The 58,772-nt window shown below is 47.8% G+C and overlaps 1 protein-coding gene across 2 annotated transcripts; it reads left to right on the top strand.

Annotated features, from left to right (window-relative positions):
- The first annotated feature begins 1,070 nt into the window (after positions 1 to 1,070).
- Positions 1,071 to 52,017, top strand: LOC101726067 (BOS complex subunit NOMO1). 2 transcript variants are annotated; one of them, XM_004855792.4, is made up of 31 exons: positions 1,071 to 1,342; positions 4,852 to 4,941; positions 6,707 to 6,752; positions 9,280 to 9,380; positions 10,225 to 10,331; positions 12,729 to 12,801; positions 14,949 to 15,101; positions 15,839 to 15,976; positions 16,629 to 16,718; positions 19,539 to 19,644; positions 19,831 to 19,981; positions 24,505 to 24,679; positions 25,991 to 26,132; positions 27,108 to 27,239; positions 28,567 to 28,703; positions 30,185 to 30,272; positions 33,678 to 33,741; positions 34,274 to 34,369; positions 36,754 to 36,972; positions 37,081 to 37,163; positions 38,024 to 38,183; positions 38,329 to 38,455; positions 39,938 to 40,051; positions 40,845 to 40,972; positions 41,882 to 42,023; positions 44,246 to 44,329; positions 45,354 to 45,464; positions 46,919 to 47,020; positions 49,153 to 49,272; positions 50,798 to 50,890; positions 51,410 to 52,017. In XM_004855792.4, exons 1-31 carry the CDS (start codon positions 1,187 to 1,189, stop codon positions 51,539 to 51,541), a joined length of 3,660 nt encoding a protein of 1,219 aa, XP_004855849.2. In that variant the 5' UTR covers positions 1,071 to 1,186; the 3' UTR covers positions 51,542 to 52,017. The 2 variants fall into 2 exon arrangements, with proteins under 2 accessions (XP_004855849.2, XP_004855850.2); XM_004855793.4 differs by lacking the exons at positions 49,153 to 49,272; positions 50,798 to 50,890 and having other exon boundaries at positions 1,154 to 1,342.
- The last annotated feature ends 6,755 nt before the right edge of the window (positions 52,018 to 58,772 follow it).

Raw genomic sequence — 58,772 nt, 5'->3', positions numbered from 1 at the left:
TTTGCTTGAGTTTTAGGCAAAGTGGACAATCATTTTTTAAAAAGACTTTCAAAATAAAGCCCTTGGCACTTTCAGGAGCAAAATGGAAGAATTCCAAATATCAGACCAGAAAACAATTTATTTCCTTTTGATACAGGATTTGTAATTAAATTTGGCCTATGTTATACCATACATCCAGGCTTTTGGACAAAATAGATGCTTGTATTTGAAGTCTTTTTGGACAAATTATATTTCATCTTAGAGGATGGATTCAAAGGTAATTAAATGGCATGTGCTGCAAGATTATGGGAGAAAAAACTCAACTCTCTTTCTATCAAATATTAGAACTGGAGTTAAAATACATTTTAAATACTTTCTTTAATTTTTTCTTTTGGCGCAAATCGAGATTAAGCTAAATACCTTCGCACTGAGCTGCATCCCCAGTCCTTTTTCTATTTTGAGACAGTCTTACTAAGTTGCTCAGACTAGATTCAAATTTGGGATCCTCCTGTTTCAGCTTCCCAGAGTGCTGGGATTATAGGTGTGTGCTACCATACCCAGCTGCCTCCTTTAATATTATGCTGACTTTAGACAACATGTTTTTTTTAAAAAAAAATTAGCTAATCACTTATCGTGGAAAAATTTGTAACTAATTTACAAATTTCTAAAGGGCTTTTGAGATCATATATCACTTATGAAATATATGGTTTAAATATATTTGGGAGAATTGTTGAATACTTTAACAAAGTCTATCGTTCTTTCCAGCTGTGCTTTTTTTTTTTTTTTTTTCAGCTATGCTTTTGAATCTAAAGTAGAATTTGGCTTTGCAGTTTGGGTTGGTACACGCGCACTCTATGCTGCACCTGCCAGAGGGTGCGCAGAGTCCTCCGGGCCTCCAGGAGGCAGAAGTTGTCGGTTTCCTTGCTGAGCATGCGGTGTAGCTCTCTCGCGCGCTCTCTCTCTCTCCCTCTCTCTCCCCCTCTCTCTCTCTCTCTCTCTCCCCCCCCTCCCCCCTCTGCCCGCTGGGGGGGGGCGGAGCCTGGACGTGGGGACTTAGCGCGCCGGCGCGGCGGCGGCGGCGGCGGCGGCGGCGAGGTGGGCGGGGCCTGGGCTGTCATCCAGCAAAGAGAGGGAAGGAGCGGGCGGCGTGTGGTGTGAGGGGCGGGACCGGGCGGCCTGCGGAGGCTGGGGCTGGGGAGGCCGGGCCATGCGGGCAGGCCGGGGCGCGGGGCCCGTGGGGGTCGCCGCCGCCGTGCTGCTGCTGCTGAGCGGCGTGGGGCCGGCTCGCGGCTCCGAGGATATCGTGGTGGGCTGCGGAGGCTTCGTCAAGTCAGATGTGGAGATCAACTACTCGCTCATCGAGGTGAGCGTCCACCCCCGGCCCGGCCCGCCTCGCCTCGTGGTGTGACTGCGCCGGTCGCTTGGCCTCTCTGGGTCGCTGTGGCCTCGCTTCGGACACCGGGCGGCTCCTGGCAGCCCCACGCTGTCGGAGTCCTTCCCTCTGCCCTGCGCGGGCTCCGCCACCCTCCCCAGACGCGCCAGAGGGGGCAAGTGCAGTGAGGTCAGCCACGGAACCCCGATTCTCAAAACCCCCAGAATTCAGGCCCAAACCCTAGAGCCTAGACCCCCTTTCGCGGAAAAATAGACCCCAGATCCCGCAGAACTAGGCCCCCTGAAACTTAGATCTTGCAAAACCAGTGTTCCAGAGCCCGGAGACAACAGGTGTTACTTATTAAGCGCCACAGCCCAGGACCCCCTGCCTCTGCCCCAGTGAGCTAACCCGTTATTCATTCAAACCCCCGGAGGTGCTTTTAAAGAGCATAGATTCCCATCCCGCAGATCCTGTCTCAGTGGGTCAGTATTGGCATCTCTGGGCCTGGGATCTGTACCCTGCTGTCCCCGGCAACATGCACACCCCTTGTCCTCTGAAGGTGGAGAGTTGCCAGCTGCCCTGATTGCCTTAATAGGTAGTTTTTGGAATTACACTCGAGATATGTGTAGACGTTTTAAAAAATTAAGTAGTGATAAAGCTTTATTAAATGATTATCACCCCAGGAGATTATGACCCAGAAAGCTTTTGAGAAGAGGAAGGGGGATGGATGGCAGTAGGGCTGAGGACACTTGTCAAGATAGATGGGGAGGGGTTTGAGGGAGGCTGGGCCAGGTTTTGTCAAGGGGACTGAAGGGGCAGTACATGGGGTGGGAAAGGGAAGAGCTAGAGGGCATGCACATGGGAAATGATTTTCCAGAAAAGAGGCAAGAGAAATGCCAAAGAGAAGGGACAGAGGAAGGAGAAGCTCAGAGTCTGTCTGAAAGCACCTTTGGGCTTCCCCAGTGATGGTAATGAAGGGTTGAACCTTAGGATTCTGCAGAGCAGGTTGTTGAGGATTGGGGGAGGGTAGGAAGTTGATTCCACACCCCAGGATCCTTTTGACCTGGCCTTGCTCCAACTCCCTGAAGGATGGGAGAGAAGCAGCAAAACCCAGCACCATGATTTTCTAAAAAGAATTACCATCTTCAGGGCACCTGTGTCTGCTACTCCTCTACCCCTTTTACCCTTGAGGGCTCCTAGGAGCTGCTGGGGACATGTTGCTGGGTGCCCAAGCCACCTCCTGGGTTTGCAGGCATGGGGCATTTCAGAATCTGCTTTGAACAGCTTTTTTTTTTTGGTACCAGAGATCAAACTCAGGTCCTTGCGCTTGCGCACCAGGCAGCAAAACCACTGAGCTAAATCCCCGGCCCCTTGAAGAGCTTTTTGCAGTGTAGTTTCCTGGGACCCTGGGAGAAAGGGAAAGGCAGTTAGAGGCATCCCCAGTACTTAGTCACTTTGAGAGCAGAGAGCAGGTTTTGTGACCCATTATGAAGTGTGCTGCTTGGACCGTAAGCTACCTTGCCACATGTTTGGAGGCACTCATTCTTTTGTAATTTCTGATTATGAAATCAGATGTTTCATAAATGTGACACTGACAAATGTTGCCATTCTGTGTCCTGATCTGTACTTCATAAAAGAAATGTAGGTAGTCAGGATATTTCAGTCATTTATTGATTGTTTTCTGTGTTCCAATACAATTGCATTCACTCTCTCCAGCCTTTTTCTGTTTTAGGTGTTTTTGCATCATCTTCCTTCAGTCAGCAACTATTTATTGAGTTCCTGCATATACTGAGTCCTTGTCCCAAGTGGGGATATAGCAAAATAAGTGAACAGATCAGACAAAAATCCTATTCTTAGGGAATTGGCATTGTTTTATTTTGTGGTACTGAGAATTGAACCGAGGGCCTTTACACTGAGATACATCCCCAGCGCTTTTAAGACAGGTACTCGTTGAGTTGGTAAGTCGCCCAGGCTGGGCTCAAACTTATGATCCTCCTGCCTCAGCTTTCCAGAGTCTTGAGATTACACGCATGTGTCGCTATACCCAGAGATGTTCTGTCCTTTACACTGGCCTGTATTGTTAAAAGGAAAAATCATATTGGTTGCTGATACTTTAACAATTGGATCTCACATTAAAAACTGGGTTCCCGATATCTCTGGGAAACCAGCTGATCTTTGGGATATAAAACTAGGCTTGGGATGCACAGTGCTCTGAGACCCGTAGGGGAATGGCTGTCAACAGTGCCTCTTAACCACTTTGGGCTGGTGAATGTCTAATCCCTGCTTTACACGTACTCACCTGAATAAGTACTACTAAAGCAAACGAGACTCTCAGCCCGCTGTAAGTGTAGGCTGTGTGGTTGTTCCCCACAGGGAGCTTACAGTCTACTTGTTTCTTCATATGTTTTCTTTCCTATTTGTGTAAGTCAGAAGTTTTCTGCTTGCTGCATCATCTTAGCTGGTAAGAGTGGGCTCTGTCATTTCATATCTTGGTTCCAGCATTCACATTTTAGGGGTCAGACTCTTAAAATTCCTCAGACCCAATAGAGTTCTTTTACAGAGGTAGAAACTGAGGCTCACTAACTTGTTGAGCCGTGTAGGGAGGTCAGAGAATTTTCCTAGAGCCCGATCTATGCCTTGCCTCTTTCTTCAGAGAGATATTAAACAGTAATAAGAACTTTTTTCTGAGTATGTACTCTGTGCTAGTTGCCTAATGTACTTTGACGTGAATCTCTTCAATGCCATGAAAGAGAGTGGCTCCCTTTTTCCCCCATTGAAGAAAATGAGCCTCTGAAGGTGAAATGACTCAGAGTGCAGAAGACTATGCCAAGCTCATGCATTTAAAGGGTGAACAGTTTTGTCTGCTGATGTGCAGGACGCAGAGTTTTAGTGTCCTTGAGGAGAGTACGTATATAAACATATTAGTACGTTGTATGTCTTTTTTGCTCTATTTTTGTTCTGAGAAGGACAATAAAGAGAAAATTAAGTTTCTAGGTCAATCTGAGGCTAAAAATGCCGATCCCCGCCCTTCATCCCAGACCTTCTAGCTGAGAAAATGAGGTGAGCACTAGGAATTCTGTATGCTCTTTATTAAGCACCTTGTTAACAGCGGCTTGAAAATTTGTTTTAGACTCAGAAACTTATATGAACAACATAGAGATAGTCACTAAAATAAAAAGAAAAGCATTGAAAAACAAGACTTGCCTTAGGCTTTAGATTGTTTCTTTTTCTCTTATTTCCATGGTAGGGCTCAAACCCAGGGCCTTGTGCTTGCTAGGCAAGCATATCCCACTGAGCTATAGCCCAGCCCTTTAAAACATTGAATCACTTTTGTGTGTGTGTGGTGACTTTGTCTTGTGTTCCTTTGTCCCTGATGCTGTGTTAATAACTTGTCTACAGTAGGTCCTTAGCAAATGTATTTGGAGTGAATGTATTCAGGCATAATGTACGGAGTTAATTATCAAAGGTGATACTATGACTTCTGTTTTCTTCCTTTTCAGATAAAGTTGTATACCAAGCATGGGACTTTGAAATACCAGACAGACTGTGCCCCTAACAATGGCTACTTTATGATCCCCTTGTATGATAAGGTAAGAGGAAGGGAACTTCAGTCTTCACCACTGGTCTTTTATGATGGGAAGTAATTGGTATGCCCCTTCCCTGGCCAGGAAAGTAGCCTTTTCCACATGAGCATATGCTCATTGGTTTTGACAATGTTTCGTGGACTATGGCAGTGCTAGCCAGGTTCTGAGGGAGACGATTTATGAACTGACTTGATGGAGTACCCTGGCTCTCCATGTCTCCAGGGACACATGGCAGTGCCTGGAGACATTGAGGTTATCACAGCTGAGGAGAGGTGCTACAAAGTAGAGCCCAGGAGTGAGCCCAACCCTACAGTGCTACATAGGACATCTCAAATGCTGATAGTGCCAGGGTCGAGAAACTGATTTAATAGAACTCTCTTTCTGCCAGCAGCCTAAAATATTGTTTAAAGAGTTATCCAAGTTATACAATTTATGAGCTGTGTGGAAAAAAACCCCCAAGATCCTTAGAGTTTCATGAAATAAATTTGTAGCCTTTGCCCCTACCATCTCCCTCTACAGTGATAACCTCTGGTAAGAGTTTTGGTGTGCATCCTGATAATCTTAGAGTGAGGCAGATATCCGTGGATACATACACATGTACATAATGTGTAACACTCAAATGCATGTGCACAGAGAGGTGGGCCCTTGCACACTTACTTCTACTCACAGTTTCATCCTTGAATTTCAACTTTGTATTTGGAAATACAGATTCACACAAAAAAGCAAAAATAATATAGCTAGTTTTGACTTTCAGTTTTTAAAAAATATAAATGAAATCTAACAATAGGAATTATTCTGCAGTTTGACTTTCTCCCATGATGATGACAACATTACTGTAGGGAAATTTGTTTTTTCCCTCTGCATGCTTTTATTGTCAGTATGTATAGATCTATGTTGCTGCCTTTTCTGGCTACATTGAATGTCAAAGTCAACCCCCATCTATAATTTATTTAGCCACTTTTCAATTAATGGACATTATAGACTTTTCTCAATTTTAAAATTATTATTAACAACACAGCAGTAAATATTCTTGAACTTACATCCTTTTTTTTTTTGGACTGGGGATCGAACTCGCCTCCTTGGACTTGCGCAGCAGGCAAGGAAACCACTGAGCTAAATCCCTGGCCCTCTTGAACGTACATCTTTATGCACGATGTGCATAAAGGTGGACTAGTTGGGTCTTGAATCTAGATTTCTAGAGATGGACTAGTTGGGTCTTGAAATCTGTCATTACTTTTTTTTTTTTAACTATTAATATCCATCTCAAGAAACTAGGGTTCACCTTGTTGAGTTAAATCCATTTTAAGGAATGATTTTAGCACAGTTTTTTTTTTTTTGGTGCTGGAGATTGAACTCAGGTCTTTGCGCTTGCACAGCAGGCGACGAAACCACTGAGCTAAATCCCCGGCCCCTGATTTTAGTTCCTGAGGATGTGTGCTGACCCTTAAAACCTTAGGCACATGAGAAGTTAATAGAGGACTTGGTTAATAGTATGCATTTGGTATCAAAAGACGAGTGGCTGAATGGAGTGTTTTAGAACTCACAGATGGGCTTCAGCAGGCATCTTCTGACTACTGGAGGGAATCTTTGGGTGTTAGCTTCAGGTCACAGCATCTGAAGGACATCTAGGAAATGTTACCATTTAAACTGTGTACACTTAGAATTTCATTTTAGGCAGAACGATTTTAGTTTAAATGATAGCACTAAACTACATTAAACTAGTCACCAGTTCTCATTCCTTTAAATTTAATTTCTTTTCTTTTTCTTTTAGGGAGATTTTATTCTAAAGATCGAGCCTCCCCTAGGGTGGAGTTTTGGTAAGTGAGCTGAGTAATCAGACATCCCGCATCAGCATCACATTATGTGCTGGATATTAGTTTAGTTTGCCAGAATACAGAGACTATTGCAATATTAAGAATCCAAAAATAAAAATTATTAAGAATCCATGGATAGAGCTTTTGTGGGTTTTTTCCCCCTTGTCACTTTAGTTTAGCATTACCTTAGATCTACCATAACACTGCCTGTCATCTTTCTTAAAATCTCTCCCATACTGTGTCCCTTTCAGAAGACTCTGCCTTTGCAGTGTTGCTCATTTCGTGGCAGTTGAGCAGTATAGACACAGAGTGGAGACTTTGTTTCTCTCTGAGGCTATCTCTGTTTTAGCACCCTCAGTTTTATTTTTTGTTTTTTAAACTGACTGAATGTTTAAACATTGTGAGATTTGATTTTAAAATCCAAATTTGTGACTCTTTAGATCTGGCATCCGGGGTTGTGATTTAGCTCAGTGGTTCCGCCACCTGCCTCACAAGCAGAAGGACCCGAGTTCAATCCTTGATACCAAAAAAACCCCAAAAAACTCCAAGATCTGGCATCCTTGGGCCTCCCCAGCTCTGTGCTGACCTTGGGCAAGTGGTTTCCCCTCCACTTCTGTCTGCTTCACCATAGTAGAGTCACAGTGGTTATAGTCTCTACTTCTCAGGGTGCTTGGGGTAACAAGTACCCTGGAACCTTGGGGAAACATTGTTCAGAATGTTCCAGAATGGGGGCCGGGGATTTAGCTCAGTGGTTCCAGTGCCTGCCTCAAAAGCGCAAGGTCCTGAGTTCAATCCCCGGTACCAAAAAAAGAATGTTCCAGAACATTCTTTCGAGCTGGCACACAGCTCGAAAGCACTGTAATCATCCATATGATGTGTCACTCTAGTTCATTCTCTGTGCTGTCAGAATTCTGATGGATGAACGTACACCAATGTGTATCCATTCTACTGCTGATGGAGTCTTGGCTTGCTTCCCAGTTGTAGCTACTAAGGATCACACTACGATGAATGTTTCTGGACATACCTTTTGGTGCACGGGTGTTTGTGTTTTTGTTAAGTACATGCCAAGAGTGAAATTGCTGGCTGATAGAATTTATACATGCTCAGTTTAGTAAATATTTTACAGCAGTCAGAGTAGTTTGTGCTTTGCCATCAGTGTACAAGGATTCTAGTTGCTCTACATCCCGGCCAGGCCCTGTGTGGTCAGTCTTTTTCAATTTAGTAGGGGATGTGATAATATTGTATTGTGGTCTCCATTGCACTCTGCTGACCAGTGAGATTGGACACCTTTTTGAGGTGTTTTTGTTAATTTGTGATTTGGATAGCCTTCTTTGTGGGGTGTTTGTTGAAGTCTTCCCCCCCCCGCCCCATTTTGCATCTTCCCCTTTGTGTATGTATTCTTTTTTTTTGGTACTGGGAATTGAACTCAGAACCTTGCACTTGCCAGGCAGGCTCAGTACCACTGAGCTACATCCCCAGCCCTGTGTATGTATTCTTGTGCATGGGTTTGTAATTCTTCCTTTTACCTGAAATTCTCATGGTTTTTTCCATTTTTTCTCTACTTATTATTTCATATTCTTCTTAAACTTTAAAAAACTCGATTTTAACCTTTAACCCATCAAAACCCTGTTATGATGAACTCTTCGGTCTTCTAGAACAATTGAATTAATGGCTAATATTGAAAAATCAGAAGACTGCACATACCATCCGTATTTGCAGTGTTTCTGAGTTGGAAGTTGGAAGCTTGGGCAACACAGGGCCACCAGGCAGCAGGTGGCACAAGTTAAGAAGGGATTGCCCCTGTTAGTTTGCCGCTGTTCCTCTTTGGCCTTGCTCACTTCTTTCCCACTGGGTTCTTGTGGCTTGGGGTTTATGGGCCTGCTTTAATGTGGCTCAACTTGTATATTTGGCTTGGGACAGGCCTGGAGCCAGGTTTTGGGATTCCTGCTGGGGCTCTGGCACTCACAAACTGTGCGTCCTTGGGAGACTCCTTTAAACTTTCCGTGCCTCAGTTTACCTCAATAAATTATCTCCTAAGATAGTGATGAGGGTTGAATGCACTCAGCGTGGAGCCTAGTCCATGGTAAACATTCACCAAAACAAACTTAGTTGCTGCTCCCCGAATTTTCCATGGGACTCCAAGATACAAGTTAACTGAAAGACTGGGTTTTTTTGGGTTTTGGGGTTTTTTTTTTGGTTTTTTGGTACTGGAGATCAAACTTGAGACCTGGTGCTTGCGAGGCAGGTGCCGGAACCACTGAGCTAAATCCCTGGCCCTGAAAGACTTTTTAAACTCTTTTGTTTTGTAAACATTTGTTCCAGTGGGGCAGGAAACCAACCGGGTAACTGGGAAAACGATGGGAGGGAGACTTTTCCCTTCATTGAGTCACTTGAATGTACAAAGTGCTCAGAAATTAATGAACGGAAGAGCTTAGCCATGAAATGTGTTTTACTTAGCTTCCCTGTCCCGGAACTAAAACTTCTGTCTTCTTGTTCCCCTTCCCTCTCCCTTTCCTGCCTTATTCCTCAGAGCCAACCAACGTGGAGCTGTATGTGGATGGCGTCAATGACATCTGCACGAAGGGCGGGGACATCAACTTTGTGTTCACGGGGTTCTCTGTGAATGGAAAGGTTTGGCTTTGGAACTTGCTATTTTTCACTTTGCTATTTAATGGGTACTAAGAGTTCTCTCAAACTGGAGTGTTTTGATCCTACAAAGGTCCCCCAGATGGGCTTCAAGGGGGTTCTCTGGCTCCTTCACTCTGTCCTGAGTAGAGCAATGGGTATTTCTAGGAGTCAGATTTAGGGTGCTGGCCACCTCCACCCTCAGAGTGTAAATACCAGGAGCAGCTTTGTAGTGATACAGTATAAGAAGAGCGTACTCCTCAGGACTGCAGTCTTTGCCGTGGCTGTGAGAGAACTGAAGTCGCTTCCTGCAGAGAGGATGTGCCTTTGCTTCCGCCCCTGCCCTGGGAGTCCTCTCGGTGTTAAAGCTAACCTCTCTGGGGCGTTTCCAACCTCTTTGGTAGTGTGAATGCAGGGTGCTAAGCTGCAAGTGCCTGCTCTGCCTTCAGACTCTGAGTCGAGAGGTTGTTTCCCACCCTCTGTTTAGCATCCAGGCTTGAGATATGCAGATTTCCTTGCCACCATGGTCTTTGTGGTGGACTTGTTTCTCTGTTCCTTTTATGTTAAGAGTGAGGCCCTCAATCCCCACTTTATATGTGGGATTTTTATTCGAGATGGTGATCTGGGATATTTCTTTCTCAGTGTTTTGTGAACTAATGGTGCATCTTTAACTGATGGTATTTTAAATTCAGTGAAATAAGGTGTTGATTTTCTGTCAGCCTGCCCTCAGAAAGGGCACCCTTGCTTTATGACATCTTTTCAAAGGGGCCCTTGACCAAAGAAGGTTCTAGGCACCTTGCAAGGAGAGAGCTTTGCTGCCAGGTGAGTCCTAACCTCCTTCTCCACACAGGTGCTCAGCAAAGGGCAGCCCCTGGGTCCCTCAGGAGTTCAGGTGTCTCTGAGAAACACGGGGACCGAGGCGAAGATTCAGTCCACGGTCACACAGCCTGGTGGAAAGTGAGTGACGTTCCAGCACCCAGCGTCGGAGCTGGAGCTGGGCTGTGATGCAGCTGTGGGGAGCTTTGGATTTAGGGGACCTGGCTCAGATCCTTATTTGACCTCTTAACTTCCAACAAACTCACCCCCTCAGAGCCTCCTGTTCCTAGACTATGACATGGAAGTCATTTGACCTGTCCAGCCTAATGGGGTGATTAAGTATCAGCTGATACCCCTAAAGGGTCTGGCACTTAGTAGAACTTCATTTAGCAGCTGGGCCTGGTGCTGGAGCCTGAGTTTGAATCCTGGCCCCTCCATTTGCTAGCTCTTTGGCCTGAGACAAGTTACCCTATTCCCCTGTGCCTCAAGTTTCCTTGTTTGTCAGTGGCAATTGTGGAATCTACCTCCTCTGGTTACTGGGAAGATTAAATTAACATCATTGTTTCAAACCACCTGGCATGGAGTCTGTGCATAATAAATGTTTGCTCAATATAGGTTAGCTTAGTTATGATTTACAGGCATCATTTATCACTGTTATATCAAAATGATTACTTAATTAACCTTGCTGAATGGAATTTGAAGCACTTATTTAGTGGATCTGTGTAGTTGAGTTTAATAGTTGCCAGATGTGCCAAGCTTAATATCAGAATAGTTCAAATGGATAATTTTGAAAGTGTTCAAATCGTTACTAACTACTTTAGTACACAGAACCATCTAAATAGACGTTTATAATGGGTTTGTTAGGAAGTCATCCAATTGAAAAATGATTATTGTTGAAATTATTTCATTTGGAAATGATACTTATTTCTGTTTGATTGGTACCTCTTCAATCCTGTTCTGTAGAAGGAAGTGGAACTGAGATTTTTTTCCCTAGGCTAGCATAGGTTGAGTGTCCCTTACTAAGAATACTTGGGAACAGAACTGTCTTGGATTATGGGATTTTTTTCAGGTTTTGGAGTATTTTCATATACATAAGGAGATATCCTGGGGTTAGGACCCAGGTCTAGACATGAGATTCATTTTTGTCTCCTATATACCTTGTGGATATGGGCCAGAGGTAAACTTATTATTAATAATTTGGTACATGAGGGCCGGGGATTTAGCTCAGTGGTTTAGCCACCTGTTGCGCAAGTGCAAGGACCTGAGTTCGAGCCCCGGTACCAAAAAAAAAAAAAAAAAGTTTGGTACGTGAAACAGTTTCGGGGTGTGGATTTTTCCTCTTGTGGCATTGTGGGGGCACACAAAACACTTTGGATTAGGGGAGACTTTGGACTTTCAGATTAGGGGTGAACCTGTCGTTTGTCAGTCTTATCAGGAAAAGTGACTTGAGCTGTCTGCACCACCTAAACAGTGACAGTAACTTGCAGCACTGGAGCGATGGAAAATAAGCAGAGGCTAAGTCTCCGTCAGAATCCAAGGGCAGTTTCAGTTGTATTGTGACAGTGACTTCCAAGCCTTATCCGGTTTGGTATGAGACAGTACTACTGTATGATCAGAAACTGAAGCTATTTATGTTCATTTCAGTAGAATGAGTCCTCTGGTTGTCAGAGCCCTTGCCAATTTCAGGTGTTCAATGTGTCAGAGTCCCCGGGGGGGAGGGATGCATTTATAGCCTCAGTTCAGCTCCTTGAGATCTTAGTTTGCCTACAGCTACTAGAGTTGTCTTTATTAGCTACTGGTTTTTATCACAGCTGCTTTGCATAGGCTCAAAATGGCTTATGTTTGTTTCAGATGACAGATCAAACCTCTTTTCTGTAGGATTCACAGCTTGGCTTTACGTACTGTGCCCACATCCTTAGTGTCATCTGGTGATAGCATCCACCCCAGGCAATGTGGATGTGTCCCTTCTTTATACCCTTTCACTTCTGTGCCTTTGGACATTATCCTCCCTCCCTCCTTGCCTACTTTGTTTTTTTGTTTTTTGAGATAGGGTCTCACTATATAGGTCAGGCTGGCCTTGAACTCACTATGTAGTCCAGGCTAGCCTCAAACTCATGGCAATCCTCCTGCCTCAGCCTCCCAAGTGCTGGGATTACAGGCATGCGCCGCCTTGCCTGGCTTCCTTGTCTAGTTGTACTTGTCCAACCTGGCTGACTGTTCTATGACTGACACCCCCCCCCCCATAAACTGCAGTGATGGCTTAATGCCAGAAGTCCTGGAGATTAAGGGAAGTGGGAGCCCGAGTCCTTCCTTCCAACACATGGAACACCCTCCCTTGTGCACAATACACGCTCAGCAAGTGTCTTTTGTTGTGGCTTTGTTCAGTGAAGAGCCAAGTTTCGTTCATGCTCATTTAGCTAGCTAGTGGGAAGTTTGTGATAATTCAGATGTTATATTCTCATGCTGCCAGTGTTAGTCATAACATCAGAAATACTCAGGTTGTTTCAAGAACATTAAGTGATCTTTTGTATTTCTTAGGTTTGCATTTTTTAAAGTTCTTCCTGGAGATTATGAAATCCTTGCAACTCATCCGACCTGGGCATTGAAAGAGGTGAGCATTTTAGCTCTTGAGTTTGGCCCTGCCGACGATGTGCTAGCTTGGGAACAGATGCAGGGGCTTTCAGTTTAGGGTGTGAAAGGAGCTTATGGTTTTTCCAGATGTCAGTAAAGAAACAGCGGTGCTGTTGACGGTGGGTTTGTGAGATAAAAGTCTGCTGCTGTAGCAGACGCTTCTAGTATTGGTTTCAGTTTAGGTGGCAGTGTCACCTTCCTGCTGTGAAGTAGCTCTATTATTAACTATGGCCATTTTGAGCTAAATCAATGGCTAAAGCTCCTGATGAGATATATTTGTTTTCTTTTTCAGTCAGAAACAGAAACCTATAAATATACTTAAACATTGTAAAAATTGTACTTGTGCCCAAGCAGAAGGTATAAGAATGGTTATTGCAATTTTGTTTGTAATAGCAAGATATTGTAAACAGCCTACATGCCCATTAGGAGAAGAGTGGATTGTGGTTGTGGAGGCATTACACAGCAGAATTCCATATGTCAGCAGTAAAGAGATCCAGAGCTATGCATATCACTATAACTACATTTCAAAGCAGAATCGAAAGAAATAGGATTACAGCCACTCAGGATAATACGGATATAGTCTTATGTATAAGAACATAGAGAGACACAGTTTTAAGTGGAAAAATTACAAAGACATGCATAGGAATGCCAAACAACCTGTGCATGGCAATATTGATGGCTTTAGAAGGAGAGAAGAAGACCATTTTGGGGTACACCGAGGTCTTGAATTGTATTTCTCATTTCTTTACCTAGTAAGAGGATATATAGGTGTTCTTTAGAGTATTCTTTGTATCTTCTCATTTAAATAGTTTATAATGGAAAATTCAAAAAGAAAGAAAATATACCACATGAGCTTTTGTGATAGCCATAAGAAAAAAAATGAGATAAGATTTAAAGACATTCTGAGCTGTTAAGTTTGCATTAATTTGGGGGCTGTGTCTCTTACTTCCTGAAGATGCAACAGAATCAACATTTCGGCCTTAACAGGTTTTATGCATCTATAATTGATGGTATAATTTTACCCTGAGTTGTAAAACTGTAGCGTTTCTGACTGCTGAGTTTTGGGGTTTCACTCTCCTAGAGCAAATTTAAAAATGTTTTATTTAAGACTCAAGAGTTTACATATTGTACATAGACTAAATTTTTAGGTTTACGTTGTATGCTAATTGTATGTGTTAAAGAATTTGAGTTTATTAATGTAAAGTTGTGATTTTTAAGACCAAGCATGGTGATAGAAGTCAGGATAATGATTACCTGTTGGGGGTCAGAATCTGGAAGTGAGAGGGGACCCCGGGCTGGAGCTAGTTCTTTCTCTAGCTGCATGTTGGTTACCCAGAGTGGTCTATTCAGTCTTTGAAAATCACTGCACTCTATGCTTCAAATATGTGTACTTTCTCTGTGTAAACTGTACTTTAACACAAAATTTAAAAATGTATGCATGTATATCATTAAACATGAAAAAAATTACAATATGCTCATTAAAAGTTGGCACACAGGAAAAAGCACAATATGCTCATTAAAAATACTGGCATATAAAAGGAATTCAAAGAAATGGGACAAAGTTAGACATTTTGGAAGGTGGAAAAGTATAGGAGAAATAAAATATCACAATTTAGACAAAATCAGTTTTTACATTTTATTACATTTCCTTTTACTCCACTTTGAGCATTAAAAAATAGTTGTAATTATACCATTGTACGGTTGGCCCTTGGTATTCATGAATTCTGCATCCGGGGCTTCAACTAACCTTGGATTCAACCAATTGTGGATTGAAAATATTTGGGAAGAAATTGCACGGAGAGGCCTTTTTCTTGCCATTATTCCTTAAACAATGCAGTGTAATAACTGTTTACATAACATTTATGTTGTATTGGGTATTATAAGTAACTAGAGATACTTAAAGTACACAGGATTTGTATGGGTTATATGCAGATACTACAGCATTTTATTTGAGGGACTTGATCTTCAGATATGCTTTCTATGGAGGTCCTGAAACTAATTCTCCATGGATACCAGTCATATATGCAATTTTACATATTGCTTTCCCCAGTTAATGTTTTAGTTTAAACATGTCCTCATGCTGCAAATATTTATTTCTTTGGAAGTTAAAGCCTTTCTCTTTTGTAGGCAAGCACCACTGTGCGTGTAACCAACTCTAATGCTAATGCAGCTGGTCCTCTCATAGTTGCTGGCTATAATGTGTCTGGCTCTGTTCGGAGTGATGGAGAGCCCATGAAAGGGGTGAAGTTTCTTCTCTTTTCTTCTTTAGTAACTAAAGAGGTAAGTACAGGAAGCCCATGGGGAGGTAAAGAACCAAAGAGATTGGGTGTATGTTTTGGATGGAATTGCAGGGGTGGGATGGGGGATTACAGGCTAAGATCTTCTGTTGAAAATGCCAGTTTAAGGTTGACCTATTGCCTTAATGTTTAAGAACATTGTGTCTCCATTGAGTCATAAGAAATTGGATGTCTATATTGGGAAGCATGGAGTTTAGTGGAAAGTGGACAGGCTTTGATATCAAACAGATGCCTCTTAACAACTGTCGAACTTTGGATTAGTCACTTTGCCTTCCTGAGCCACCATTATCTGGACAGTGGTGGTCCATTTGTTTATTTAGTTTTGGTTTTTGAGACAGGGTCTTGCTATGTAGTTCAGCCTGGCCTTGAACTTACTATGCAGTGCAGGCTGGCTTCAAACTTGAAACAATCCTCCTGCCTCAACCTCCCAAGTGCTGGGATCACAGGCAGGTGCCACCACACCCAGCACAGTGATCCATTGTTGGGAAGGACAGTCTTACCCAAAGAACTGTGCAAGGAACTGTGCGAGATCTTAACTTTTTAACTTGAGTGTAAAGATTTTTGTTCCTTTTATCTGTGTGAATCTGCCCTGTATTTCAGAAATACACAAATCGACCTAAAACTTACAAAAGCTGTCCTGTCCAGTAGTGGGGCTCTTTGGTGGCAGTCAGAACATGTAAGTGGAAAGGAAGTCTTTTTCTTTTTCTTCCTCTGGCGTAGGATGTCCTGGGCTGCAACATTTCACCAGTGCCTGGGTTCCAGGCCCAAGATGAGAGCCTGGTTTATTTGTGCTATGCGATCTCCAAAGAAGATGGCTCTTTCTCCTTCCATTCCTTACCGAGTGGGGGTTATACTGTGGTGAGTGAAGTGTATTTCTCTTATTTATGTTTGGGACACTTACGATGTGGTAAGAGTTGGTGCCATTTGGGTGTTAGAGGAAGAAGTGCTTGCCCTGCCCTTCCACGAACACTCTGTTTAGCAGTTACAGGTTGAGCATCCCTGACCCCGAAATTGAAAATGGTCCAAAATCCAGAACCTTTTCAGCATTGACATGATGTCACAAGTGGAAAATCCCATACCATGACGCTGTTTATGCACAAAATTATTAACAATATGGTATAAAATTACCTTCAGCCTATATGTTATTTATAAGGAATATGTGAAACAAATGAATTGCATGTTTAGGCTTGAGTCCCATTCCTAAGATATCTCATTATGTATATGTAAATATTCGAACATCTGAAAAATTCTGTAATGTGAAATATTCTGTCCCACGAGGAACCAGATTTCTGTGTGAAATGCTTCTTGGGTATGGGGCACTCAGCGTGGACTTAGGACAAGACACAGACCCCTCAGTGACAGCTGCACTAAGGGCTGGGCTTCCTCTGAAAATCAGCAGCACCTGTGGTGAATGTTTCTCTTGGCCTGTCTTGGCCTGGCCATTTGGGGGCTGCTAGATGAATGATCCCTTGTTATTGGTCCCTTGTAATCAACAGACTCTTCCTTCCAGATTCCATTCTACCGAGGGGAGAGGATCACCTTTGATGTTGCACCTTCCCGACTTGACTTCACCGTGGAGCATGACAGCCTGAGAATTGAGGTGAGACCTGGCCGTGTCCAGGGTCCAGGTGCTGGAGTTCCCGACCTTGGGCACAGGTGCTGCAAACATGTAGAAAGAAAAGGATCAATATTTTGTCCAGAAGGGCCTTTGGAGAAAATGGAATCTTATACTGGATTCTAGCCTAGCTTGGAATCCATGAGGTGCCTCATCTCTTACACAATGTCTCTGGTCTGGAGAGGTGGATTCCTTGTTAGAGCTGCGTCATTCAATGAAACTGGGTGCATGGAGTACCCTGGCCTTATTCCAGGGCTGGGGATATGGCACTGATCAAAAGAGGCAAAACTTCCTGTCCTTGGGGAGCTCGTGTTCTAACAATGGAAAGAGTGTATGTGTAGATAAGTAAGTTAGAAAGTGGATTAGAAGGTGATAAGTATTCTCTGGAAAAATAAAGCAAGAAAGGAGGCCATGAAGTTCAGGGTGGAGACGAGGGCTGCATCTCATGTACAGTGTTCTTGGGAAGCCCAAACAGTGAAGGTGACATGTGAGCAGGGGCCTGAAGGGGCAGAATAAGTGAACCACACTTACATCAGTGGGAAGAGTGTTACAGACAGAGGAATGGCAAGTGCAAAGGTCCTGAGGCAGGAGTGCACCTGGACTATTAGGGGCATCCCAAGGAGGCTGGGGTAGCTAGCCTGGAGGGAATGAGGAAGGGAGGAGGAGGAGAGAGGGTCAGAGGTGATGGGGTAGAATGGGCAGCACCTGCTGGGCCACTTGGCCTATTCCTCTGGTGAGAATTGCTGCCGTCAGGAGGTTCTGAGCTGAAGAAAGTTGTGAAAAGAGTTTGTAGGGGGCTAGGTGGAAGCTGGGGACACTCGAGGAGGCCATTGCAGTGAGCCAGGTGACCAGGGGCAGAACCGGGGCCATGGCGACAGGAATGGATGTTGCGACAGGTGATCTGATGAGCTCCCTAGCCCCTAAAATAGACGGTAAATATCCTTTTCATCCCACTTAGGTTGTTTTTAATTACAGAAATAGAAAATAGTTACTGTAGAAAATTTGCCAGATAGAGCAAATCCCCAAAGAAAATAGCAGTCTTTCCTAAATAGACCACCCACTGTTAGAGTTACTGAAAAAATTATATTTTAGCTGTTTCCTTTTAGGGTTACATTGAGAAAAAGCAGTGTTAAAATAGCATAGACTTGCAAGAGCTGGCTTTTAGGGCACATACTCAGCGGGGAGCCGACTCTGCTTTTTAGGATGCAGGAAAGCATTTTACTGTTCCACTGCACACTGGAGGGACCAGGAGGTGAGAAGATGCAGTCTCCTCGCCTCCGAGGGCTCGGAAGGATGGGGCAGGCGAGTGGGGAAAGACACTCCCAGGTCTCTGTCAAATGCGAATTTCCAAGCAGTGGTGAATGGGGTTTCAAGGAGTGAGGGAGGGCCTGTGAGTCCCATGAGGTCAGGAACCATTAGTGTCTTTTCCCTTACAGTTTTCCTAACCTGTGATTTGGCACTAGAAGTGCCTCATAAGAACATTTGTTTTGTGCACATAAGAATTAATAAGTGGACAAATAAGTAGATGAACCGTATGTTTTTGGAAGGATCAAGAAGAGCCACCTGAATAAAAAGAAAGCCATTTTATTTTTTCTAAAACTTCCTTTCAAACGTTGTTGCATCCATGCACATATTCCTTCGTTTAGGTGACATTTATTGAGTGCCCCCTGTGTACCAGGTAACTAAGGCAGGAAAGGTCCCTCCATGCCACTTACATTGTGGTAGAAGGAAGACAAGCTAAGCAATCAAACAAGGATGTTTCTGATATTCGTAATTTTGACGAAGGTAATGCAATAATAATGCGGCGAACTTCAGTGTAGGTGAGCTCGGGTCCCAAGCCCCACACTGGGCGCCACCTGTAGCCAACTGTCCAGCTGGCCTTGCTATGGCACGTAGACCTGCTACTCTGTTCTTCCCTGACCCGGGGCAAACGAGGATGAATGACAGAGACACAGAGTCAGCTTAACATGTGGGGTGCCAGGGAACTTGTGTCTCTCTCTAGCAGACATAGGAGCCCCCAGCCTTTGGCTCGCCTCACTTTTATTCACCCAAACATAGGCACAGGCAGTGAAGGTAACACAAGGTTCGTCTGCTCTCCAGTAGCCACTAGTACATTGTCTGGTAAACAGCTTGACCGCAGCTGCCTCACCTTTTCCCTAATGTGCAGTCACCCCTGAGTGCTGCCTTTCTCCTTTGTGCTCACAGAGGAGGCCAGTTGGGCCTTAATTCTCCTCTGGTCCTCGACACTTGAGGGAGCAAAGATCAGGGTGGCTGGAGCGCAGGGACTCTGGAGAGAGCCGAGGCACGGTGCTCACAGTAAGCAGGGCACTGCTGCAGTGAGGCGAAGCCCCGGGCTGCTTGGTATGCGGTGCTGAGGTTGGCAGGGTGGGCCAGTAGGTCCAGCCGGGGCCTGAGATCTGGCAGTGGGGGAGTCGGAGGTGGGCAGCTGGACCTCGCAGAGAAGGAACCACAGGACAGGCTGAGCTGGAGGGGTGAGGCAGGCTCTGGTGTGATGCTCGGGAGACTAGAGGAAGGCGGGGCTCACCAAGGGCCGTCTGAGGGAGAGGAGCAGGAGTGGGGCGAGGCTGGCCCAATGACCTGCAAGCTGGGTGTGAGCCTGCAGAGCTTCCCCATGCAACTGGTTGGCAGACATTTATGTGTCAGGAGTCAGCAGGGAAGGTAGACTCCGGGAAAGTGAGAGGGATCTGGCCAGGAATGTAGTGAGAGGGAGCAGAGGCACACTGGGCAGGAGGTGGCTTTTGTGGCCCAGGCACACGAGTCCCCCTTGTGTCCTTCATCTTCTAGCCGGTGTTCCACGTCATGGGATTCTCTGTCACTGGGAGGGTCCTGAATGGACCTGAAGGAGAAGGTGTCCCTGAGGCAGTGGTCACTCTGAACAACCAGATCAAAGGTGAGCAGACGCGTTGGCTCCTGGCCTCTGGACAGGGCTGTTTCTGAATCCTAGAGAGCTATGGGAAGGAGCAAAATCTCCATGATTATGGAAACATGCTGGCTTTCTGTCTCACACGCTCCTGGGTACATGTTAGGGCAGGCAGTGGGTTTTGACTCATCTTTTGTTTGCCCGTTTGCTTCCTAGTCAGAACAAAAGCTGACGGCTCCTTCCGTCTGGAGAACATCACAACAGGGACGTACACCATCCATGCCCAGAAAGAGCACCTGTACTTTGAAACGGTCACCATCAAAATTGCACCGAACACCCCACAGCTGGCGGATATCATCGCAACAGGGTACGCCTAGTTTCTGTGGGCCTGGAAGTACCCATGTGCTTGTTGGGTAGGATATCACCTTGCACCTACATCTGACTGTGTGTTCCTGCCAAGGGTCCGCATCCACTCTTCGATATCTATCAAGAAATCCAGGATGCCTTCCTGGAAAGATTAGCTAAATCTTACAAACGAAAGGTACTTACATGTCGGATGCTGTAAGAAAAGATTTCCCTTGTTTCAAAGTTAAAGTGGGTTTGGTAAGTTAGAGAAAGATCTTTCCCCTTGGCCTTCATGTCTGAGACCTTTCTTTTTATTTATTTATTTTTGGTACCAGAGATCGAACTCGGGACCTTGCGCATTCGCGTTCGGGGCAAGCAGTGGAACCACTGAGCTAAATCCCCAGCCCCATGAGACCTTTCTTTGCCTGCTCCTTGAGGACTTTGGAAGATGACCTAGTTAGTTGACTGAGACAGTGTGTTGGAAGATGCTTCTGGTCATCGGCATAGTTCTTGCTGCTGTGTAGTGTCGAATTGCAAACATGGGTACTCCTGTGGTTGAGTTCATGCTGTTTTACATCTGAAGCAACGTTGTGTAGTCTGACCTGGAGTCAGGTCTTGGATCTTTCTCACCGCTGCGTGGAATCTGCAGAGTGGGGATGCTGCCATCTTTCTTTTTGACAGTGACAGCAGTTCTGTGTCCGTAGCTTAGAAGGAGAGGTGCAGGGCCTAATGGGGAGGAGCAGCCTGAACAAAGCCATGCTGTCCCAAAGCATCAGGTATGGATAGGAGTGTACAGAGCAGGTGAAGGCTGGAAATGCTGAGGGGACGGATTGTGGCCTCTTTGGGCCCCATTGGAACACAGGGACCTTCTCCTCCAGGGACCATGAAGCCAGGAATGGTTTTGAGCGCAGAGGTCAAATAGTTTGATTTCTGACTTTCCATTTTCGGTTGCCAGTAACCTGATAGCACAGACGGGGTGAGTTACAAAGAAAAGAGTTGCATATTGGCTTCAGGTTCTGAGGTGTGAGGTTGAGGGGCTGCATTTAGTGATGGCTTTCTTGGTGGCAGAATCCTGAAAGAATGCAAAGAAGACATCCTGTGGCCAGAGAGAGGGAGCTCACACATGTGTCTGCTTGTCTCTTCTGCCTTGTCCCTCTTTATAAAGCCACCAGGATTCCATCATGGGACTCTATCCTGATGCCCTGATCTAATCCTAATCACCTCCCAAAGACTCCACCTTAGCCACCATAGCTGAGCTAACGTTCCACCTTCTTCATTCCTCACATGGGGATTAGATTTGAGCACATGAAGCCGTGGAGGACACACTCACACCATCTGCAAACCAGAGCAAGAGGGCATTCAGGGGGCATGCGGGAGAGTGGCTTTGAAGGGGACTGACCAGGATGCACGGGGCCTGAAAACAGCTGATGAGGCCAGGACAGATTGGAAAGATTTAGGGGTTCCCAGAGTGACGGGTGGAATGGCTGGCTGTAGATGCCACCGGCTGTGGATGGAAGAGGAACCAGTTAGGTGACAGGGTTCAGTTATGGCCATGTGGATCTGTCGGGCCACTAGGTGGAGCTCTCTAATAGGTGCTTGGGTGGATTGTAGATCCTGTAGATTGAGCCATGGGTGGCGGCCAGAACCTTGGATAGGTTAAGAGCCGGTAGAATTAGAACAGTAAGCCAGAGTGGAGTGCCAGCACTTGAGGGGTGGGCCAAGGAGGACCTGGTGGGGGTGCTCATTGGAGTTTTAGTAGTGAACTAGGAGGTCAGGGAGCTGAGCCCTGAAAAACACAGTGTACTGCTTGCTCACCAAGGAGGGCACGGTGACCGTTTTCTGTAGACAGGTGGGAGTCAAGGACAGGGGGTGGTTCAGTGGTCACTGGGAGATGAGGAAGCCAGTCACCGTCCAAAAATACTTCTTGGATTTAAGAACTCCCTCCCTTTCATAAACATCTTAGAGCGGCCGCTGAGGGTGAGGCACCGTGAAAAGTGTTAGGAATGTGACAAGGAACCAAACCAATTGTAGAAAGACAGGGCTTCATCTCACTGGGGAGATGGACTTAAGACAAAGACTCCTGTAGTTATAGATTACGATAATGGCACAGGGAGGAGAGGAGGGTGCGCTGGGCTCCCTGCTGGGCTGGGAGCTCTGCATGGCCTCTGGGATGTGGCGACCTTGGGGCGGGCCAGGGTTCAGCAGGGCTTCCAGGCAGAGCAGGCCACGGGGATGGAGGCAGGTGGCTAGGGCAGGAGCTCTGTGGCTGTGGCCACACTGCAGGTAGCTTTGCCTCCTCAGTGCAGGAGGAACTGTTAAGAGTTGTCAGTAATAAGGATCGTGGCATTTAATTTTTTTTTTTTTACTTTTTTTTCTTTCCGGCTGCTGGGTGGGGAAGGGACCCGAGAGGTGCCAGGAAGTAAGTGCAGACCCAGATAGGAGGCTGTGGCAGCTGTGTGGGGCAGAAGTGTGACGGTGGGGTTGGGGTGCTGGCAGCGGAGGGGCGAGGAGCAGATGGTTTGCTAGGTCAGATGCTGTTGGGCCCAGGCCTCATGAGTAACTAGGTAGATGGAGGAGGTTGGGGAATGTATCTATGTATTTTCTTTTTTAAAGTGGAGTATTTAGATTAAAGAAAGAAAAGTGATGTTTTTCACTTATTATTTTTGGGGTTTTTTTGCAGGAGGTAAAAGGGTACCAGCATAGTACATATGCCTTTTTAATATGTCAGTATTTCTCACTGTTTTTCTTTTTTTAAAAAAATTTCCCAATTTACTTAAAAAGCAAATTTTTTTTTACTTCTGTTCAAATAATTATGATATTGTGGTTATTTCAATATGTACCAAGGTTACTGGGTTTTGTCCAAATATATTAAACCCTGTTTGAAAGGGTTTTTTGAGACAAACCAATTTTTAAGGATATCGGAATAATTGAACTCTCTCCTACCAGCTTTTTAGTTTGTTTTTCCAAATGAAAAATAAATCTACATTTGAGGTTTAGAGAACCTGGATGCTTCTCTGTGAGAATATGAGGTAAAAGTAGGTCCTATGGGTCAAATATTTACCACTCAGTGAGGCGCAGAGCTTTACCTGGGAGCAGTAAGGTGATGTGTCCCCTAATAGGCACACAGAGTAAGACAGTGCTCAGTGTCCTTAGGAAGATTCCATCGATGTTCCCTTCCTGTCCTTTTATTCTCAAAGGATGTGAGTGCATCCGCATCACAGCTGGCAAACGTTTCTTCATAAAGAGCCAGGTAATCTTCTAAGTTTTATGGATGATATAGTCTCTGCCGAAAGCCACTAGAACAATTTGTAAATGAATGGATGTGGCTGGGTTCCTACGGGTACTAAAATTTGCATTTCATGTCATTTTTAGATATCACGAAATAATACCCTCTATTGATTTCCCCCCTCTTTTAACCTCTTCTGAGTATAAACACATTCTTGGCTTGCAGTCCATACAGCATGTGGGGGACCTGATGTGGCCTCGAGGCTGTGGTTTGTTCACCCCTGCAATGGAGAATGAGCTGGAACAAAATGACCGTTCTTTTGCTTTTTATTGAATTTCATTTCACAGCCATCTACTATTTTGTTCATCTTTTCACTATTTTCCATTTGGGGTAGAGTGGTTATTCCAGCATTTAGTGTATCCGTAATTGTCAGAATCTGATGCTCCTTATTATCTTCCTGTCAGAAAGAACAACTGATTTGTATCTGAAATGATTGTTTAAGATTAGAAAATATAACCTTTAGTGAGTAGAAGAGACAAGTGGCCTCCAACTGTGATTATTACACTATTCCATCTCAACTGACTAAGAATGAAGACCATATGCCGAGGATGGCGGTCTTTGTTGGTCTTTATTAGCAGGCAAATGTACCTTTCCTGCATTTCTCAAGGATGCTTTGCAGCACCTTCCACATGTTCACCTGGATTCTCAAGTTCGAGTCATTATCTATTATTAATAGGGCTTTCCAATTATAAGTTGCTTTTGTGACTCCCAGCTCCTAATGATTTCAATTTTAGCTTTACATTTTTAAACTTAATTACCCTTTCTGTGCAAATCTTTCAGTTTGCTTTTATCCACACATTATACCTAATTGCAAGTGAGGAAGATGTGTTTTTGGGAACCCGGCCTTGTTTTATGGCCTGGGCAATGCCACTGTTTCACAGGCAGCTTTCAGCTCTGGCTTGTAAGGCCCAGCCCACATTCTCAGTCCCAGTCTGTTTCCCTGTCAATGGTTCTGTTACCAGAAACATTTTTATTATCTGCAGATCTTCTGAAAATTGTTTCTGCGATGGGGGATTACCGGGTGTCACGCAGAACACAAACAGCTCCACCATAGGCCCTTATTCTGTAGAAGGAGGTCCACGCCTTTCTGAAGGTTGCTTGTTAAAGCAGAAATCACTTGGGCTGCGTCCTGTCTCTTCGGTCAGATTAAACTAGTCTCAGACACAAAGGCGGGAAGAGGGATGTGTCCTGAGGTTGCTAAGCACCTCTCTGGCTGTAATTGAGTTCTCATGCTGGAGCAAATGGTCTTCTTCTTTCAGGTTCAGTGTTTGTGGTGAGGTGTCAATCACCCGCCTCCCTGACACCGCCAAGCAGATGAGTAAATACAAAGTGGTCCTCTCGTCTCAAGACAAGGGCAAGTCTTTGGTCACCGTGGAGACAGATGCTCATGGATCATTTTGCTTTAAGGCAAAACCAGGGACCTACAAAGTTCAGGTGCGATGAGTTTTGTTTTATTTAAAGTATTTGAGGAAAAGCAGTGGTTTTCAAAAGGGTTATGAGTCGAAGTGGGGCTCGAGAAGGAGTATTTCAGTCCCCAGTTTCTTATTTTTCATTCTTCACATTCCTGCACATCACAGTAAGTGGAGCAGACAGACATCCAGCTCAAAAATAATGCCACAGTCCTCTCTCTCAGTCATGCTATTTGCAAAGGCTCAGTATCAGGCTGCCAATCACACCTCTACCTTCTCAGGTTCCTGGCTGCAGCAGAGTATGCCTGAGTCTAGGAGGACATCAAAATGAGCTCTCTATTAATGGCAGCTCAAAAACTCCCATGATGCCTCGCTTCTGGGACCCCAGGCCAAAACAGAGCTTCCCATTTCTTACCTTGCCCTGGATGGAGGGCACCTGGGCAGACCCCATGTCAGCTGTCCAGGCAGGCAGGCAGGCAGGCGGGGAAGCAAGGGAGCCCCTTGCCTGGGGTCTCGGTGGAAGGGAGAAGGCCTGGGCACTCTTGCACCAAGTGAGCAGGTGGCAGGACAACCAGAGGTCAGCCACCGAGCCTTGCAGGGCAGTGGCCCTGCCCACTGTGATAGACCATGTCTCTGTGGGTTGAAGGTTCTCGCCCATCAAATCACTGGCTGTTGCTCCTGTTGGGGAAGAGCAAAGCAGGGGAGGGGGTAGGGCAGGAGGGTTCCCCTAAGACTGCTCCCTTCCGGGTCGAGTGGGACCCTCCCTGCAGCAGGAGGGCGCAGGGCAGGAGAATGGCACTGTCCCTGCACTCACGTGACAGTGTGTGGTGGGTTGGCAGCTGCCTTTCTTAGACATCAGCCAGCTTTTTGTGAAGGTGGCCCGTTGGCAAGCCTGTTGGAAGCATGGTAAAGGGCTTTCCCAGGGAAGGGCAGCCCTGTAGTGTCTTCTTTACTACAGGTAAAGTAGGTGACCACTGTTTTCCCACCCTTCTCGGCCTGGGAAGGTCACATAGAATCTCCAAGTTCATAGCTTACGTTGCCAGGGGCCTAAAGCCAGGCAAGGGGCTGGGAGCAGTGTGGCGTCAGCCAGGGTGCAGGGGACTGTGTCAGCCCTGTGTGCCTTTGTGGAGAATTGTGCTACATATGCTTTCACACATAGCCGTGGAACAGTCGAAGGCTGTTTTTTACGTCTGGGTGGAAATGTGTTTCCTTGACTCAGATGGTTTGTGAATTTATTTTGATGGTAAAACTAGGCCTGGAAATGAACCTTTGTTCTTTACAATCTGCTGGCCTCTGGGCCCAGGTGGATGTCACGTTGACGCCCTTATTTCTGCAGGTGGTGATCCCTGAGGCCGAGACCAGAGCCGGCCTGCTGTTGAAGCCCCAGACGTTTCCTCTCACTGTGACCGACAGGCCTGTGATGGACGTGGCTTTTGTGCAGTTCTTGGCATCCGTTTCCGGGAAAGTCTCTTGCTTGGGTAAGATGTTGGTTGAAAGCAAGAACAGACAGTTTCAAAGAAGTGGGCGGGTGGGGTGGGCCTGGGGTGAGCTTTTCTCCTCGGGTAGTGTCCGAGGCAAATGGCATCCCGCGGGGGTTTTGAGGCTCCATCTGGCACATTCCAGTAGTTCTTTCTGAGTTATTGCCACAGTGGTCACCGAGACATTGTCCTTGGGCATTCAAAAGAGCCCATAAGTTTCCCCACTCCTCCTTCAGGCCCAGGTCTCAGTCCTAGCTCTTGTCTTACCAGTGCTGAGACTGTCAGCCTCAGGTTTTCCTCCGTGAAATGGGAGGAGGTTTCTAATGACTTGGTTAAGAGGCGGCATAGCATGTGGTTAAGAGCACAGACTCTGGAGCCAGACTCCTGGGGCTTCATCCCCAGCTGTGTGATTGGGTGAAATTGCTTAAACTCCCTGTGCTTTTGGACCCCTCGTCTGTGATGTGGAGATACTGGCAGTAGCTGCCTCGTCGAGTTGTGAGGATAGAGTGAGTGAGTGTGTGTTGGCCTGGGAAAAGTGCCTGGCACACAGGGCCATGTCAGTGCTGCTGCCGTTGGTGGTACCCTTGTGACAAGGGGCCTGGGTCTGTGCCGAGTCTCTCACTGACTCAGCTCCTCTGTTCCTCCTGCCTGCTCTTGGTGCTGGATAAGTGTCACTCCCACTTCCTCCTGTCTCGGAATGTTCCTGATAAATGTTGCTTTCCCTCTCCTCCTCCTATTCCTCTGGCTTGAACAGGGGTGTGCAGTGGGTTCCCTTTCTCCACTGTGCCTTCATTGTGTGCCAATTGCACGGAAGACTGCCTGGAGTCAGGACGGTGCACGCTAGCTTTGAAGGACCCCTGGGGCGCTGCCTCTCAGGGGCTGGGGACGGCAAGCCTCACGCAGCAGCGGAGCAGCCGAGTGTACACTGTGCTCTGGGGTGCCATTCATATGCGGCCTCCTGTCCTTCCCCTGCAGACACCTGCGGTGACCTGCTGGTGACCCTTCAGTCCGTGAGCCGCCAGGGCGAGAAGCGCAGCCTCCAGCTCTCCGGCAAGGTCAATTCCATGACTTTCACATTTGACAGTGTGCTCCCTGGAAAGTACAAAAGTAAGCACTGAGTGCAGCACTTCCTGTCTTGTAAGCTCTGCAGAGCCCAGCTCTCCAGTTGTGCCTCACTGGCGCATGCCTTGCTCTTTGGGACTCTTCTGTGCCTGTGACCTTGAATGTGCATTATGTAGCACTGGCGGCGATCCGGGAGTCCCGGCTCCGTGAGCTGACTGGCGATCTGGAGAGGCTGGTGGTGTGTAAACCACACCGCTCCTGTGCTTTGGCCAGTTCATTCACTGTTTCTGAGCCTTGGTTTTATCCTCCTTCATCTGTTTTGGAGAAGGTGCCCTGATTCATGCCGCCTTATTTCTAAACACCAGAAAGGAATGTGATGTAATTCCATTCGTGTGTCCACCTCTTAGTCCTGTGTGCCACTGGCAAGTTACTTGATCCCTCAGACTCAGTTTCACATGTGTGAAATGGGAAGAGTACTGCCTTTCTGCAGAATCGAAGACCGAATGGAATAAAGCTTGTGATGCCCTTGCACAGGGCCTGGTCAGGAGCAGGTACAGCCCATCAGCGGGAGTCACCTTTCTCCTCCCTCTGCACAAAGCCACTCTTGCCTGGACTTGTACTTTTTCAAAGATCAGCTCAGAGCTGCTGTCAGTCAATACCTTGTAAAGTGGACTTCTGCATCAGGGAAGGACAAACTACTGCATAAGGACTGACTGCCTGTTTTCAGTTTCCTGAGAACATTGCCACATCTGTTGTTTCTGTATTCACTGTAGCTGCTGATGAGCTTCAGTGGCAGAGTAGAATAGTCAAGGTCCACAGTGTGTGGCCTCAAACTAAAAATAAGATGTTGTGGCTCAGATATGCAGGAAGCTGAGGCAGGAGGATCCCTTGAGCTAGGAGTTCAGCTTGGGCAACATAAAGACCTCATCTCAAAAAAAAAACCCCAAAAATATTTACAGAAAATGCCTGCTGACCCCTGACTATCTTATTTGCAGCCCGATCTTTCTGGCCCAGTTGGATTTCTTTGTTGGTGATATTAATGGCCAATTTTTATTAAGCAGTAACCTCTTTTGAGCATTGCCAGCAGTGTATATTCATATATGTATGTGTGCACACATACTTTTTTTTGTTGTTTTTGGTTTTTTTGAAAGAAGGCCTCCCTATATAGTTCAGGCTGACCTTGAACTCACTGTGTAGCCCTAGCCCAGGCTGGCCTCGAACTCAAATCCCAGCTCCCAGATGCTGGGATTACAGGCTTGTGCCACCACGCCTGGCCACACACTTAAAGTCGGTTAGCACACTGCAGTTTTCCCAGTGCGGCGTGGGTGGTGTGCTCTGTGCCCACTGCCTGTCTCTGTGTTTGGCTCTGCAGTCAGCATCATGCACGAGGACTGGTGCTGGAAGAACAAGAGTCTGGAGGTGGAGGTTCTGGATGATGACGTGTCGGCTGTGGACTTCCGGCAGACGGGCTACATGCTGCGATGCTCCCTTTCTCATGCCATCACTCTGGTACGTGTGGGTCGGGCAGAGCTGCTCGCTTGGAGAAATGCTTGGCTTGTAGAATTGCCAAGAGGATGATAATTCTGGTCAAGTCGGAACCCCTTTTCCACCACTTGATTTGCCCACCTGCTAGGGAAGACACAGTCAGGGAGGATTTAAAATTCCTTAGTGGACAGGTGCCTGTATTTAGGGGATTTCCTTGTCTTGGTCCCACGTTAAGTCAGACAATTTGGAAGAGCGCTGGTGTGTAAGCCATGCTGCTTTTGTGCGTTGGCAAGTCCACTGACTTTCTGAGCCGCAGTTTGCTCCTCTAACCTGGGCTCATACACCTGACGTTGCCGTTGCAGGGAGGTTTCTGTGAACCTCGTAGTGTTTCACACTTCCTCCTTTGTGTACGCCACTGTTGTTTAGGACGAGGTGCACCCGAGGAAGTTTCTCTAGAATACAAAGAGCCCTAGAGTCTGCAGCTCTCTCACTGGCTGTGTGGCCTGATGGTCCACCAAACAGATTCCAGGAAAGGCAGTGTCTGTGTCGTTCACTTAGGAGTTTTATATAACTTTGGATGTCAGGCAGTGGCAAATGTCATCATCAGAGCGCAGTAGAGAACCTGAGGCAAATGGTTATTAAACGATGACTTACGAGAGACATGGGAAGAATTGTGCCTGGTTCCCAGTGCCAACCTGCTGCTCCGGCTGCCATGAACAGCAGACAGACTGCCTTAGTGCAGGAAATGGGCCGATGAATATTGAGCTGAAAATACACCATAGAGCTTCCTTTTCTTCAACCCTTCAGTGCAGCTCTGCTTTCCATAGATTAAGATCCGTCTTCCCTAACCGTGGCTTAGCTCCCACTTTACTTCTGGCCACTCTCAGCTTGCTCTTGAGGCCTGGCCACAAGGACCTTCTCCAGTCTAACGCCACGCCGCTCCTTCCTCTGGGCCTTTGCACGTTCCGGCCCCTCTGCCAGGAGCACCGCGTCCTGAATGAATTTCTGCGTTCCAGAAATGCAGGTTATTTTTTCCCATCATTAGCGCTGCATCACCACCGCTGCCTACTCAAGAGAAGCCAGCCCTGCGCCTAGGACGCTCAGTGACCCTGCACAGTGACATTTCTTCATCCTGTCCCCTGTTTATTTTCTTCTTAGTGCTACTCCTTCCTAGCTGAAACCACTAATTTATTTGTTGACACATGGATTATCTGATTTCTTGAATTAAAAGGGAAGCCCACCGAGAACAGGAGCCATGCCAGCGCCTCCCAAGGCCCAGCCTTGTGTCTGTCACATAGCAGGTGCTCAATAAATATTAGTTGACTGAATGAAAGGAGCATGTTTGTGTTGGAAGTTTTTGAAGGTTTTTAATTTTCCTGTGGCACCCAGCTGCTCAAATGATTAATGGGCAAAACAGATGACTGGTTCGGAAACAGAAATATTATTAATCATCATGGTGTCTCCATCTCCCCTAGTAAGTCACTGTATTGGCTTTGGTCCCTCAGGAGTTTTATCAGGATGGAAATGGAGCTGAGAACGTGGGGATTTACAACCTCTCCAAAGGCGTCAACCGCTTCTGCCTGTCCAAGCCTGGTAAGTCTGGAAGGATTGATGTGCTACAAGTCAGAAAAACGGGGAGATGCTGGGGATGGTTGTGAAGGCATTTTTCCTGTCCTCATTCTGTGGGCATCAAGCTGCCAGCGTGGGTTGTGTTCCACACACAGCCCGTGGAGGGAGCCATGTTGGAAGCCGTTCCTGCTTTCTGGGCTTTGAGTTGGGCAGAGCCCATTGGGCCCTTTAACCTGCAGAAGTGTATGCCCCTGGTCAGTGATCTCTCTTCACGGTCATCTTTCTTTGGTTTTTTTCCTCAGTGTATAAAATTCATTTGTTAATAATGTATAAAATCTGTCACTTCTAAAAATTGATGTACGTAATGATCTTTTTGAAATTGAATCATGTCCCACCTTAAAATTCTTCAGTGTTCTTGCTCTCCTTTTTAGTTTTATTGAGATACAGTCTGCAGACCATAAAATCCATCCATTTGGGGGTTAGGGGTGTGGCTCAGTGGTGGAGCACTTACCTAGCATAGGTGAGGCCCTGGGTTGAATCCCCAGCGCCACAAAAAAAGAAAAAAATTCATCCATGTAAGGTATACAGTGATTTTTAGGAAACGGACCAGGTTGCACAGCCGTCACTGCCGTCCAGTTTTAGGACAGACATTATTGTCACCTCCAGGAAGGTCCTGTGTTCCTGTTGACAGCTAATGCCTGTTCCCAGCCCTGGGCAGCCACTAACTTCCTGTCCCTATGGATCTGCCTTTTCTGGACCTTTCACATAAATAGTAACTGGTATTTAAATAGTATTGTACAATAATGGTATTTTGTCTTTGCATTTAGCATGTTTTGCAGTTCATCCACGTGTAACATGCATGAGGAGTTTGTTTTTTGTTGTTTCCAAGATAGTATTCCAGTATGGGGTAATAGTGCATTCTGTGTATCCATTCACCAGTGGGTGGATGTTTGGGTTGGTTCTGTTTTTTTGGCTATTATACATAATGTTTCTGTGAACATTCTTGTACAAATTTTTGTGTCCATATGTTTTTCCTATTTGAATATGTAGGAATGGAATTGCTAGATCATACCGTAAATTTGTGTAATTTTTTGAAAAGCTACACCTTGGCTTCTGAAGAGGCTTTACCGTTTATTATTCTCACCAGCAGAGCACGAGGATTTCTGTTTTCCACGCCCTTGCTGACCTTTGTCATTGCCGGCTTTGTGTCGATAGTCCTCTTGGTAGAGGGAAGTGGCACCTTGCTGTGCTTTTACATTGCATTTTCCTGGGGCATAATTCAGTGGCTCCTCTTGGTGCTCTGAAGTACAAAATCCTTACCTTGAGCTCCCCTGTGACATATCCCTGAATACCACTCTCCACTCCAGCCTCTCTGTCCTCCTCCTTCTTTTTCTTGGTGGTACTGAGTACTGAACCAAGGGTCTTCACGCTGAGCTACATCCTCAGACCTTTTTATTTTTTGAGATAGGGTTTCACTCAGTCACTAAGGTACCCAGGCTCAACTCAATCTTGTGATCCTCGTGTTCCCTCTTCTAGGAAGCTTCCTTTATGCCTCATTGCCCGAGTGTGTCCCATGGTCACTCCTGGCTGCAAAAGGAGTCTGAGTCAGTTGATTCGTTGCCCAAGGCTGGGCACTGCCACCCTATAGGTAATCAACATCTGTGTTTTAGGGAGGAAGGACAGTTCCCTTGGTCACAGGACAACCAGCCAGGCTATGCACAGATGCCTGCCACCCTGCTCCTTGCCTGCCAGGCCTTCTCACAGTGAGCTCATTGTTCCATATTGCTCTCCCAGGTAGAGTTGGCCCTCCAGTGTCCTTTAAGCCTCCCTGGCCACCCTGCCGGTCGCAGCAATGCACATAGCCTGGTTGGTGTCAGTGGACGCTTTGCCTCTGTCTCTGCAGATGTTAGGTCCTGCGAAGGCAGGGCCACAGCTGTACTGCCCACGACATGTGCCACCCCGGCACAGTCCCTGGGCTGGGACAGGCGCACTGTCAGGATGTTTTGAATGAAAGACAAAATGAAGGAAAAAGCGAGTCCTGTTTTTCCTCTGGTGGGAACTGCATCGTGGCTTGCTCAGTGTGAAGAAACCAGCAGGGGTGGTTTGAACTGATCTCACATTTTGTAGGAAACAGTGTCAGTAATCATTTAGGGGAATGCATTGTACTGTGCTTTTCCTGAAATTGACTGCATTCCTCTGGCAAGTGATGAAACATGGCCCTGGTCTGGGTATCACTGTACGGCCCTGCAGTGTAAAAATGTTTTCTCCACCTGCTTCATGGTTTTCTGGACCTTCTGCTGCTCCCTGCTCCTTTTTAGGAATATTTACAGGAGGGGCTCAGTGTGGTCGTCTTGTGGGTCTTTAACAGAATCTTTTAAGAAGAAAAATTCTCAGTCTGCTTTGAAGGGAAAACAGTGTCCTCTCCTGTGTGTGTGTGTGTGTCTGTCTGTCTCTCCCTCTCCCTCTTTCCCTTTCTCTCTCCTGCCCCCCCCCATTGTAAATTTTGGGTTGATTTATAACAGCTTCTCTGGATAGTTAGTTTGTTTATATGAGGAGTTATCTAACTGAACACACTGTACAGGACAATTAGAAGTCGTCATGGCAAGAGAAAAACCATAGCTGGCCTGTTGCAGCCAGCACAAAAACAACAGAGAAGAGTAGGGGAAATGTAGGGGTGGAGGTGGGGTTGTTTATTGTAAAGAAGAAACAACTCCTTAGGAATACTGAGAAAGGAAGATTCTGCACTGGGAGAAAAGAGACTAGGATGCAAAATTACAGGTGTTTTAACTCCAGCCCTGTCTCCAGCTCCAAGAGCAGAAGAGAAAAGACAGTTGAAGCAAACAGGCAATTCTGTAAAATTTCTCTTAGAAACCCTAAAATTTTTCATTAAAATCTGAACTTGCTTTGGTTTAAAAAAAAAAAATTAAATCAAAAAGCCTGTTTTCCTGACATGCTAGTTGCACCAGAAAATAATCCCAGTACCCCTCCCAGTCAGTGACGTGTTCAAATTGACCCTCTGTCTCACACTGCTGAGCCCAGGTGTGAACACATACACGTGTGAAGCTCGGGGGGCTGTTGGTATTGTGTGTCCACATGTTAACTGTCCTACGTTCATGGAGGAAAAGTGTTTCGTTCCTCCTTGGGGACGTACGTGTTAGCTTGGCCCTGCAGATATAACTACTGTGAGCTGTGTATTATGGGAAATGGAAAGTTCATGCTTTTAGTAGGCTATGAAATGGATGGGTCATTGGTAAGATGTTACCATGGGCAGCAAAAGAGCCGCCTGCCTGGTTTTTCTGCTCCCATTATCGTTGATCTGAGATATGTTTGAGTTTTCAAATAGGAGCTGCCTTTAGATTCTAAATGTTGGAATTGCTTAATGTGATGGACACCATTCTCCAAAAATTACTTCTGATTTCCTGTCCATAGGTGTGTACAAAGTGACCCCTCGCTCCTGCCACCGGTTTGAGCAAGCCTTCTACACCTATGACACGTAAGCCTGGGTATTTGCTACTCGGTGGCATTGGGGGCATTTGGTGGGAGGGGCCGAGTAATCATCTCTTCATTTATTTCTTAGGACAAGGGAACTTTATTTTTTTTTCTGGAAGAGGTAAGGTCAGGCATTAGCATGAATTTCTGGATAAGGGTTTGAAGACATTCAGATAAATTACTGTAGAAATGAAGGTAGATTAGCCTTCTGAAGAGTTCTGTAAGCTCAGGATGTCAAGTACCTTAAATATGATCTTTGTTGAATCTCCCAGCCCTCGCTGATGGAGCTATCTCAGCTCAAATCGGCCATGTCTATCCTTTTATAAACGGGTGGAATTGGAAAGGTAACGTTTTGGGGAATGGCATTAGTTGACCATTTGAGAGACTCGTATGGACTTCCAGAGTTATTTCATCCCAGACTAAGAGCCATTTCCTGCGTATGTCTCAGGGTGGGGCAGGTCCCCCTAGCGGGTGCTGGGGTATTCCTTGGCAAATGATGAGGTGGCATTGCTAGTGGATTCTTCTCTGATTTCTAGGTCTTCACCCAGTATCTTGACATTGACAGCCATTCGCCACCATGTCCTTGGAACGCTCACCACTGACAAAATGATGGATGTCACTGTGACTATCAAGTAAGACAAGTGTCCCTCTGTAGACCATGAGTGGGCAGTGGTAGACAAGGCCTGAGGAGTTCTCTGAAGACTTGCGGAAAATTGTTTCTGATTTCTTATCTCTAGGTGTTTATGCAAATAGCCTTCCCTCTCTTATGCCTGTACAACACAGCCATAGATTCACAGCAGCCTGGATCGCTTTTATGATTCAAGAATTAACTGTGGGTGAGGAAGTGCCTTCTGACAGCTTGATTTTGTGTCTTAAATTTTGTGTGAACTCTTTAATACTTTTTTGCTAAGGGAAAAAAATCTCTGGGGTTTGTTCATTGTATTGCAAATGTTTTAACAAATTTTTCAAACAATGTCTCCTTTGGACCTTTTCCCGGAAGCCTTTGTAACCGAGATGGCACTGGACAGAAGAAGGGTTGGGAGAGAGAGTGTTTGGAGAGCAGTCCCTGAGGGTCATGTTCACGTGCATGTTGCTTCTGAGGAGATTTTCTGCGTTGTGGTGAGGTTCTTCTGACAGCCTAACTTTCTTGGGAAATCAGAGTTTTGGCAGCATGACTGTGTTTGTTGGACAGAATGGAACGCTGAGCAGCTTGCTCCCTCCTTCCTCCAGTTAAAGCTGCCTTTCCAGCCATATCGCCATCTTTCTGTCAGCACTTCTTTGTCCATCTGTCATGAATGAAGAAAATACTACTGGGAACCTTCAGGATGATTAGGGCATAGGTGCTGGGCCCAGTAGGCCACTGCCCTTACCCTCATGGAGTTTGCTGTCTGCTGCAGAAGCAGACACAGAACTGGAAATTCACAATTATGCCTACAGTTGTGCTGAGTGCTTTGAACTTGACCTTGAGCTGAGGGCATGCAGGAGGGGTAGGCTGGTAGGGGCCAGGCCTTGTTGAGAGTCTTCGTCTCGTGGACTCCACTGACATGTTTTAAACACAAGGGTGACTTTTTGTTCCAAAAGGTTTCCCCTGGCTGCTGAGTAGAGAACAGAAGAGGCCCAGGGATGGGGTTGGGGAGGATGGAGAGCCCAACGAGAGGTGTCGAGGCCTCCACCAGCCCCGTCTGTCTAGCCTGTCTCTGGCAAACCCAGTGGTAGTGGAGTACGTACGGAGCAGCGTGTGGGCCGGCGACGTGGAGGAGGCTGAGTTGGCCCGCTGTGGCAGCGTGGCCTCTAGGGTCAGCGGGGAGAAAAGTCAAGGGTGTCCTGTGGTTTCTGACCAAAGGGACTGGACCAAAGGGGAGGCGGGTTTGGGGCAGAAGGATTTGCCGAGTGGCCTTAGTGGGCCCGGCATGGTGCCTGCTGCTGGACCAGTGTCGTGTGCTGTGTTCCTGCCTGGAAAGCATGAGTTACTGGGATGGCTAGGAAGCTACATCCTTCCCAGGACTGACTCCATGCTGCCTTGTTTTCCTCTTCACCGAGTTGACTTTGGTAACCTCAGGAGGGTGTTTTTGCTGTGTGCCTGTGCTGGGGCTGTGAACTGCGACTTCTGGCTGGACACAGCCCTTGGAGTCCGTCTGGGGATCCCATCCTTAGCAGGGCTTAACCCAGGCTGTTGGCTGTTGCTCTTCACAGACCTGCGCTCTGGGGTTACCTCCCTCAGAGGCGGCAGCTCCGTTTTCTTAGCTGATACTTGATCCTTTGTCGCTCACACCCTGTGCCTAGCGAACCCCTGACTTTATACCGTCACACGACAGTCATACTGTGGTGCACTTCACCTCAGTAGCTCCGCCACATGTTGTTTCCTGTCTGCCCTCCCCAGTCCGGAGTTGCTCCATGACAGTGTGTTGTTCCTCTATGGTGGAGTCCAAATCCTCCTCCTGCTAAAGGCCCAGCAGCTTCCCAGGCCACCCAGTTTAAAATCCAAGGTCCAAGCCACCCCAGTACAAAGCAGCCTTCCTGACACTCTTTCCCCCCGTTCTGTGTTACTTTTACTTTTCTCCGTTGTGCTTATCCATTGCCATCTGATGTTATTTTTCTGGTTAGCATCTGCCCTTCACACTAGGATGTGAGTTCCACGGGGTCAGGGAGGTTGTCAGTTTCCTTGAGTGCTGTGTCCTCAGTGCCAGAGCGGTCCCTGGTTTTCTTGCCCAGTGGATTCTCAGAATAGGTGGATGGAGAAGCAGGTGGTGGGCAGAGAGCCCTGGGCTGTGCGGAACAGACACATTCCCATCAGCTCGTCATAAAGTCAAGGATATTCTGTTCTAGCCCAGATCCACCACAGCACTGAGGCATTGTTTTTATTTCTTGTTAAACTCCAAGTGTTTTTAAGACAGAAGACCATTGTGTCATTAGCAAGTGTTCAGTTTTTACTCCAGTCACTGCGCATAGAAATGTCAAATTCCCACCGACTAGAAGGATACGCAGCTGAATCCCATGGCTGCCCCTGCTCTTCCAGGTCGTCCATCGACAGTGAACCAGCCTTGGTGCTGGGTCCACTGAAGTCTGCGCAGGAACTGCGGAGAGAGCAGCAGCTGGTGGAGATCGAGACCCGAAGGCAGGAGAGGGAGAAGAATGGCAAAGAGGAGGGTGGGGAGGGAAGGACCAAGCCGCCCGGGCAGGAGATGGTGGATGAGCTGCAAGGCCCCTTTTCTTACGATTTCTCCTATTGGGCCCGGTAAGTGCTGCCATGCTTTTCTTTCCAGCATCCTTTGGGGATGCTGCAGTTAGGGTATCAAGTTCTCCAGGGACAAAATGGCCTAACTGAAGTGTTCCAACCTTGTAGGTCTGGAGAGAAGATCACTGTGACGCCCTCGTCGAAGGAGCTGCTCTTCTATCCCCCTTCCGTGGAAGCTGTGGTCAGCGGAGGTGCGTGTCCACTCTGAGCAAGTGTCACTCCTGCATGTAAAGATGGACTGTGTGTTGCCGCAGCGTGGCTGAGCCTATAAGCCCCTAAGACACTCTCTGCACTTAGATGTTACTGTTTGAGGAAGGGATGGATGAATGCATGGTGACTCTTGCTGCTGCAGTTGCAGTGATCTTTCCTGGAAGGGACTTGGTACCCTTGGATATAGATGAGAGCGAATCCACCAGTTGCTGAAACTTGAGAATTGGCCTTCTCTGTCTGAATTGTTTATGGGCTTTCTGTTCTCTGGCAGGGTGTGGTTGGGAGTCTTTTGGGGATGATTGCAACAGATGGCTTTTGGCTTTCTTTTCTTGTGGTCCTGGCAACGGAAGCCAGGGCCTCACACATGCTAGGCAAGTGCTGTACCACGGAGCTACACCTCCAGGCTACTTATTCCAGTCCTACGGGTTTGGCAGATTGTAGGCATTTGTGTGATTCATGTTTGGGAGTCACGTGTGTTGGAAGCAAGACATCTGGTGGGGGTCTTCACCACTGGGTGGGTGATGGAGCAGCCCTGCTCTGACTGCTGCTCTAGGGCTTCACCCCTTCTGGGTGGCCTTGTGAGAACCAAGGCTGAGGCTGAGATGCAGTGACCACCCAGCCTGTTTGGGGTCCTTCTGCTAGGTCCTTGGCAGCTGAGCAAGGCCTTTCAGGAGTGGAGAGGGGCCACGGGTACATGTGGGGACTGCCCTCTTCTGGAGCTCGCGTCTCTCATATCTAGTTGGTCAGTTCTGGGTCCTCCTTTCAGGGGAAACTCCACACTGGCCACCTCCCCTCCCTTTGCAGCTCAGGCCTGTGGTTGTGACTGTTCTGCCTTTTCTAGAAAGCTGCCCAGGGAGGCTGATTGAGATCCACGGAAAGGCAGGCTTGTTCCTGGAAGGCCAGATCCACCCAGAGTTGGAAGGAGTTGAGATCGTCATCAGTGAGAAGGGAGCAAGTTCACCCCTGATCACAGTCTTTACTGACGACAAAGGTGCCTACAGGTAAGGCCTGGAGTAAGGCACTCATGCCTGGGACCACTGGGAGCCCCCCGAAGAAGCTGGGAACCTCGGCTTCCTGAGGGAAGGTGATGCTTTCTCCAGGATGGGAAGCAGAGCAGTTCACAGCATTTTGCTTTCTATCACTCAGCGTCGGTCCCCTGCACAGCGATCTGGAGTACACTGTGACCTCGCAGAAGGAGGGCTACGTGTTGACTGCGGTGGAGGGAACTATCGGAGACTTTAAGGCTTATGCCTTGGCTGGCGTGAGCTTCGAGGTAACGCTGTGTTTTCAGAAGGCTGCTTCATTGGGGTGTAATGAATGTATGATAAGTGCACAATAGCTGTCTAGTTGACAGTGTCTGCATATGAGTACACCACATTACCATCACCGTCGAAATAGTGAGCACAGCCATCACTTCTGAAGGTTCCTCTGGACCCCGGTAGTCTCTCTCTGCTGCTGTCACCTGCTGTCAGCCTCTGCTGGTTAGTTTGCATTGTCTAGGGTTTTTCTATAGATGGAATTGTACGCAATGTACTTGTCTTTGGTCTGGCTTCTTTCACTCAGCATACTGTGGAGAAATGTCAGCTTTCACATGGTTATGTACATTCCAGGCAGCGTTTTAAGCAGTTGTCCTTAATTGTTCCGTATGGAAGGATGCAGGATGTTCCTGTGGTGGTGTCTGATGTCTGTCTCTCGTCAGCTGGCTCTGTAGGGCAGAGACATGCTGCGTATTGTGCACAGTGGGTCTGGAAATCTTTAAGTGTGAATATTTATAAACTGCCAGCCAGAGAAAGAGTGACACCTTATATCACATGAAAATTTAAAATTTGATGTGGCTGAATATATTTTAAACCAGACTAAAAGATGCAGGCTGGGAAGAACTATTTGTACTATAAATAATATCCCTGGTTTACCAGGAACTCTTAAAATCAGTGAGAAAAAGACAACCCCATAGGAAAAAAATAGTGAGCAAAGGATGTGGGTGGGCAGTTCATGGAAGTAAAGCAGTGACTGAGGAGCATTGGAGACATACTCGGCTCCAGAGTCACTGAGGAAAACGGCAAGAGGGAACGTTTGGGGTGAGTTTGCAGTAATTAAGTCCACGTCCATATTTTGGGGCCTGTGTGTTTTCCCGTGCACTGGGAATTTGTAGGGCTGTAAGTGGTACGACCTCTTTGAAATATGATTCAAAAGTATCTTTCTGAATTTAAAATACACATATCTAAGAATTCCTAGGGATTAATTGTTCAGGAAAAAAGATATAAGCAGAGAAATGTGTGTTTGGGGAGCTCAAGTTGTCTTCTTCTGCGCTGCCAGAGCCGGCAGCCTGCTGTGGATTGCTGCCTCCTACTTTAGCATGTTTGGCAGTGGTTTAGAAACAGCAAGTCAGAGCTATATGATGGTAGGAGAGGAGAGCTAGGAGCAGTTGTTGAGGAAGAGAGCATGTGCAGCATGCAGTTTTTTGTTGCATCTCCTTCCCCTCTGGTAAATTTGCCAATATATCCACATGCATAACCTTGATGAAATTTGTGTGAGCGAAGAAAGAGTTTTGGAAGGTTTCACAGCAATCTGCTAACAGTAGTTACTTGCGAGGAGGAAGAAGAGTACTCCCTACCCCTATGTGTAGCAATAAAGGACAAGAGCAGCCTGGGGTATAGTTCAGTTCCCTGCACCACCAGAGACAACCCAGTAACCTCTGGCCTGTGAAATGTCTTTTGAGACTGACATCACCCTGGTCTCACTTCCTCATCCCCAGATAAAAGCTGAAGATGACCAGCCCCTCCCTGGGGTCCTCCTATCCCTCAGTGGTGGCGTGTTTCGTTCCAACCTCTTGACTCAGGACAACGGCATTCTGATGTTCTCAAACCTGGTAAGGTGTCCGTGATTACCCGGCCGCCTGTCTTCCCCTAGAGGTAGCCAGGACACAGACCGAGGCGTGACTTGTGTTTTGCTTGACACAGTGAGAACAGAAGGCCACCATGGAGTCGTGTAAATGTCTGAAGGGGAACCACATCTAATTAGTATTGCTCTTGCTAGCACTTTATACTGCTGATTTATGTTCCTTTCCACATTCTTGTGTTCTGGTTACCCACTTGTCACCGTGGCAGTGTAATTAATTGCCCTGGTCACAGCGTCCCTTTGTTTAACTGTGGGATCCTGTTGTCTATGATACTGAATCCCGTGGTGTGGTTAGCTTGGGTTTCTTCTGCAAAGAGTAGTGTGCGTGATGGGTGGGAGAATGGCACCTGTTGTACACTGAGGACATCGTCCTCCAGCGGGGATTGAGGCAGTGGGCCTTCATTGGGCAGCATGTCGGTCATGGGAATGAGGAGGTTGTCTTTACAGTGATGTACGCCCAACTTCAAGTTATCCTTTTCTGCTTACTTGCTGAGGCATAGAGAGCCAGTTTGTTCGTTCATAGCATTCCAGTGTGACTTCTGCCTCACAGATTTGTTGTAGGCACACGGTAATGTCAGCTGCCATTGGTAGAGTTGTATTGTGCTTGCCAGGATGCCTCATGCTCCTATAACTATTCATGGTAGAGATGGGTTTACCATTTCTGTCTGTCTGGGAAGCCCTGAGCTCCGGTGGCATGATGGAGTCCATTGTTCCTTTCATCTGTCCTAACACGGCCTCTGGGCTTGCGTGTGCTTGTCCTGCAGAGCCCTGGCCAGTACTACTTCAAACCCATGATGAAGGAGTTCCGGTTTGAGCCATCCTCCCAGATGATCGAGGTGCAAGAGGGACAGAACCTGAGGATCACTATCACTGGGTACCGGACAGCCTACAGGTGGGCCCTTCCTCTCTGCCCCTCTGGGTTGGTGGTGAGTCACACTCAGGCTCTCTTCTCTAGAAGTACACCCAGGCTTCACATCGATGTGATCTGGGAGAGGGGAGTCATGAGGTATGAGGTCAGAGAATTTTGCCTGTTACTATCTTAGCTTGTGCTCAGTCACCAGCTTCCTATTCTGATTGTGCCCAGAGCAAGCCTGTGAAGTTGCGAAACAATTTTACTTTTAAAAAAAATTTTAAACTTGATTAAATTTTGAAAGGGAGAAATACATTCACTTGGACACAACTTCAGAATGTTAAAAAGAGTACACAGCATAAAGTTTCCTCCTGTCCTGTCTCCCAGCTATCTACATCCCCTCAGGAGGCATCCAGTGTTGTCAGCTTTTCTGGATACTTCTGGAGGCAAGGAATGCACATACTGCTCCAGATAGACATCTACTAGCCACCTGCAGGCCCCTGTCTGTACACGTACACTCTGTGTGTGTGTGTGTGTGTATACATACAAAAGCACCGTGGATGAAGATTCATCAGAAAGCCTGGGGTTACAAAAATGGACCATTTTCAGTGACGTGAAAAGTCCTCTTGAGTTATTTTCATGTTAATGAATCCTTCATTATTTAAAGATGAGCAAGAATATAAAATAAAGTTTAAATTCTTTTAAATTAGAATTTTCTGGAGAATCCCTCAAAATGTATGAGAAAAGAAATCGGAAACAGCTTGTCCTGCAGGCAGGAAGGCTGGATTTGCACGTGGCCCAGACATAGCTGCGTGCCTGGGTCCCTGGGGTGATCCCACCGAGCAGGAGCAGGTTCTTGCTGGGGGACACAGGACACTTCGTCTTCAGTCCTTTGTGTGCTTCAGAAAACCCCGACAGTACCGCGTTCCATTTCTTCTCTTGTCACACCAGTTGCTATGGCACTGTGTCTTCTCTGAACGGGGAACCAGAGCAGGGTGTTGCGGTTGAAGCCGTGGGACAGAAGGACTGTAGCATTTATGGAGAGGACACTGTGACAGACGAGGAGGGCAGGTTCCGGCTACGTGGATTGCTGGTGAGACTTTGACCGTGTTTTGTGAGTGGATTTCCTCATACAGGGAAAAAATGTGTTCAGAGGTGTCTGGTGGTGTCCCAGGATTCGGGCATGGGCCTGAGGGCTGGGCTCTGTTTGACTGATGTGGCTTGCCATACTGGGTTGGGTTCTGTGGCAAAATAAAGGTTGAAAACCATGGGTTTCGCACAGCCTTGCCCAGCATTGAGTGGTTATGACCGATGGCAGGGCCTTCCAGCCATGTGTGGAAACATGGGTTGCCAAGTTCTTCTAAAAGAGAAGTCAGAAGCTCATATTTCTCTCTCAAACTCCTGATTCTGAAGTGTTAACAACTAATTCAGAAAAAAACTAAGTGTGTACAGAAGAAGTCCCAGAGAGGAGCCTTCTGTCATCTGCAAAGTGAGGAAGCAAATAATGTCTCCTTCATAACATGGCTGTGAGTCTTAAAGTACATCTCAGGACACGGAGTGCTGCCTGATCCCTTGCCTCAGTGAAAAGGTTAAAAAAGCCACGACAAGGGAGCCCTTCCTTGGGCAGTGCTCAGGAGGCTGCGGCTGGCTGCCTTTCCTGTAGCTCTCCTCACTGTGCTGTCAGAGGAGCCTGGGGCCTGGGCACCTTCCCGCTGCCTCTTAGCTGAGCCTCCCCTCCCCTTGGTGACTGGCTCCTGGTCCACCCCACGCTCCTGGCTGCAAGTGTGAGGGTTTCAGTCGCCGCCTCTGCTCTTCTCAGTGTGCTGCTGCCCGGCCACGTTCTCCCGTTCCCCAGGCTTAGCACAGTTCATTTAATCCGACTGAGCATTGCGGTAGATCTCCATTATGATGCACGTCTTCCCGCGGCTTCCTTGCCCTCTTGCTGTCAATTCTTCAATAGTTTTTAGTAGTTTCTGGAGCTGGCCCCCCGCTGGTGATGCACACCTTCCATGTTCAAGGCCCTGTGACGGGATGCCCTCCGATGAATCTCATGAGGGGTTTTGGGTTTGAGTTCAGTGCTTTTCCAGACACTGGCAACCTGGAGGTGCCTTGCTGAAGATTTCCCGAGGGCTTAGACCGTGGTCAGGGTTAGCATTTGGGCCCATTTGTTCCTCTGACCTTGCTGATCAGTGTTCCTGCCAAGCCATCTAGATACTGCTGCCAAAGTCTGCAGGCAAACTTGAGACGGCTGCCCATCGGGTGAGGAATCAGGGCCAGTTAGGGTTAGAGCGGCTGCCCCGATAGGACCCTGACGGGCCCCGGCCCTGGAGCGAGTCGGCAGGGCCCGCTCCTCCCACCCCAGCGGCACTGTCTCCTTTCATTTCAAATGAGCTCCTGAGTCTCCTTCCCTCGGGGTGCAGAGAGCTGCCAGCCCTGACTGAGCACGTGGTATGGGGGATCAGACATTTGATTGTTGTTGTAGTATATTTTGTTCTCAGCAGTAGCTTTATTGTCTTTGTAAAAGTCCCATGTACTTGTTGCAGAATCTAAGCAGCAAATAGGAACCTGCCCTGTTGCCACCCCTCACCCCCAGGATATGGTCCTGATGAGTGTGTTTCAAACTCTGCTCCTCGCACTGCTCTGCTTGTATGACGCAATGATTAATGGGTGGATGACTGATTAGAGAAGACCAGAGTCTTGTTACCTGCTCTCTACAGTGGGTTCAGTGTATTGACTTTTCTGGTAAACATGATAACGTGCCTATAAATTTAAGCAGTAAAATAAATGTAAACAAGAATTTTGTTTTAAAGGAAAAAGCCTCAAATCCTACTTCCCAGAAATGATATCTATTGTAGCATTTTGGAGTGTCATTCTATTTTTTTTTTTTTTTTTTTTTTTTTTGGTACCGGGGATCGAACTCGGGTCCTTACGCTTGCTTGCGTGGCAGGCAGTGAAACCACTGAGCTAAATCCCTGGCCCTGGAGTGTCATTCTAGATGTCACCTGATGCATATATACACAGAGGGCAGAGGGGCAGCAGGGAAAGAAACATTTTAGAAGAGTCAGGGCAAATTATGCATTTAGTCTTGAAATAAACCACATATAGTCCTCCTTGGGTAGAAGAAAATCAAACAGAATTGGGATCAAAGGAATGGCAGGACTTCAGATGTGTGTCACCAGGGTGCTTTTTAAAGGGACGCCTGAGGAGGTGGGCAGACCACAGACAGGAGGTGAAGGGACAGCAGTGGTCCCGGTCAGCTTAGGTCAGGTGTGACAGCCAAGCCCCTTCTCGGAGATGACACCGGTGTCCTTGCAGCCAGGGTGTGTGTACCACGTGCAGCTGAAGGCAGAAGGCAACGACCACATCGAACGGGCACTGCCGCACCATCGCGTGATTGAGGTGAGGTGCGCCGGCCCGGCTGCTGCCCCGCTCGGCATTCCCTCTGAGCTCCTCTGGCTGTCTGCCTTGCATCTGTGGTGGAGGGAGCTTCACAGCCTGAGTGATAGTGTCCCCTATGCTGTGGTGCCCTGCATAGGCCTCAAAGAACAGTGCTGCTGTCCTGCATGTAGCAAAGAAGCCAGCGGTTGTACCCCCACTCCCCACTTTGTGAGTTGAGGTATTTAAAGCAGGGGTGGCATCTCAGATCAGGGGAGGGAGGGAGAGAACGTGGACTCAGTTGGCAGTGGGGCCACCCCATCTTTGGGTTACAGATGACCTCTTTCCCCTGTGGGTAGGCCGAGTTGTTGACATTCAGGATCGTCTTAGCTAAATCTCAGCCCTGCGGGTCACCGGAAGTGGCCCGGGCATCGCTTGAAGTAATGCTTTTCTCTCATTGAATAACTGGCTAGATTGGAGGGCTCGGGTGCGATGAGACCAGCCGCTTCTTGGAGGGCTGATTCAGGTGGTTTCAGTAGGCGTGCAGCTTGTGGGGCATTTGGAGGGAGGGTGGTGGGCCACTGAAGACTTTGAGCTAGGAAGTGGATCTGTGGTGTCAGGTGACTGCACCTCACAGCAGAGAGCTTTCCCTTCCCTGCTCTCGTGGCTCGGGCCAGGCAGGTGTGGAGGAGAAGAGAGCCCATTGGGATCTCACCATCCCGACTCAGAGGGGCCACTGTGGCGCTGCCCCGCGGATGGCTGCCCACAGGCTCATCTCTTTTCAAGAGAAGCTGAACAATCTGGCTCTGTGGTTGAGATTTCTTTTTAAAATGTTGGCAGGTAATGAAAACTTGGAAGATCAATACTGTACTCATCCAACCCGGGGTGACCATTTGCTGTTGGTGGGTGGCCTTGCACTTGGTCTCTTTCAGAGGCCTCGCTCCCTCCCTGTGGGAAGCAAAGGCAGCTGTGGTTCAGCGCCCGGCTCCCAGGCAGCACAGCCATCCCCCTTCTGGCCCTCGCTGCAGCTCTCCTTGTCTCTCTCTAGGTTGGGAATAATGACATCGATGACATAAACATCATCGTTTTCCGGCAGATTAACCAATTTGATTTGAGTGGAAATGTGATCACTTCCTCTGAGTATCTTCCCACATTATGGGTAAGACCAGCTCTTTAAGATTCAAACGGGTTGTTCTCTTCAGCTTTGAGATAAGCGGGAACAGGTTGTCTATGCTCTTCCAGTTCTTGCTTTAGCCGAGAGTGGATGTTAAGACTTAAACTTAACACTAGGCCCTCGCCTGTTGTTAGGGGAACGCCTTCCAGGTTCAGGTAACTCTCACTTCATCTGTGGAAGATCGTGTAGAAGCCTGATGAATGATCGGTGCAATCCAGAATCTAAAGTGGAAAGATAATTTTACAGCAGAGTGCCTCATTGCTTTCTAATTTGAGCTGTGGAGGTGCTGTGCAGAGGACTCAGGGAGTCCGGCAGTCTGGCCTCCTTCTTGTCACTGGTAGTGACTTGCCTGCACCTTGGCCAGTGACTCCATTTCTGGGTGCCTCAGTTTCTTCCTCTTTAAAACCAGGAACTTGGACTCAGTGCCCTCTGAGGGGCCCTATCATCCCTAACAAAATCCCCATGTCTGTGATGACAAGGAACTTTTATACAACGCACTGTGACCCCTTGGGAGATGCCATCATTTCCCAGTTTTCCGGAACAAGCTTGGAATCATAATTATATGAAAAAAATCTGATTTTTAAGTAGCCAATGAATTCAGGTTCACTTAAAACACCACACAGGGCAAAAGAGCACATATGTGGTCTTGGGTGTGACCCATAGGTCCCCAGTCTGTGACTTTTGTTTTAGGAACCTCCCCTCCCCTCTTGACTTACTTGTGTGGAACAGAGAAAAGTGCCAGCAGGGTGCCTGGGCTGGTCCCTGGCCTTCCCCTGTGGCAGGTGAGGGTGGAGCCCGCACAGCTGATGACAGCCAGGATGCCAGGACGGTGCCTCCCTCTTCCTCAGGCCCCACTGTGTAGTGGTGAGGAAGGAAACACACCAGGAGAGAGGCCAGAATCAAAGCTTTCGTATGCTTCCGGAAGCTGCCACCTGGAGAGCTAAAGTCACACATCTTACGGAGCTTAGATCACATGATATGACAGGCGTTGGAGGTGGGAAGGACCCTCCATGACGTGGGTTGAGTCCCAGCCTCCCACCCTCATGAGCTGCCAGGGACTTAGGTGCTCTGTCTCCTCGGGGCGATAAGAGTGCATCAGAGTTGGTGATGTTGTCCGGTACCTGCCCCATGCTTGACATGTTCATCAAGGGTTAGGAATAATTACTTTTACTACTATCATAATAACTCTGACTACTATTTTGACCAAGACCCAGGTAGTCAGAACTTGTTCTGGAATCTTAGGTTCCCACGTGTGGCGTGAACCCCGGGTCTGGTGACAGAGGTGCCTGTGCCCTGCCAGGAGAGGATGGCTTCTTTTCCGAATACCCACGTTTCCAAAGATCCATCCCCCAGATGTGAGATGCCCTGAGGGTGTCTGAAGCGAAACGTTTACCATGTTTCATTTTCACAAGCTCAGCCTGCTTTGTTTCTGCCTCCAGGTGAAGCTCTACAAAAGCGAGAACCTGGACAACCCCATCCAGACGGTGTCCCTTGGCCAGTCCCTCTTCTTCCACTTCCCACCGCTGCTCAGGGACAGCGAGGTAAGGCCTGCTCCTTCTGCTCTCGCCACCGTTGCTTTCTTACCCGAGTTCCCCCAGAGTCGCGAAACCCCTGTGCAGAAAGGTGCTCCTGGAATCAGGGCCAATGGGCTCTGTAGGGTAACTCTTTTTTTTTTTTTTTTTTTTTTGGTACCGGGGATCAAACTTGGGTCCTTGCACTTGTGCAGCAGGCAGTGAAACCACTGAGCTAAATCCCCGGCCCAGGTGACTCTTTCTTAATGGTTTCTCTGTTTACAAAGAGAATACAGGCGGGGAAAAATCAGACACAGTCCCATCACTCAGAAATAACCACTGCTCACGTTTTGCTTGGTAACCTGGGGGCTTTTTTTTTTTTTCAATCCGTGAGTCTGTGTAGATATGAATATAAAAAAATTTATTGTAATAACAATAATTGTAATACGTGCTTTTCAGTGAAGAATATTTCATCAATCTATCCTGTCATTAAATCTTATGTTATTTTTTGGTGCTAGGGATTGAACCCAAGGCCTCGAACATGCTAGGCAAGGGCTCCTCCATGCAGTTACATCCCAGCCCTTTTTAAAAGACTTTGTTTTGAGAGAGGGCCTTGCTGAGGTGCTTAGGCTAGCCTTCGACTTAGGGTCCTCCTGTCTCAGCCCCCACCAGACGAGAGGACAGGCTTGTGCCACCACACTCTCTGTGAGAGGGTTTTCAGTGCTTGCACAGTAGTCTGCAGTATAAGAGACACCGTAATTAGTTAAAGGAGGGCCACGATGTTGGACATCACTCACGGTTAGCTCTCTGAACATACTGTCCCGATCTGGTTTTTTCCCCCGGTACCAGGAATGGAACTCAGGACCTTGTGCTTGCCGGGCAGGTGCTGTGCCACTGAGCTACATCCCCATCCCTGTCCCATTCTTTCTTGTCCTGTAATGTTTCTGCTGCAAAACCCACTGATAGTCTTCGATGGGCCTCTCTTGGCAGTGACAAGTCTTGCCAGTATTTTTCTGTTTTGTGCCTTTGGAGCTTGAACCCAGAACCTCATGAATTCTGGGTAAAAGCTGGAGCACGGAGCCACACTTCAGCCCATGAAATTCTCTGTTTTTGACAATTTCATTACACATTGTATTGTGAAGGTTCCGCTAATGTGATGTCCTTTGGGCTTCTTGGACCTGTGCGTCCATCTCCCACCCCAGAAGTGGCCAGGTTTTAGGCAGTATTTTGGATCCCATTTGCTGAGTGTAAAGTGTCTATTGTTAATTCTGATTGGACAGAGCCCACTATTGTATGGGGTGCGGGGGCGACCGCAGAGAATTGGACTTTTTTCTGGTAGCCTCTGCCCAGGAACGGCCATTTGCACCTGTGGTGTGACGTTGCCTCTCCTGGCTCCTTGTTACCTGCATGGGGATGACGCATGATGTCCTTTCTCTGTGAAATAATCAAACAGGTCATCGTTTCGAATTTTGAGGGTTCCTTTCCCAATCTCCTGGTGGTGGTGCTTTTGAAAAAGTCACTTTCCACAGCCATGTAGAAACAGCCTGCCTCCCAGCTGAGTCAGCACCTGTGCCACTGTCTGGCCAGCTGAGTGGCCCTGGGCCCTGGGCAGGTTTCTCTTCGCCTCTTCAGGCTTCACTCTCTTTATCTGTAAAATGGGATCAGGAATCCTGACCTTCCCGTGATGGAGAGCGGAGCAGGCCTGGGCGCAGTGCAGTGTGCATGATGCCCAGGCCCTGGTTGGCTGGCTCTCAATGCCCAGGTCTGAGGCTGTCCTGCATTTTCAGAACCTAGCAGCTTATAAGCCACTTAAGCACTGCCCCTTAGAAGTGAGCCTCAGTTTGATCGTGTGCCACCCTCATCAGAACTAGCTCCTAATAACAGTTGTGTTTCATGAAGTCAGATCCTAAAGGACAGTAGTTGTCAAAGTTGAATACGTTCATAAAGTGCTGCCGGCCCTGACAGCCTTATCCGAAGACACAGTCTCGGAGCCACCAGGAGCCCACTCTGAAGTGAGCCACCCTGGTTTGGATGTGCAGACTTGGGGATTTCTTTAAACAGCATAAAGTGCTTTACATCAGAGCCACATTCCGAGTTTTACTTTTCACATGCTTTGGCAGAACTGTCTGTTACAAAAATGACTTGTTCTTATGTGTGCACAGAATTACGTTGTGCTCCTGGACTCCACGCTCCCCAAGTCCCAGTATGACTACGTATTGCCTCAAGTCTCTTTCACTGCAATGGGCTACCATAAACATATCACCTTGATTTTTAATCCCACGGTAAGGAAGAGGGACCATCCACCCTGCCCGAGCTCCTGGTAGCAGGTTCGGGACAGTATTTAGGGCTCCTGGTGCTCGGTCACTTTTCCATTCTTGATTCTGGGTTCTGTGGTCTGGATTTTCCAGTTGCTTTTCTGGTTTCCCAAGCCCTTGTGCCTGCTGTTGGGAAACTGGTGATGAAGGCTAGAATTGTTCCTATCAGTGCTCAGTAGGGATTTGGGGGGACACCACTCCCCCATGATTGGGGCTGTTCTATCCCTTCATCGGGCACACCTGATACCTGACCTGCTCAAACTCTAGGTCCAACTACCAGTTTACAGGATGTAGAGGACACAGGAGCATGCAGATGCCACTAGGAACAAAGGCCAGCAGCATGGAACCCGATTTATTTGACAAATTGCAAGGGGAAAAAACCAGGGAGATGGACAGGATGCCTTTAGACTAAAAGAAACTTGCTCAGTTTATCAGCCATTAGCAATAATGGGCCCTTGTTGGAGCCTATGCCCAACAGACTATAAACCACACCTGAAAAAACAAAACCTGCATGTGTTGTTCACACTCATGAGATCATTGAGATCAGTAATTCTCAAAGCTCAGTGTGCAGTAAGTTAAAGACACATCGGCAACCACAAAAATAGACTCTAGAGCCCAGCTCAGGATTGCTGATCTGAACTCTGTAGAGGGTGAGAGTGGACCCCAGGAATCTACGTTAAAAAACAAGAAGTTGGCAGTTGGGGAATATGTATTCGTTTACTGTTATAGACCCCTGACATTTCAGAGAGTTTGGTGAGATGGCAGTCTCTGTCTCATAACTGTTTCCATGCATGGAGAGTCCTGGGGTGCTGTGGTAGCTCCAGGGCTCAGGCTCTTCTTCCTTGTCACTCTGTTCTAGTATACTGCTCTTCAAATTAGTATACACATGGGGGTTACTCCTGTCACTTCTGCTTATGTGCTATTGGCCAGAATTTAGTTCCATGGCTGCACCTAGCTGCAAAGGAGGCGGGGAAATGTGGTTTCTACTCTGATTGGGTCAGTAAAAGTTGGAAGAAAGGCCAGATGGCTACTGGGATAGGAATAGCAGTCTCAGTTTCACTTCCTCACTTGGACCAGCTTGTTCATCATCATTTGTGCCCTGGACATGGAACAGTGGATTCTCCACTCCCTGCGTGTAGCTGGGACTCAGCAAAATGAGACTCATTTACTTTTCAGCAGCAAGGATTCCTGTTCTCCACATCTCCTGATTTTCTTAGTTTGGGTGGTGAGCACACAGAGGGAGAGGAGCTCCTTATTCCTAGAACCTCTTTGTGCCTGAGTTTTAGGAGCAGGAAACAAGGGCTTGAATAGTAGAGGACTTGCCTGCATCGCTTCAGTTTCCTTTGGATAGTGAGCATGTGGCTCTAGAAGGATCCCTAGGTGTCCTTGGGTAGCTAGTTTGGATAACGGGTGGATCATGGCTGTGGATGTTGGTGGATAATAGAAAATGAGAGAGCTTACCAAGGGGTAATGGTGCTCCGGGTGTTTGCAGAGGAAGCTGCCTGAGCAAGACATCGCACAAGGATCGTACATAGCCCTGCCATTGACGCTGCTGGTCCTCCTGGCTGGGTATAACCACGACAAGGTAGGAAAGGCAAAGGCCTCATGAGAAGGCAGGGGTCGAGGAACAGTCCGCACAGCCATAGCAGTGACAGTGGGAGGATGATCAGTGTCTCGGAAATGACAGGATTTTACAGTTGAGGGGATTGTGAAGGCCTCACGTTGGTTCCTGGGTCTCCTTTCAAGGGCATAAACTCTAGTGACATCTGTTCTCATCCGTAAGCTTGGAGCATGTGCGGGGATGTGTTGCTCGTGGCAAGAGGCCAAGCTCTCCTGGCAACTCTGGCATAGAGGCCTGCCTTCTGAGGACTGGCATCTGCCCTTCAGCATGTGGTGGGCGCTGGCTGCACCTGAAGGAGCAGTGTTGGGCGGGGGCTGTGGCTCAGTGGTACTGCATTCACCCAGCATCTTCAAGGCTGGGTTCTATCCCCAGCAATGTGAAAGGAGACAAAAGGCAAAAGGGGAAGGAAGGGTGCTGACAGCAGAGCTCACTGTCCATCCACCGGAGGGCTTCCGGCACCTCTCACACACTGTCTCTTTCCAGCTCATTCCCTTGCTGTGGCAACTCTCAAGCCGGCTGCAGGGAGTCCGAGCCCTTGGCCAGGCAGCCCCTGACAGCAGCGGTCCTGAGGACGCGAAGAGACAAGCCAAGAAACAGAAGACGAGGCGCACATGAGGAGGAAGGGGCCAGCTGCAGTCTCCCTTGGGACAGGCCATAGCCAGGGCCACCACTGCCGCGGGACAGAGGCACGCGTCAGCCAGCTCCAGCCCGCCGTGGGCTGTGTCCCCATTGGTGGGGCGGCCCAGGCCTGTCCTCCCCTTTGTGTGGCCCCATGGTGCAATGCAGTGAACCTCCTGTCACTCTGCTGAACACTGTATTTTCTGAGTTGAAGATAATTTATTCTTATTTTTGTCGAAGAAATATTTAGGCTGAGCTGGTGGTGTGAGAACGCAATCCTTAACCTTCAGCCTTCGTGTACAAGAAGAGTTCCCGTAAACGTGGCGCTGGGCCGCACAGTGAAGTACCTTCTGGGTGTATCTTTCCCCTGAACTTCGCTTTGCATTCACGATCCCTGCTGGAAACTGCAGCAACCTGTATCCACTCCTAGGAGGATCTGTTAGGAGGTGAAAATCAATAAAATTGCACATTGGTTTGTTTTGCAGCTCATTTCAGATGCGTCTCTTGGCTGACATTGGCCTGATGCTGGGGTGGCACACCGAGAGGCATAAAGAGCAGTCAGTCCTGAGCGAAGCGGACGGGGCAGGGACGCAGGGGCACGGCTCGGCTGACGGGACGGACAGCTGCCATTGGCCCCCGCCGTGGAGAAGGAGGGGCCAGGGACTGGCAAATCCGAGGCGCATGCCCCATCCGAAGGAAGTTCGGGCACTCCGTTCTAGCTCACTGATTCCCGCGAGAATGTAGAGCCGGTTTTTAGAAAAGCTCGAAAGACAAAGCCTTATGTGAAACCCTCCAAGTTTTAAGTAGTTTGTTTTTGTGGAATTGGGGGTGGAACCGAGAGCCTTGGATGTGCTAAGCAAGTGCTTCGCCACTAAGCCACACCCCCGCCTAACAGATTCCGGTTTGGAAAAATGACACAGTTGGCCAGGTGGAATTGGGTCTGTAGGGTGGGTGGGTCTTGGAGGCACTGCTGGCTTGCGTATGAGGTCAGCGGGTGTCATGGCATTTCCACACCACGCAGTTAATTCTCAATAGGTCTGTGCATCCACCCTGTACTGAGTACTATGTAGGACAGGCCTGGGAATACAGAGCAGAGTAGAGGACACTATCAAGGGAGCTAGGAGAGGGTGGGCCTCACTTTGTTCCTGGATGTACCCCAGGGCTCGGCATGCCGTGGGTGGGCATTCCGTGAAGAACAAAGGAGTGCTCTCATATGGGATTACGGAGGTGGGCGTGTGCCATTGGTGGATAGGAGATAACCCAGAAGCTACACAGGTGGTGTGATGATCCTGGGGCTCTAGTGGAGGAAGCTCAGGGGCATGCGGGCTCAGGGCAGCGTCTGGATCCCATCTGAGGACTTGGCGAAGCTCCTGGCTGGGATGCTTGAGCTGAGTTTGCGGAGTCAGTGGGTGGAGAGGAAATACAAGGTCCAGGGTCTTGTTTGGTGCCACCACTAGCAAAAGGCTCAGCTTGGACCCCTGGCTCAGGGGCCACCTGGAGAGTACTGTGCTTCCGGCCAGTGGCTCTTGGGACATGGACCATTTCATGGGTTTGCTTTCTGCCACGCGAGGAGAGAGCTGTGTGGGGAACTGAGGACCGATGTGAGCCCTAACCCACTTGGGGGAGTGTTTTTCAACCCTTAACTCCAAGTGGACCTCCAGAAACGTCCCTTTAAATGTTAATGGGGCTTTTTTATTGCTAGAGTGTAAAGGTTAAGAGCTTGTGAAAGCTACAACGAAATGTCAGTGGGCCCTGTCCACTTCCAAATGCTACCATTGAGTGGCAGCCTGTCCCGTCACTGGCTGCAGGTCACCCTTGGCACAGGTGGAACTTTGGGTGGCATTTCTCAGTCCACTTGGAAGTTGGGCCTGGCCTGTTGTATGTACTTTTCTGCATTTTCTGGCACTCTGAGGACTAAATTGTGCCCCTCCTGTAGGGAGTAAATATTTCTGTTATTACAGGATTTTGAATGGGACAAATACGGTATGAGACAGATTTTTATTCATGAAGAATTAAAATAACTATAAATAGTGGATTCTTAGAGAATGCTGTTGCTTGCACTTTGGTGGGGGGTACTTGGTATTGGATTCCAAGTCCCCTCAGTTACGTCCCCAGGCCATTTTTGTTTTGAGACAGGATCTTGTCACATCCCTGAATTGCCCAAGTTGAGCTTGAACTCGTGATCCTTCTGCCTCAGCCTCCCAGAGTGCTGAGTTTTCAGGCGTGCACCACCACACCCAGCCTGCACATTTTTGCTTATTAGGGCCAAAAACCAACCCTAACACCTTGATGAGGTTTAGGGCAGAGCTATTCCCAGGCAACAGCTTCATCCTTTTCTTTTTCTTTTGGAGTTGTTGTGTTTGGGATTCTGTCTGCCAACCATCGAGGAGTGCTGGGCTGCTACAGTGGGCAGCGTGTGGTAGACGGGTGGGCTAGGGAGAGGGGTAAAAGAAGGGTCAGCCTTGTACGTCTGTCTCTAAGGGTCTGACTATGAGGAAGGAAGATTCACGAAGGTGATGGTGAATGATGGCCTTCCTGGATTAAGAATTCCAGCACATGCCTGTAATACCAGGTACTTGAGAGGCTGAGGCAGGAGGACTGCAAGTTTGAATTCAGCCTGGATCACTAAGTAAGACCCTGTCTCAAATTAAAGATAATATAAAGGGTTGAGGATGCAGCCCATTGGTAAGGCACTCGCCTAGCATGAGCAAGGCCCTGGGTTCAATCCCCTGCGCCCCCCACCCCCCAAAAGCAAACCAACCAGCAGCAGGGATTAGCCTTTGTGAGTCACTGTGCACCACGCCCTGTGCTGGGCCCTTCACACACCATCTGTGGACTTCATATGACCTACAGAGCGGGAATATCTCAGTCCCATTTTACAGAGAAGGGACCCAAGCCTCGGAGAGGAGATTTTATCTACCTGTCAAGTACCAGAGCAGGGATCTGAACCCAGATCGAAGTAGTGTCCAGAATCCTGCTGTTTGCTACCCTGGTAAGTTAAAAGATAGTGTAGTCACATGGTCTGGGGATGGTTCAGAGGTTTAGAAAATGGATGTTGTGTGCAATTGTGGATGCCAACTAGGTAGTAATGCTAGCAATGGCTCAGTGACATGTAGCAGTCTGTGCAGTGAAGGATTAGGTCATTGGTGGGGTGCAGGTGACAGACCTTTGATTATCTCCCTGGCCATCAGCACTGTTTCTGGAAGCTGTCACCTCCAGTGGTAAACACCTTCAGCTCTTTAATAGGCAGGAGTCTTCCTTTCAGGCTGGAAGCACTCGAGGAGTGTAGCCAGTCTGGCAGGGGATTTGCTTGGCTGCGTGCTGCTGAGTCTGCATGCTTGCTGGGAGCGGGGGCTGTGTTTCCAGTGCTAGCACATGGTGCATGCTCATGCCAGGTAAAGAGGCTCACGCTGGCCCCGCGCATGATCCCTCCCACACTGAATCCCTGTGTGACCAGTGGAACATGGCAGAGGTGAGTAAGGGTATGTGAGCCAGGATTTGTGAGCCCTCTGGTTAGCCCCAGGGGCACTCCAGTTCCCACTGAGGTGCTGGGAAGCCAACTGCTGGCATGGAGATGCTCAGGCTGTTCCCTGGGGAGGTTGAAGCCCTCAGCCACCAGCCCGTGTGACATGCTGGCCACGTGAGTTCGCCGCTGCACAAATGGATTGTCTAGCCCTGGTTGGGCCCCTGATGACTACAGCTCCAGTCCGTCCCTTGCTGCTACCACTCAAGAGAACCCAAGTCAGTACTGCCCACCCCAGCTCTTCCCAAATTTTTGACTCATGGAATCTGTGAATAGGATGAAAGATTATATTAGGCCCCCAAGTTTTGGGGTAACATGCAACATTAAGTAATTGGAATGTTACTCAGTAAACGAATGGCACATGCATGAACAGTCATGGAGAGATTTGCAACAGATATGTTTCCATTTGTGTAGAAATATCAACAAAACACACAACAGAACATTTCACTGATTGGAATTGGGAAATCCATGAGTGTCTGGCTTTATGCACAGTGGGATCCAGGGTCAGTCTCTATCCTGGCTCTGTGTGTTGCCTTGTTCTTTCCTCTAGCTAGGCTCTGTGCCAGCTCTAGGACCACTTTGCTAGAAATTGCCAGAAACATCCTTTAAAGCAGGGCCAGGATTGTTTGCTCAGAAGCAGTAGGAGAGGGAGAAGCTGGCTTTTGGCTTTGCCTGCTTTGTTTCCTTCTGTGGAAGATGTCAGTCGAGCAGTGTTGAGCCTTATGACGGGCCCGTTTGCAGGCTGAGCAGAAGGAGAATTTCCATCCCATAGCACCACAGGTCAGCCCCAGGAAGGTGAGGACTGATAGGTAAATTTTGCACAATCCCTGGGGCCTCCCCCCGAGTGCCCATGCCCGTGCCACGGGCAGCTTCTGTGGCCAGGGGTGCTGTATCGCCCAGAGAACATGTGCTTCCACGTGGGCAAAACCAACAGGAGCTGGAGCCCCTTCCTTGAGAAACTTGATGGCAAGCCCTCGCCAAAGCCACCCAGCATTTTTAGGGTTTGTCTCCTCATGAACAAATTGACCTTGACCTCATGAGGGTGGCCACGATATTCCCAGAGAAGGGAGAAAGTCATTTTACTGTGGTCCTACTGTGTGCCAGGGCCAAGAAACTTTGCTCCAGCCCTGGAACTTGGTGAATGGGGGACAGTATGAGGTGACCCCACCCATCCCCCTTTTCAGCGGGGACAGCTGTCTATCCATTGTGATAAAGGGTGGGGTCTCGGTTGGATGAGAACATTTTAATTGCACCCCCTGTGCTGTGACTTCCATCGGGCTTGGTTAAGATGCTGCCCATTTACATATCCTTTTAGATGAGCAAATATTTCACTGTTTTGTGTCCAAGGATTTGAAGATTTTGGAAGATAAGATGAATGCATCGGAACAAGCAGTCCTCAAGTCTGTGCAGGCTCTGTGCCTCCTGAGACTGACAGCTGCTCCTCCCTGTCTGGTCTTTGCCAGAAAGGCGGCTGGCAAGACGAAGGGAGCCGGCAGCTGCAGCATCTTCTTCCATTTCCTGCTCTGGGAGCCGAGGAAGGGGTGCCTCCTGGTGCTGAGCGATCAGATCACGATCTGCCTCTTGCTTCCTTTCCAGGCTGGGACACGGGGAAAGGACATTTTGCTGCCTGCTAAAAATGCTGGTTGCCTCAAATAATTGCAAGATGCCTTGTCATAGCAAAAACTGTCCACATATAAACTGTTTACATGAGTGGCATCAAAGACTTAGAGTAGGCTAGTGCAGGGCTTAGCAGACTGTGGCCCTCGGACCAAGTGTGGCCCACTGCTGTTTTTGTAAATAAGTGTTATGAGAACACAGCTGCACCCACTCTTTCACAGAGGTTCTTGGCTGCTTTCACCCTACAGTGGCAGAGGTGAAGGTAAATCTGGTCCTTTCCAGGAAGAGCCTCTAGTTTAGTGGGTGCTCTGTTGAGTTTAGTTCCTGGGGGAGTTGTTAATCCATTCAGCAAGTATTAACTGAGCATCCACCCTGTGCAAGGCATTGTCTGGTGTCTTGGGAGTCAGTGGCGGAAAGAGAAACCAAGCCCCTCTCCTGTGAAGCCTGAGCTAAAGGACAGAGGTACAGTGATCCCATAGGTTGGACTTTAGGATAATGGCAAGTGTTGTAAGAAAGAAAAATGAAGGCAATGTGATAGAGTGCAGTTGGTGTCTAAGAGTCTATCTGAGGAGGTGGCATCTGAACTGAGGCTTGGAGAAGGGGCCAATTTTACAAAGTTCTGAAGGAAGTGCTGCCCAGGCAGAAGGGAAAGAAATTGTGAAGGCTCCAAGGAAGAAACAAGCTGTATGAGTTGACGACTAGCAAAGGTCAGCGTAGCCAGAATAGAGAGATCAAGAGGGAGAGGTGAGACAGATGGGCAGAGCCAGCTCATGAGAAGCCCTGGGGAGGGGTCTGGATTTTATTATCATCGCAACAGACGCCACTGGAGGGTTTAAATGTGCTAAGTGGGGCCAATCTGCTTTGTTTGTAAATAATTGCTTTAAACATTTTGGGGGGATTGAACTATTAGGGAACAAGAGTGAATCCCGGGAAGATGTTGCACTGGTCTAAGCAAGAGACAACAACAGCTCGGGGTGAAGGAAGTGAAAGTTGTGGACAGAAGTCAGATTGGAGATGAAATTCAGAGACACAACAGAAAGGTCTTGTTGAAGTATTTCATAAAGGAGGTGAAGACACTGAGAACTCAGTGGTCAGTCAGTTCTGTATTTCTGGCAGGGACAACTGAAATGGTTGGGGAAATGAGCTCTTTCTTGGGTACCATGAGTTTGAGGTGCTTATCAGGCATTCACGTGGCGCTGAGGCTGGGAATGAGCTGCGATTAGCTGTTAATGTCCTCAGAGGGTAGGCGAAAGCATAGGATTGAATGGTAGGTATGTTCAAGAAGACTGAGAAGAGGAGGGAACTGGAAGCCAGGCCCTGGGACAATTCAACCTTCAGAGGTTAGGATGAAGAGCTTGCCAGTGAGACCAAGAGGAAGGGGCCAGTGAGGTAAGGGAAACCTTAGTAAAGCTGATGGGCTGGATGATTAGTTCTCCGCCCATTCATTGGTAGATGGATGAATGGATGGATGAGGAACACGTGAATACTGTTTGGCCATCCCCAGTTCACACTAGCTTCTATTGGATTTGCTTATAGGAAACTGCCAGTTATAGGTCAAAAACTAGTTCGAATAACCAATCGCCATATATATATATACAGACCGGAATGAAACAAGTGAACAGATGGTGGTCCGTGGGGGTCAGGTTTGTGACAGTTGGTTGTTGGGGGGTTCCAGATGGACAGCAGAAGACTGGAATGATCCATGTGTGAAGGGATTAGAGTGCGTCTCATTAGTACAGATACATGTTTGGCTTAAGTCAGATACAGGTTACATACAGAGATGTGTGTAAATCTACGCATTTGCTTGGGTTAGTAGCAAGTGTTTCTTTGCTCAGTCAACTGAGAGGGCCTAGAAGCAGTCACCACCCACAAGCGTTGAACGCCCAGGGCTCAAGTCTCCATTCTCTACTAAGCGCCATTCTCCAGTTAAATGAACCAGGCTCCTCCAGGAAGTGTGGACTCCAGGACTGAGATAAGAAGTATATAAGATGCCAGGTATAGTGGTGTATCCCTGTAATCCCAGCTACTTGGGAGGCTGAAGCAGAAGGATCGCAAGTGTGGGGCCACTAAGCTGCATAGCAAGACCGT

Source organism: Heterocephalus glaber, unplaced genomic scaffold (assembly GCF_053883595.1).
Source record: "Heterocephalus glaber isolate CG9 unplaced genomic scaffold, H.glaber_assembly_v1.0 deba00000943, whole genome shotgun sequence".
Lineage (NCBI taxonomy): Eukaryota > Metazoa > Chordata > Mammalia > Rodentia > Bathyergidae > Heterocephalus > Heterocephalus glaber.
This window is presented reverse-complemented; position numbering and strand designations above follow the sequence as displayed.

Coding starts and splice junctions, on each gene's coding strand:
- LOC101726067 (XM_004855792.4), top strand. CDS start 1,187: ATGCGGGCAGGCCGGGGCGCGGGGCCCGTGGGGGTCGCCGCCGCCGTG. Junction 34,370..36,753: donor GATGTCACTGTGACTATCAA/GTAAGACAAGTG, acceptor CTGCTCTTCCAG/GTCGTCCATCGACAGTGAAC. Junction 44,330..45,353: donor CGCACCATCGCGTGATTGAG/GTGAGGTGCGCC, acceptor GTCTCTCTCTAG/GTTGGGAATAATGACATCGA.